Here is a 72,089-nt window from a genome sequence, read left to right on the forward strand (position 1 = left end):
ATAGTCCGAGTTTCATGCTCCTGACTTGGGGTGAAGTACTACTGCATCTAGAACATCCTGGCTAAATCCAACATGGGCCAACTATGGTAAGAATAGTGGGCCATGGACATACGCTCACATAAGCAAAGTACAATTTATTATTGATAAGCCACCGTGGTGGAGAGCCTTGCACTTCCATAAATAGGGATAAAATTTCCAGTTATGTATGTTGACACATTATAAAGTATTGGGAGATGCAGTTTCAGAGTCTCACTTCTTATAGTAGAGTTTTTTCTCTAATGTAGAAGCCTGGCTTTGTAAAAGATGGCCACTAGAGAATTGGAGTAAATATTTACAAAGACTTTTTTGAGAGCTGAGGATATCAGAAGCTCTTTGCTCAGAACTTTTATCCATCATTAAGGTAGATGCCCTGGAGCCTGGCGGTGGACGGAGTTCTCCTCTGCCCCTCAACACACCCCGCTGTTTGGAAAGAACCACAGCAGAGCTGATGTGTCGGCACATCCCAGAAAAATAAGACTCTGCAGGTCAGTTCCTCCAGGGCAGAGCATCCCACAGAATGACAGCTATATCAGTTGCCAGAAATAGACATCAGTGAGTCTAAAGCATTCAAGTTAAAGAGTCTAAATGGAGAAATCAAAATTTTATGTATAACTAGAGGCATGATAATTGATGATTTGGAACACCAGGAAACAATGTTTACATTTCAAACACAGAGAGCTTGATTTTCCTGGCATGAACACGAAAAAGACAAAAAGGATATGCACAGCTACACAGGCGGAAACATGTTTCCATGATGAACATTTCACTAAAAATGACAGAGAGCTTCTGGGAAAACCTGGAGTTCAAGAGAACTGAGCGAGCAGGAAAAGGATGGGCACATGGAGATGAGGCTAAAGGGGCAGAGCCGCCCTGTAACACCCAGGGAGAATCACATTTTACCCTTTTCCCCTTTGCCTGCCTGGTCCCTGCAGCAGCTAGCAGTAAGGAGGAGAATTGTCTGTCTGCTGTGTCCCCCCCCAAAAAAACAATGCCATGATAACACAGTTCTGTGGGGCTAAAAACCAGAAGAAATGCAGATAAGGTCCAAGAGGATATTATGAAAAGGATGTGATAAATATATTGGGTCATGAGAGAACATTCGAGAGGAAGACGTGAATTGTGAAGCTGGTCAATGGAAAAGGGGAAAAAAAAAACAGCAAAAAGCATTTGCCAAGGGTTTGTATAAACAAGGAGCGGAAGTGAAATGCTCTCGCAAACGCTCAGTGAGATGTGGGAATAAACAGAGTCACTGGCCATCTGAACAGAAAAAGAAGTGGCAGGGAAGGGAGGCTTTGGGAAGAAATATCAAGAGCAAACTGTTCCGTAGAGCACTCCCATGCTCCAGAGCATATTGACCTCATTTGGTGTGCAGGTGGCCTCATCTGAGAAGCCGAGAAGTGTCCGGAGGAAAACAGAACCCTGCCATAGGGCGAAGCTAGAGCGATCATTAACATGCGCAGCAGGTGGTGGCTGAGCCCCCTGAGTTAATAGGATCCCCAGGTAAAATAGCAGATGAAGGCCAAATGAGAAAGGGGAAAGATGGGACCGGCGCTGAAAGAAATGCTAAAGTCATAAAAATAAGAATCGGATTATCCAGTGGCTTAGAAAGAGGAAGTATTACATTTTAGTAGAAAGAGGAAGGAAAAAAAAAAAAACCTGAGAAATAAAATAGGAAACGGATGAGAAGGGATTCAACACAGAACACAATGCTCAACTCAGTTCACAAAACTTGTGCAAACTGGAGACAATTCGATTATCCCCATCCACAAACTACCAAAGATATTAGTAAATGTTACCAAGACCAATTTTGAAGTTTGCTCCCTTACCCCTACCACTTCGAACCACCAGCGTTTTTCTTGTGTTTTTCTACCCCTGAGCTGCTAGGACAGGATCAACCCAGTCACAAGAAGAGCCAGAACACACTTCAAGCTTCAGGTGGTTCTGAAAGCCAGTAAAACATCTTTCCATTCTGACCTTGGGGTCAGTGCTCTGTGATTATCAGCAAGTTCTCTTTGCTATTGTTTAAAGTATCTGAAGGCACAGAGATGAGTTTTTCACAAGAGAATAGCCATTGCAGTAGAGTTAGTTTCCTTGACTTTCAGTTTAAATTCTTTTTGTTTATATTCTTTTCTTCCTTTCATTCCCCATCTCATCTTCCTGGAGATGAGAGTATTCCTGGATACGTCCCTGCCTTCCACCTTCTTAATGTCTTGAAAAGGCACATTACCAGTTTGCCATAGTGTGTGTTTAACCATGTCTGAGCCAAAGGGCACATATCTGGGTTTTTAATTCTTATTAAGAAAACTGCTTTGGGAAATTATAAAAATACCTTTCTCCTTGTTTTGTGACTTTCCAGCATATTAATATATTTTCTGCCTTCCTAGTTTCTCAAAATGAATAGTTTGAAAAAGTGTCATCCGTAAGTCAGAAGCAGGTTGGAAGAAGCATTTTTTTTCCTCTACCCTGCCCACTCCAATATTTTAAACGTCTGTTATTCTCCATGTTTGTAGAGAAGCACCCAGCCACATTTCAATCCACCCTGAATGCAGTCGTGCATGGCTCAAGATTTTGCAATAGTTTATAGAATCGACAGCATGCTAGAATGTAGCTTTTGTGGTATGGTGTGTGTGTGTGTATATGTGTGTGTGTGTGTCCTTCTAAAAGGAAGGTGTTCTTTTCACCTCTTTGCTGCAGCAGAGAATGAAAGCCCCTACAGTTTACATTCGCTTTGTCAGCCCCATAAGCAACCATCTGTTTCAGCTGGGGAGTGCGATCTGTCAGTTTTGTTTTAGGTTGTGATGCAGTGGCTGGAGCTCCCTCATTGTTGTCTTGGTAGAGAACTGAAAAGTAATTAACCATTCCAGTACTGGCTACAAAAGAGATGGCCACTCTCAATGTTGGGCCAGATTTTTGCTTTCTCCAGTGTTGGAAGTACTACAAAAAACTGAATAGCTATTCATCGTGTTCCATTGTTCCCTAAAGAGGCAACATGCTCTTTGTTATGAAGGCAACCTGTATTTCCCAACATACCATTTCATTTCAATGTCTGTGCACCAAAGATGAGACAAAGTCTGGGTGCTGCAGACACACAATCAAAACATCATGGTGACGAACACTGTGAGATGCCTCATTCACCCACCCAGTAACGTGAAATGTCTTTCCAGGAGATGAGAGGTGTGAGCTGGGGGCTGGGAAGAAAATAGGGAAGAGTGGAGTTTGACATGATTGGGAAGGATGTTTTCCTGATTGAGCAAAAGTTCATAGGGCTCAGCCCTAATAAATAAAAGGTCTGTGGAAAGAGAGACTAGCCAACAGGTTTTATACCTCACTGTTTCTCAGATGATTTCTCTTTTTCTTTTCTTCTTTCCCTCTTTGGTCTTGGATATGATGCTTTGTCTCTTTTCCCATCCATACACATGTCTAACAATTAAATTCTGAATTAGCAGAAGTTGAAAAACACCTCTAAAATGGGTATACAGAATAGGTCTAAAACACATTTGGAAATGGTCACCCTATAAAGAGAAAATTCAGGAAAACCGAACAGTTGATTGTTTTGTCTCTTACATTAGGATGTCTGAAGACAGTAACATTTATGAAGTTAAGGGAGATGGTTAAGCATAAACTCTATCTCTATTTCCAATGGACTCTTCTCTCTCTACACCAAATTAAAAAGTTGGATGAAACAGGCTATCAGATGAGATGAGAAGATAACTTGCAGGGAGATGTACTAGGCATTCCACATCTGCACCTTTTCTAACCATAGACACAATAGCAGGGTTGGAGTAATTAGCTTCTCATATCCTCTAAAAGTCATATTCTGACAACTTACTAAATTTCTTGATTTTTCTAATTAATGTTTATTGTGCTTTAAGTAATAACTTGCAAAGATATTTCACTTTGCAATTAAAGCTACTTCTTATTTATTAGAGTACTTAATCTATGGCCTCTTCTGGATGCTCCTTTCATAGTCCCTCATTCTTCCACTCTTTTTGGCCCCCACATTGAACATTTGTTGGTTTTACTTTTCCTTATAGATGCTTACTTACCCATGTTTTAGAGCTTGTCTTTTGGTGGTCTCCTTTTTTAAAGCTGTACGCATAAACAGTTTTGAGGTCTAACCAATATCGTGTGGGACAAGGTATGTACACTTCCACTTTTCTTAGAAATAACTCTTTGAATTAGTAAAGTTATTATGTTTCAAGTTAATCTTTTTGCTCAACTCACTTATTTCACCTATGATTCTCTATTTGACTTCAAAACTTTTGGAGTATGTATTTGTGAATTTTATTTAGAATTATGTAAATATTTCTGGTGCCTTTTTAAAGTTCAGCTTTAAAGAATCCTTTTGCTTCTTTCATAAAGAGAGAATATCCTGGAATTTCCCTGGGGACACATCCAGGTCTGTGTACACAGGTCTGGTGAGCACAGAATCAGGGGCATAATGTCTCAACAGGTATCTGTCCTGCTGCCTGCTTCCAAAATGATAGAATAATAGAAATTAGTCTTATCAAGGTACACTCTTCTAGGAAACACCGAAAGCCCAGCAAAGATCAAGCTCTTGGTAAAATCGCAAAGTAAGTGTATTTTAACTCGTGTGTTTCTGACCTGTTCATTAAAATTCAGCATCCTGGAAGGCAGGTTCAATATTTTGTTCAACTTTGTAACTATTCCATTTTATCCCCTCCCTCAGCCCCAGTGCTTCTGGTCCCACAGAAGATATCAAACAGAGTAGAAACCCACAAAACATCTAAGATCCTTGACTCCCCATCTCCCAGTTCTTCTCCAGGATTCCCAAACAGAATCCCTCTGCAAATCTGCTCTCTTCAAGGGCTCAGCATGTTTTCTCCTACCACATAAATAAGTCAAAAAAAAAATCTTCTAAACTAATGTATCCTATACATTAAAATACATAATGGAACAAGGAAAAAAAACTCATATTCTTAAAATAGAGCAATTTTTTCATTGTTTCATTTACTGCTTCACAACATCACAACTTCATGAAAAGCCAATTTTTTTCATGCAACAAACTGATACATGGAAATTATCATGTTCTCATTCTTTATGTCAAAAACCTATGTTCCACAGGAAAGATAGCAAACAATGGTGGTACACATGTCCACAATGTGTGTAATGTTTAAAGGAGAAAAAAAAAATTACTAATGCCAAAGGTTTAAGTACACATATTCTACCAGACCCAGGAAATACTATGAGATAGATACACACAGTATTACCCTAAGTATTAAAATTAACAGTGAAACTTAGTAGGTTCTAGACTCTTGAAGGAAAACATCTTAGTTGATTTTCCTCCCTTGATCGTCAAATAAATTGAAGTATCGCTATTTGAATTACTAATTCCAATAAGTGTTAAATCAAAGTTTTAAAAAGAAGGAAGTGTTTTCAACATTGTTCTCCCTAAGAAAAAGCATCAATACTGATAATGTATTTTCTGAAAGCAAAAATGTTTTGTACAATGAATAAACAAGATAAAAATTATCCCAAGCCTCTTCCAGTTTACTTTCTATATTAATATATGAAGTGTTGATTTGTGATATGAAAACAGAGTCACAGAGACTTTGGAGACTTGTACGGGAATGGTCTAGTGAAGTGTTGACCAAACTATGGCCTTTAGGTCATCTGCCTGCTTTTTTAATTACAAAGTTTTATTGGAGCATAGTCATGCCCTCTGTTTACTTAATTTTTAAAAATTTGTTCTTTTCAGATATATGTGACAGTATAGGGTATTGGCACATAGTATACATACATGGAATATACTTCCCATTTTTGTGGTTGTACATGATGTGGAGTTACGCTGGTCAGTATTCAAATATGAACATAGGAAAGTTGCGACTGATTCATTCTACTCTCTTTCCTATTGTTTATAGCTGTTTTCCAGACACAAAGTGCTCCCTTGATCTTCTAATAAATCAGGTAGTTGTTCCTAGCAATTATTGGGTTTCTAGACAGGCAGTGGGGGGAAGGCAGTTAGGGGGTCTGAACTGAGAACTCTCTGCATGAATGTTTGGGGTGGGAAGTGTTGATGTCAGTACCCTTAAGAAAGGGACAAACTCATTAGATGGAACAATTTTCAATAATTTTATTTCTACTTGTATCTGCCATAATTTTGTATATTTAGATATCCATTTGAAAAAAAAAGGAGGTTTAAAAATAAAAATGAAAAGAAATTTACTGACCCAAATCATCTGAAACCAATGAATATCTACATTTATCTGGTGATTATCATTGCTGGGTAGATGAGGTCGTGTTTGAGATCACAAACATCTTGTATCCAGGAAAACAGCTGCTTAGTTTTTCATATTTGAAAAGGTTACAAAAATGCCTACCCCGGTTGCTTGTTTTTTGCTTATTGTTTAGATTTTGTTTTGTTTTGTTGAGTGAGGGTCACTTTTGATTCTCTTTTCAGTTGTGCTCAAACTTGTAGACCTGACTGTAATACAAACCCCAAATAACTGAAACCTGGCAAAAGAAGGAACTTCAAAAGGAAAGTGCAGACTGCAATATATGAAATAAAAACAAGCAACTACAGAGAATTCTACCACAACCAGTTTATATCAGGCAGGAATCAAAATGGTGGATTTTTACTTATTCAGGAAAAAAAACACTATTCAAAATTAAAATATTACAAAGAAAAAATCCTGCATTGTAGTAAATAATAGCATTTCTGTTGTCCCAATAAATATTTTAGATTTTTCCATGTACTATCTATTATTAGTCTATAGGGAAAAGTTTTCATTCAATTTTAAATCACTTTAGCAATTAGAAAGGTGTGGCATTATGAGGTCATTGGATATATTAAAGAAGATAGCAAACAATGGTGGTACTTACAGAAAGGTCTTTCCTCCTAATGCATCTAGCACATAATAGCAAGTATTTATGATGGAATCTTAGAAGAATTCATAACAACATAGTAAAAATGTAGGGATATGTGTGTGAGTTGTTCCAGCTCATAGGCTCACAAAAGATGAATGATCACCTGTAAATAGGTCAAATTGTTCAATCTACTGGACAAGAACAATAAGGTGAATTCATTGAATCTTAGGGATAGATATTTGGGGAAGGAACTCATCAGAATTTACAGATGAGTGGCATTGCCATTCTGAAGAATATTTCTGTAGAATCATGTTGTTTTCCAAATACTTCTGTCTCTCTTCAAATGTTTCATTGACCTTCTGATTGGCAGCTGATGAATCAGAGTTCCTGCAACCACATCCTCGTTGGTCTTAATCTGTCCACATAAACAAGCAGAGGAACAGGAGGCTGTTTAGAGTGAAATAGTCCAGCAGGGTTTGGAAACTGAGCAATGACTTTGAAGAGTAACAAGGCTGAGGAACTACTTAAGTGGCTTTTTCTATACAAATGTCAAACATTTAAGAAAATTATTCTAAGAATTATATTTTTCTAATTCAAAGTTTTAGCTAAAACTTAAATACTTTGTAAGGAGAACAACGTTCAAATGGAAATTTAATACCAAAAGAGGGTTTTGCTTAGTTATTAATACACCTACTGTGGGAACACTGCTCTGGGAACATCCTGTGGAAACATTTTCAAAATGATAGATCAATTCATAGAAGGTGTTGTTTACAGTATTTAAAATTAAAATCTGAAGTTAGTTGAATAAACAAGCCTATTCCTGTCTTATTATGGATTTTTCTGGGAAATATATAAAAACTAGAAGCTTCTCAGTGACTAAATCATTTTGAAATTCCACAGAGATGGTTGCTTCAAAAAATTCCACAACAATATACATTAGACTTAACCAGTAGAGATGGATCCTAACAGAAGGCAAAAACCAGCCAAACTGGGTACAAGTTTGAACCTAGCTTTGCAGACACAGTAATTATGGCTATAAAAATAAACTATGGTTGGGACCAACTTTTAAAAATCAGTGTAAATGTGTTAACAACTAAAAATTACAGGCAAAACTGTCAACATCTCTGGTATGTTCCATTGTACCTTATATAGAAGGAAGTAAAATAGTAGAAATGAAGGTTTCTCTGATTTAAAAAAAAAAAAAAAAAAGTCTTGCTTACTTGGACCAATCCATTTTAAGTCTCTTTTCTATTACAATAGACTTAAATAAAACTTTCTCAGCAGGTTTTCAGATTTATATTGGTTTGAAATGGTAAGAGTATAAACAGAATGTTAATATCAGAATGAATTAATAATAAGTAGGAAATCAGTATGAGAATATTTAACAAAATTACAAGTTCTTAAACTATTTTTCACTATTTGGTTCACAATTTTCCAATTCTCCATGATGATATATTAACTCAAATTTTTGTATGTATCTTCATAAGTACAATGCTACTTTATTACTGTCTACTTTATTATTACACATTTAATATATAAATATTAATAGTTTCTGTTTGTTGTCTCATAATTGATTCCATTGTAAACAATTGCAATAAATTTGATTTCAACTTTTGTTTTCCTTTTTCTTCAGTTACTCCATTTAATTCTGTTTCCTTGCTAAGAATGTGATAGATTGTCACACAAACACACACATAAAAAAAAAAAATTCAAAGTTTTTCCTAAGATACAGTTTCTCTTGTTTTAAAAGTATTCAGTCTATCAGAGTTGTGTATTTAGATCATTATTAATACAACACATGTTCTTATGGTACTTGAAGTAATTAGAAAAAAATAGCTATTACTAAGTGTATGTTATTTGATAATTGAATTACAAAATTAACCTCGTGGGATATAGAATAAAGACAGCAATTATCTATAGCAAGCTATAATTCCATTACAGTTTTAAAAAATGAAATTAAATCTAAGTTGTATTCTTCAAACAAACAAACAAAAAACTTAATGGTTAGATTACAATGTTAAAACATAAATGGAATTTTCACTTCATGATTTGATAAACATTGTTCTTGTGTCTATATTTTCATCTATAGGTTCCCATTCAAGCCCTTTGTTTTTTGCCTCTTTCAGAGCTCAAAGTCATGGAAAGCACATTTATTCTGTGATCATATAAATGGCACTACTGATTCTATAGTGGTGTGTGCAGGGAAGATTCACCACAAATACAGCTGTAATTCTGAGCAAATTTTTTACCTCTCTGTGCCTCAGTTTCCTAATCTTCCAAATCAATGAGATACTTTTTAGCTTCTTTTCCAGTTCTGATATTTGGCGATCCTATAAGGATTGTTTAGCTTGCCAAAGTATTGATATTAGTAGTATGCCAATAACAAGGTTGAGAATAACCTCACACAAAGAACCACTAACATGATAATTTTTGTGAAAACCAGACAGCAGTAGCAGGAATACAGAGGATGTTTGCATATAATAGAGCTTTTGTAAAATGGAAGGAAAAAAAATGAGATGTACTTTGCCAGTGCTGTCAAAGCTGTTTGGGACGCACAACTCGATCTGACTCAAAGTGAATATAATTAGCACTGTCATCATTATTGAAGGTCTTAATTTCTGAAAAAGCAAGACCATGACGATTTCTCTCTGTCACATCAGAATCTATAACAGCGGTCCTTATATAGTAGGTGCTATGTAAATGTGTGTTTAATCAATTGGCAGAGGGTGTCTGTGGAAATACACTGACAAATTTGCACACAAATATTAAGCCACTGATAAACATAAGCAGAAACCCACCAAACCCAACAAGCAACATCTGTTTTCTTAATATAAGGAATAAATGTGTTGTACTTGCAAGGTGGAAGAAATCATTGTGTCGAAATTAGCCTCTAGGTCAACAACCAAATGCTTATGACTTAGTCAGGAATAGAAGCTTAAGACAGAGAAGACAGCCAGAGTGTTGGATGTCTATATTATTGTTGCAGATGACTCTAAGTGCCATTTTATATGCCCATTAAAAACTGTCAGGTCTCCCATGACATATTATATTCTCATAAAATGACACAAATGCTAAATTAAGTTTGAATTTGAATTAGCAGAGAATAGGAAAATCAATTGCAGTGTTCCCAATGCAACTCCAACCCTTGCACTCTTGCCTTGCATCTGTGTATTTCATTAGTATATTTTGTTACATGATCATGTAATATTTATGCAGTAACATAATATGCTCTGTACATCTAAGATTAGAGAAAAAGTGCAGTTCCTTTCCATTATTTGGTGCCCTTTATCAGCTGAACACTATGTAACATTACCCGGGGTTTGGTGATTATGTAATGAGGGCTCCTATTGTAATACACCCCGCACAGTTGGAGGGTTGCTGTGGGAAACTTAACTCTGCAAATCCTGAGTTTTGGAACAATTAAAGCCTGGGTTTTAATGTTACGTTCACCTCATTTTTTTTTCCCCAAAAAATATTTTGCTGTTTTTGCCCTGAAAACTTAGACGTACTGCAGTAGAAGAAATGTAACAAGAATTATGGGGAGAAGTTCCCCAGAAGATGAAATAACAACTGCCATCTGGTGCACAACAGATGTGTGTTCCACCAACTTTTTTTTTTTTTTTCATTCTTTCTTTTGAGTTCTCCTTTCCAAGTCCTGGCCAGACCCAAACACTGTGCCCAAGCTTATGAGATCTGACAACTTTAGAGCCCTGGGCTGAATGTCTGCAGGGGAGTGTTTTTCCTAGAATTCACTGAAGCCCCAGGGAATAAAGTAACAGGTTCAAGAAAGATATTCAAAAGTTGTTCTCCCCCAATGAGGAACTGCCACAAATTTCCTCATAACAAATGAAGTCTGAGAGGATTTCAACAAAGGAGCATTAAAGATTCGGTGCCTCAGAACATGGATACTCAAGACTTGACGTCCTGAGCAGAAGCACTCCCAGCTTCTGAGAAACACCCTCCTAGAAGGCCACTTGGTCTCTTCCATTCAAGCAAAGTAGCCCCACACGGATCATCCTTTAAGGTTTGTGCAAGTACAGCCACCTGCCCCAGGCACACCTAGTCTTGAAATCTCAAGGGCTGGTGATTTCTATTAGATAGCACAGAGACAGGAGAAGTCAGTCATTTAAAGTGCCATCACTTTTGTGATTTTATAAATTGGGACAGAAATTTTAAGGCTGATACCAAAATTAAAATTAAATATTCATTTTTCTAAATGAGTCCATGGAAATGATATTTTTCTTTACAAATTTTGACTTATTCCCAGAGCTCAAGGTCTTCTTAAAATAGCTCCCAGATTTTGTCATGGTTCTTGTTCATGGATCACCTAAGTCTATTCTTAATGCATTGTGATCATAATGTACTTGACATGTTCTTAGAGTTAGAACAGAACAGCCCAATTCTTTTTTTTTTTTTTTCTCCTTTAGTGAATGTGACCCTTGTCTCTCTAGATCCTACCCACCTGGCACTAGAGAACTCAGTCAAGGAAATATGGGTGACAATAATAGTATCTAGTTCTGAGACAATGTAAGTGTCATTACTGGAACTCCTGGTTTGCTCATGTAACCCATGTTTTTTCACTTCTGCTAATATGGTCTCAGGGTACCTTAGATTTTAATTTGTGATCATTAATTTTTTTCCTCTTGTAGAGCCACTGTCATAGAAGTTTATTTTATTTCCTTAGGGTCTTTGCCAGGAAGTTCTGAATTGAGGAGCTTCTAGATATTCTCAGCATTGGCAGGGGTCTGTCTCCTTACTGCCTCACTGTGGCTCCTGATGCAGTGTGTGAAGCCACGATCATTGCCACCATCATCGCCACCTCAGTGCAGATTTTCTTCCCTGAATAGCCTGCTATAATGGATCCCAGCCAGCACACTTGTCAGTGGGAAGAAATCTACAGAATTAATTCAAGACAACTTACTATTTGGGCATGCGGATAATGTGTTTATAATATACAAATGTACATAAAAATCATTACTAAATGGAGAATAGCCCATCATACCATGTAGGTATGTCAACCAATAAACACATTCAAAAGGGCTAATTTAATTGGAAATCACTGGGATAAGGCCAGTTATTGGCCTCCCAAACATGGTAGCTTTGAGATCCACGTCCTTACAAAAGCAACGCTATTTTGGCCTGTCCTAGCAGTCCTTATTCTCTGGAAACCTGAAACAAGTTCCTTGGGGAGATAGGGAGGAAATGAGAGTGAAAACTGAAACCAACATAAGTTTCTGTCCTTATATGAAATAATACTGAGAACAAAGAAAATTTGACTTCACAACTTGCTTCAGAAGTATTTGTTCCTTGAGGGTAAAACTGAACCAACTAAACTGATTACTTACCAAAACCAATAAACTGTTCGTCAGGAATAGTTTAAAAACTTTGGATTCTCTCTATCCATTAATCCAAATCTTTTGTGCAATAAATTCTTTCCAATGCCAATCAGACCTCTATTTTGCTCGATTTGGTTTTATAATATCTTAGGTCCCCAAAGCCAATATGATATTATCCCCTGACTTCGACCTTCAGAAACACTATTCAGATATGACACAGTGGTTTTCTCTCTTAAACAATACACTTAGTGCTCCTTGATGAACAGATATTTTTGGTGAACTTTCAAGGAGTTAACAATTGACAAACCTATAGACCCGAACAAGATCCAATTAAGATCCCATCATTGCTCTGTACAAGACCTGGAGCTATACATACTCCAAATCTCCTTGGTCTCCTAAGGTGGGCCTGGGAAGGGATTCTCTCCCAAAAAGTAGGACTAACCTAAATTGGGTCTATGTTTCAATTTTATTTTATCCACTCATAAATGTTAAGTTTATTTTCTTGGTGAAGGATAAATAAACATGTTAAAGAATTCTTCGATCATTAAATTGAAATTTTAAATTGCCCTTTTCTAACACTTTTGTTCATCTCAGTCATGAGTCTGTAAGGGAGAATCTATAGGGAAAGGAGCTACATAGGCCAAGCAAATCCATCCCAAGGATTGACAAGATCAGAAGATCATGTCAGACTGGCATCTTTTGGATACAATGTATATAGGGTCAGTTTTCAAACTTTTATCTATATGCTCCAGTAGATGTCGTGCATGGTCATGAACTATACCTTACTGCAGCTGAATTAAAATAAACATTCAAGGGCTTTCCTGAGACTTGTCTTGGTGCCATCAGCCCTCGGACCTCTAGCTGTTGATGGTTCATCTTTGGCCGGGTTCTAGAAGCACATAGCAGAACCACTTCTTCTTGATTTGCACTTTTTACACAGGGTCTCCTTTCACATGGTAATTCATGTGCATCTCTCTCTAAAATAATTCCTCCCAAGACAACCTGAAGTTCCAGTGACCACTTTGAGAAACTATTGACATTAAGAAGAATGCTTATGTGAAAGAGGCATTTAAAAAAAAAGAAAAGTGAGACTGCCTCACTGGTCTGTCTCAAAGAGATCTCTTTTTTTCAATGTGGACAGCCCTCGCTCTCTCATACACATACTTCAAAGATGGATATTCAATTTAAAAGCTTGATGGGATTATAAACCTGAGTTACTATTTATTTATTTATTTATTTAACCATAAGATTTATTTTTATTTTTTTTAGTCATACATGACAGCAGAATACATTTTGCCATATAATACATACATGGAATGTACATACATCAATGGTAATGTCTATTCTATTCTGCTGCCCTTCCTATCCCCCCTACTCCTCCCCTCCTCTCCCATCCTTCATCTCTGTCCAATCTAATGTGAATTAGTATTTAAATCAGCTATCATGATTCTCTCTTTCTCTATTGTTTGTATATGAGTATTGTGTGTGTGTGTGTGTGTGTGTGTGTGTGTGTGTGAGAGAGAGAGAGAGAGAGAGAGAGAGAGAGAGAGAGAGAGAGAGAGAGAGTTTTCCTGAATATAAGGCTTTTCTTTCTGTACATAACAAGGTAACATTCCATCTGCAGTGATAATTCAATATCTGGCTGAAACCTGCTTCTTCTCATTTCCTCTCCTACTCTCTTTCTGTTGTTGTTTCTTGGATAATGTTAGAAATTAACTGAATTAAAAACAAGTGTTTTGTCACTGTGTACATACTCTAGGAATATCTAACCAGATAAATAATCAGAAATATTCCAAAATAAGTTACTCTTATTTTTTTCTTGTCAAAATTAAATTATATTCCATACTTATATAATTATGTCAGAATGAACTCTAACATTATGTATAGCTAAAATGAACTAATCAAAGAAAGAAAAAGAAGAGGGAAACATTTACTTCTGAGTTTGGATAATGGTCTTGACAGAAAATTTAGGCATGTAGAGCCTTTGACCTGAATGTACAAATCTGAGTTGATCTTTCTAATATATAAATACAAAAGTTATTAATGTTTAAAGTTTATGCACTATAATTAGATGATGACTTAGAAAAATTAATGATCAGTTTTAACATAAAAGAAATTTTAAACATCCTACTAATATCATTCCTAGAAAAAGTAGAAGACAAAATTTAATTTAAGACAAGATATGTTAATTTCTTAAGTTTTCAACTTTTAAATTTTCCTACAATTTTTATGGGTCCATTAGATTATCATATTTCCACAAATAAATTAGATTACAATTATACCTTACAATGTGTTTGGCTAAGTAGAATTGAATAGGCATCCTCATTATACTATATATTCTTGCAAGTGTTATAAATCACAAAGTTTTAATGCATTGGCTTTACTCATAGTTCCAGATTTGTACTCAACTTTCAGACCCTAGCTTAATATTAAATTAAAAGAATTAACAAATTGCTTTTGGATAGATAGACAAGTTATAAATAAGAAAATATACTGAAAATGTAGGTCACTAACATTGTTTTAAATTGCTCTTTTCCTGATTTCTTTAGATATGGGATAGGTAAATATTCAACAAGTTGTATAAATCCCTTTACCTTATATCATGCTTATGTTTATCCTATCATCTTAAAATGTGTTAAACCTGTACATAACATGTGTTCATGAAAAATAGGATCTAAGTAATTCTTGGTATAGAGTTTCCTGGTTTTTATATTGTCCATAAAAACAAGAGTTGGCTCCTTTAGTTATAAATTATAATTAATATGATAACAGAGAAACAGAAATCTATATACAAAATAATAAATATAATTGGCCTATTTTTAAGGAAAGTTTTCTACTTTTTTGAAATAGTAATGTCAAAATAATATGTACATATAAACTATGTAGAAGTGATTAATTAGATTTAATAGATAAGATTAAAAGAATCAACTTTATTTTCTCTTTGCACATATGTATATATATATATGTGTGTATATACAAAAATACACAAAAGTATACGAATATCTACTTACATTATATAAATATCTCCTAGGTATTTGTATATTGCATAAGAAGATCTATTCATTATATATATATAAATATAATAAATATAGTCTACATAAAAGATGTTAAGATTAATAGAAAGCTTCATAAATAATTGACAACCTTAATAGCATACTGTAAGTGGAAAATAGCCATGGTAGGAAAATTGTATTTATCTGTTTAGGACATATAATACCATCAGCTATCACATTAGTAAATGTCTAAGGTGTTGCTTTTGAGATCCATCTTTCTTAATTGAAAACTCAAATATCATCTTTGAATCATGTTCCAATCAGAAACATTCTTAAAAACTCTCCAAAAACAGATGACCTTTGGGAAGAGAAAGCTTCCACTCAAAACTTTTGGGTAAAGATGACTATGTATAAGACCTACAGACAAGAGCCATGGATTGTCACACTCTGGTCTTATTTTCTCAGTCATTATTTTTCCTCTTGGCTGTTTTAATGTTTGATACTTGTTATCTCTTAACTTTGATATTTGTAAGGTTCCTCTCTGTGATTTTGCCTCTGGCATCCTTAGTCACATTTAGTGGAAATTCAATGCCTGGCTGCTGTTTACTTATGATTTGGCAAAAACTGCCATCAAAATGACAAGTTGGGTTTGTGCTCACTTTCCCAGAAGCCACTGGGCTTCCTTTTATAGTAGTTTTTAATAAATCTATTGATTTCTTTAGTTGTTGGGCTAATACAATAAGCAACTATTTAGATTGAGAACAATACACCTGACCAGAAGACAGAAATCTAAACTCCTGTATCATGTCAAACCTAAAATGTGAAAGTGCCACAGAGGCAACCCTTACAGAACTTTCACGGGAGCAAGAGTCTCTGGAGAGCTGGCAACAGACCATGCATATTTGAAGCCATCTCACTTCCACAGACTTTGCAGAGAAGGCATGCCACTCAGGCTGGCTCCAGCCCCTTTGGGTTTGCCACTACCTAATATCTCTGCTACAATTTTCATTACCTGTTGCACAATCATACTTGACTGAGTGGCCCAAAAAATACGATAATGGTATTTGAAAACCACCTTTTGATAGACAACACCTCGTTGTATGGCTTTCTGGTACAAGAAGAAATTTATTTGGGCTTATAGTTTCAGAGGTTCAGTCCATGGCCAGCTGGACCCGACTGATCCCAGCCTGAGGTCAGGCAGAAGGGTGTACTGGGGGAATGCTGCCTCAATCCCAAGGCCAACAGGAAACCAATAGAGGGAGAGACTCGGGGACAAGATATAATCCTGAGAACTCGCCCTCCATGACCTACTTTCTCTAGCCACATTCAACCTGCCTAATGCTACCACCCACTAGTCCATTCAAAGTATTAGTCCATCAAATGAATTAATCCACTGATGAGGTTATAGCTCTCACAATCCACAGTCTTTCCTCTTTGAACATTGCTATGCTGGGGATTATGTTTCCAACATGTGAATTTTTGATGGGACATTTCATATCCAAAGCATCATACTCTTCTGGCTCTAACTCTCCTGTCTCCATATTTCACTTAGAAGGACATTTGTGACTACACTGGCTGGGGCGGGGGGAGGGGGGGAGGGTTCTGAATGACCAAGAAAACCTCATCTCAAAGTCAGAAGATTAGCAACCTTAATTCCATTTCTGACCTTAATTCCCCATTGCCATGTAACATAGCATATTCATAGGATCCAAAAATTAAGAAGTGAACATCATTGGGTACCATTATTCTTGCTACCACAAAATTCAATAGGCTCCTGAAAATTGTACAAGGCTCAGTCTAAAATAAAGTCACTTTAAACACTGGGCTATCAGGGAAAGAACATAGAAAGAATGCTGCATTCGGATCCCCGTTAATTTATGAGGTTTATTACTAACAAGCATTGGAAACAAATTTTGAAATAAGATAATTTGACTAACATCCTTTACCTGATTTTTGCAGTCTTTGGATCAGAAATGGAGTCTGTTCTTTTGATTTGGGAACTCCTGGTTCCTGGCTTAGAAATTTACTACAAACAATTATTATAATCCTTCTCCTAGTATTTATGTGTCAGTCATTCTGAGCATGCCAACATTCCACAGGAACTAAAAATTAGGTTCCCCAAGAGGCAAAAAGGCTATTGTGAAAGGATGTTAGTTTAAAATAATAGTGTCATACAATACACCATATGTACTATATTTCATTTGCATCTATTTAAATGTGCACATAGTATTTAAAACTTAGTTTCTATATTCATTAGGTGACAAAACTGAAAAAGTTGTGCTGAGCATGATGAATCGTCTCTATTAATTCTCAAAGATTCACAACTAAAACATGCAGATCAATTCAACTTCCCAAGAACAACCTGATTTTACTAAAATACTTCCCCATATTTTTAGTTCCTATGAAAAAGGTTATATATAACTGCTATAATTATGATATTATATCAGTTCTACTGCAATGTCAATATCAAATTCATCATTTTATCAATTTTACTGAGAATCCGTGGGCCTGTTATTATGAATCAGTCAGCTGTCATACTGTATATTTTCCCCCTCAGATCATGGGTGCTATCATGACTAATTCTAATAATGATGATTATCATTCAAATAATCCAGAACTTAATTCCTCCAAAATATAAAATTGGCTTAGTTTATTCATGTTAATAAAGCCCTAACTGAACACCATGACTTATCAAGTAATTTGCAGATTATTTAAAAAATAACATGATTTCAGCCCAGGGTGAACTGTTGAATGTCCACAACCACTTGAACCAATCTTTTTTATACAATTCATAATTCAGCACAGTAAATTAAGTCAAATTCAGAGAAAAGAAAAAATAGAGAAGCAGCCTTAACGATCTGATTTTTCCAATATGAAGATCACGATCTCAAGGTTCTATTATTTGAGTACAAAGGTTAAAAGAGCCCTCATCTCAAAAGAATATTTTAACAAATAAAATTCCAAGTACTTATCACCTTGAGATTCTCTAACCCATTGTCTTGTTTCAGCTGTTTCACCCACTCAAAAACATTCTAATCCAACATCTTGACTCAGATTCCAATTTGAGTTTATCACATTGGTTTTGTTATTGTTGTTGTTCTAATTTAATTAAACATGATAGTAGAATACATTGGTGCACTTTGATATATCATATATAAATGGAGTATGATTTCTCATTTTTCAGATTGTATATGTTGTAGAATCACATTGGTCATGCAGTCATATATATATACATAAGGTAATAATGGCTGTTTCACTCTACTATTCTTCCTACCCCCATAATTCCTCCCATACCCTCACTCTCCTCTCTCTAATCTAAAGTAACTTTTTTCTTCCCTAGTCCCTCCCCCACTTTATTGTGAATTAACATTTGCATATCAGAGAAAACATGTGAATTTTGCTTTTGGGGAATTGGCTTATCATTCCTCAGCATGATATTCTCCAGCTCCATCCATTTACCAGCAAATGCCATAATTTCATTCTTCTTTAAGGCTAAGTAATATTTCATCATATATGTGTGTGTATATACATATATATATATGTATGCATGTATATATGTGTGTATATGTATATATGTGTATATATGTGTATATATACATATATGTGTACATTTGTGTATGTATACATATGTGTACATGTATGTATATATGTGTATATGTGTGTTTATATATTTAAATATATTTTATATATTTAAAAACACATGTTTTTAAATCCATTCATCTGTTAAAGGGCACCTAGGTTGGTTCCATAGTTCAGCTATTGAGTTGAACTTCTATAAACATTGATGTGGCTGTAACACAATAGCCTCAAAAAATGTTTAAAGTAGTTGAGAATCGATCTAACAAAAGAGGTAAGAGACCTCTACAATGAAAACTACAAGACATTAAAGAAAGATATTGAAGAAGACCTTAGAAGATGGGAAGACCTCCCATGTTCTTGGATAGGCAGAATTAATATTGTCAAAATGGCCATACTACCACAATTGTTATACAGACTTAATGCAACCCCAATTAAAATCCCAATGACATTCTCCAGAGAAATAGAAAAAGCAATCATGAAATTCATTTGGAAAAATTAAAGACCCAGAATAGCCCAAGCAATTCTTAGCAAGAAAAGTGAAGCAGAAGGCATCTCAATACCAGACCTTAAACTAGCCATAGTGACAAAAATGGCATTGTATTGGCACCAAAACAGACACATAGCCCAATGGTACAGAATAGAAGGACAAGACAAACCCACATAAACATAGTTATCTCATGCTAGACAAAGGTGCCAAGAATATTCACTGGAGAAAAAAATAGCCAACCCAATAAATGGTGTTGGGAAAATTGGAAATCCACATGCAACAAAATGAAATTAAACCCCTATCTCTCATCCTGCACAAACTCAACTCAATGTAGATCAAAGACTTAGGCTCTAGACCAGAGACCCTGTGCCTAATAGAAGAAAAAGTAGGCACAAATCTTCACCATGTCAACTTAGGATCTGACTTCCTTAACATGGATCTGAAAGCACAAGAAGTAAAATTACATATCAATAAATGGGATGGATTCAAACTAAAAATCTTCTTGTCAGCAAAGGAAGCAATCAATAATGGGAGAAAATCTTTATCCCATTGGCTTTTTTTTTTTTAGTTGAACATGGCACAATATCTTTTATGTATTTATTTTTATGTGGTACTGAAGATGAAGAATTAGTTCTATCATGTGGGAGGCAATTGCTCTACCTCTGAGCTATGGTCCCAGCCATTGGCTTTAGATAAGTCCTTTTCCTTTGATAAACCTAATATAAATTATCTCACTTCACATTCAAATTAATTTGATGATATAGAAAAGCAAATTCACAGCATATTTTAAACACTAGAAGGAATGAATAAAGAAATTCAAGGGATGGAGTATTTTTGGTTTGCAACAAGGACAAGTGAATCTTTCTTAGAATTTCACTCAAAATTCAGTGATTAAATCTATCAACGAATGGCCAACCTTGCTTTACAATGTGAGTGATGAAGTGCTTCAAATTAGCTGGCATTGTGTATTCAAGTATTTAAACACTTGTATGCTGCACTCCCTTCCTGTGTAACTTTGTACAAATCCCTCAGCCTCTCTGGGTCCCGTCCATTTTTATGTATTAACTAACATAATCCAGAAAATAAAGTAATCATAAAAGTACCTGTTCTAGATTTTAAAATAAATAGCTAATATTAACCAAAGTGGGAAAAAAAATTGGAAATTTGATGTGATAGTTCAGTTTTCAACAGACTAACTGAATGATCCCTTTACAACATGTCTCTGCATCGGTTTGGCAAGTTTCAAATAAATGTGTAATAACATTAATAACTATTTTTAAAAAGATAAATGTTGGTCTGAGGATATAGTTCATGGTAGAGTACTTCTTTAGAATGTAAAAAGCTATGGGTTCAATTCCCGGCACCACAATATATAATAATAATAATTATAACAATAATAATAAATATTTATCATTTTAATAAAGAATAGTTGATAAATCTTAAACTTAAGAGTTATTTTCTCAGGGAAGCTTTCCTTGCCAGCCATGTTAGGGGAATACACTGCCCTAAGAGTCTAAAAGAGTTCACCAACCACACTGGTTGTGGTTAAGCAAAGATGTACTGTAGAAAGAATTACAGGATTACAGAATAGTTCTGAGAGTGGTCAAGAACTGGATTGAACTCTCAAAACTACCTAGAATCAAGTTTTAGTGACTAGCTCTGTAAGCTGGCACTCCTCAACAAAACTTTGCATGAACTCTTTTTTCCTTATGCATAAAATGGAGATGATCCCTGTCTCAGGAATTTTGGGGGAGCTAATAAGGTGAAGGGTTGAATTCTATGTACAAGCCTGGCAAAGAGGAGTCATTTATTGGGCTGGGGATTTGGCTCAAGCGGTAGCATGCTCGCCTGGCATGCGTGCGGCCCGGGTTCGATCCTCAGCACCACATACAACAAAGACGTTGTGTCCACCGAAAACTAAAAAAAGTAAATAAATATTAAAAAAAAAAAAAAGAGGAGTCATTTATACTTGGCAAATAGTATGGTCTTTCTAAAAAGTATGTCAGCCAGAAGGTTGTCTAAAAAATTTTAAAGGTCATTCTCCATGCTTTATGTTTCAACCCTAAAATCATTTTAATATAGTCACGTTAATCTAAAGTAGATTCTTTCTGGACTTTTCCTGATCTTATCAGAAAGTGTAAAAAAAAAAAAAAAGATTTTTGTACAACTGTGTAATGGCTGCCATCTGACTTAGAGCAGTTGTAACATGCCAGGGATTACAAAACACCATAGATTATTTAATACACTAGAGAGATGTTTCCATTTTTAAATGCCAATTAAATAAATATCCTTAACCATTCATGATCCCCTATGATCCCCTATGTCTGGGAATTGGGTCACAGACCCTCTTTGTAGGCTTTTCTCTTTTCCTGTAGCCCATTCACTTTCCTGCCTCCACACACACTTCCCACCCTTACTGCTCTCCTTCCTAATCAGTCCACCTTCTCTCAGCACATCTATAATCCTATCAAGCTGTAGCTAACACTTCCCACCTGCATGGTGTTTGTGTTTCCTTCTGTTTTATCTTCCTGTTGCAGCATATACTCTGAAAGCATAAACAGTCTTTATTTCTTTTCTAACCCCCCACCCAGAGTGCTTTGTAAAGGATACAAATTTAATGTTATCTGTTCTAATCAGTGAAACTATAGTAGAATTATTTACATTTCTATGAATGTTATTGCCAAGAATTTAAAATATGACCAATTACATATAGAAACTAATTAGCCTAAACAATCCTCATTTTACACAGTTGTTCATTCAATACAATAAAATGGAAACTAGCAATATTCTTCATCCTACATTTGACCCCTGAAAATGTTGCTTAGTGTAAATCCTCCACACACTTTTTTTGTTGTCTTTTATTAGATGCATACATCATCCTTATGGGGAAAAAATAAAATAAAAAAGACAAGGTGGAAAGCTGGAGATTCTACCCTGTTTGCAAGTGGGCCTATTGCCCTGCCTCAGCTTCATAGATGCTAATAAGAGACATGAAACTCACAAGTCAAAAACAAAGGAAAGTTTATTATTCACTGTACTAGCAATGCACAAGAATTATTATTTTGGCACCAATTCCCCAATCCTTACTACCCACCAGATAGCACAAAGATGGTCACCATGACATCTGAACACAGAATAGATTGCACTGAAGGAAAGAAAAACTGAGTTTAGGAAACCAAATCTTTTATACTGAGCAGTAAGCAAAGCTGTTCATTGCTCTGGAAGAGAAAGACATTCTCTATCTTACAAGGCTATAAGCAAACCTGCCCTTTGATCCAGAGGGGAAAACCATCTCTAATTTCCAAGGCTATTTTCTATATAAACATCCTTGAAAAAGCAGTTTGAAACAAACACACTTTGTGCTTTGTCTCAGAAGATGAGCAGAAATTTGAGATTTTTGGATCACTGTCTCCAAACAAATTCCACTCACTCACTGATTCCTATCAAAACAGAGCACACACTGCAAGGTTTCTTGGTCTGACAAATATTGAGTAAAACCAATTTTACAATAGTGCAACATCTATATTCCTCAAAAATATCATCCTATGTCAAGTTATGTAATAAAAATCTGAACTTATCGGAAAAATATTCAAAGAATCTGTCAATAATAACTTAAAATAATATAGAAAACTAATAAAGAGTAGCATCATTTTATACATATTGAATAATCAGCTATAGAGAGGTACTACATTAAGTATGGCACTTCTTCCTGGAGGGGGGAAAATAACCCTTGAAGTTGGCTTGTGGAAATGAATGTCAAGAGTTTCAGTTTTGAGCTTTTGTGAAGTGGTAAAAGGAGGGTTTTCTGAAATCAGAAAGTTATAACAACAGATGTAGAATGGTGTAACTCATGGTCCATGTGGTAGATATTTGTCGTGTGTGTGTGTGTGTGTGTGTGTGTGTGTGTGTGTGTGTCTGTGTGTGTGTGTGTGTTTATTTTGCATTTTCTTCATGACTCAAATGAGCTGGATGTAATTGTCTACATTTACCTCATTTTTCTCATTGATGAAATCACATATAGCACATTTGTATTATGCTTGACTTATTCCCTAATATATCAATCTAATTGGGGAAAACACACATTTTCAAGACAAACATTATAGCAGAACTAACTTTATGTGATGATCTATTAACAAATAACATAATGTTGCTATTTTTTCATTCTTTCAAGTTTTTTTTGTTTCCTCCAGGCCACTATAAGTTAACATTCCCTTTAGCTTAATTTGAATTAATCTATGCACTTGAAAGTACATTCTTATTTGTTTATATTACCAAAATAAAATATAACTGTAAAAACTCAGAATAATACCCAAACTCCTTCCTCATCTTTCCTTCTTGCAATCCTTTCTCTACCAAGAGTTAACTATGAGGCACTTTACCATCATCTTTCCAGATAGTTGTTGTAGTTTTCCACATAAGTAGAGACTTTTTTTTTCCTTCTCTTTCTATCTGAGATATCCAATGCTCATGTTTCCGAGACTCACCTTTTTCATTCTGAGATTCAGCATGTTGCATAGGTATTCTTTGTTAGTACGTTATTCTCACTATTATTCAGTATTCCATGGTATGAATGCAACATAGTTCCTTGAGTTAACTTTTTCTCTGTCAACATTCTTGAAAGAGGGGAGAAACAGTATTGTGCTCACATCTAAATTTGCTATAGAATGAATTCCTAAAGATAGTATTAGTAGATGAAAGAATAGACAATTTTAGATTTTGATGGCTATTTGTGAATTGACAAAAAATAAAGCATTATCAGATCACACTACTACATTTTTCTCTATATCTTTACCAAAACTAGACATCATTCATCTTTTATGGTTTTTGTCAATTTCATGAGGGTTTATTTTCAATCTGCATTTAATATAATTTACCCGTAAGAGCGAGCTCTGTTGATGTTTTGTTTGGCAATTACATTTCACTTCTGAGTTGTTTACTGATAGCTTTTGCCTGCTTTTGTCATTGAACTTTTTTTTTTTTTTGCATGTCTTTCTTTAAAAGATTTATTTGAGGGGATTGTTTATATAGTATGGTTGACAATCTGTTGTCTCTTAACTATGATGCAAATAATTCCCTCAAAACTTTTTCATGTTTTAACAATAGAATGATTCATGACAAGAAATAAAAGGAAAAGGAAAATTGTATTCCTATGAAATAGCCTAAAGTATTTTTGTATTGTTTTCCTAATTTAAGGGAGAGTTCCTTAAATTACCAGGTGTTGGTAAGTGAAAAAAGATAATAATAAATAAAGTCATTTAAGAAGGGAGTGGGCATATAGCAAACAAAAAGAAAGAACCAAGGCAAAACAGTGAACCTCAAGCCCCCAAAGGTACAAGATGTCAATGAGAACTGAGACACTTAAGCCCTACAGTACTTTCTGTGAGTGAATCCTGTTAAGAGCACTGTGACTAAAGTAAAGCTCTTTATCTAGGGAAGAGAAAAGGATTCTAATAAAGAACATAAGTCTATAAATAACACTAAGATGACTTTTACATATGTAAAGAAAATGTAAAGGGTGGTACTATTATTAGGTTTAATTATAATATCAATTAAATGGAAAGACTGCATTTGATGGGTACAGTATTATTTCATAAAAAAAAGTTTCTTTGAAAATTTCTTCTCTACTAGAAATAGTGCCAACCCAAGGTCAAATTCTATTTATTAGGTGCCTAAACCAAAGCTCCAAAACTCCAAAGGAGAGTGGACTCATAATAAGAAAGGAGGTCAAGATAAAACAAATAATACACAGGCTTTGACTGAAAAAATATTCACAGAAAGGGTAAAAGGCAACTCTTTTCCACTTTATTTCATAACTTTAAAATATTCAAATATATTTATAACTGTTAGTATCAGCTCTTTATGTAAGTAAATAATGCAATTTGAAAGGAATTTAAAATCCTCCCCCCCCACCATGTGATCGCCAGCATTTGTAAGGTCAGTGTAAAAAAGGAAGCCAAGTTGTGACAATTTCAGTGATATCTGCTTTCTCAGATTAAATGGAAAGCAATACACAACTCACAAGGGGCTGAAACATGTGGGGTGTGATTATAAGACTCCTGTCCCTAGAGAACCTGGTAGAAATAAGATATGTATCTCTTGAGGCCATTCCAGAAATGAGAGAAATTTGGTGATTAAAAACAGACTGGGTGCCCACATTTCTCAGCTCTAAACATTATGTTGAGCGTAGCTGGGTTCCATTATTGCACTTAGGCTGAAGGGCAGTGATCTGGACCTCTTTGTTCTCCCCCAGTAAGAACTGATGCATTTCAAGTCACTAATCAGCATTGTCTGTGCATTTGCTCAGCTAATCTTCTGGCAATGTGCGATGAACAATCTGCCTATTGACTGTCTCAGCAGTTGCTGGCCCCTCCACCCTCACCCCATGTTGATCCTCATCTCCTTTCTGCTGGCTGCTCTTTTTTCCAATAAAAGAAGGGTATAAAGAGCTGTCCATTCTCTTCCCCTCCCCCAAGACACAATTCTCATCCCCTTGCTGGTTCTCTAGTCTCCTGTGCTCCGTGATTCCTTCTGGAATTTGAAAAATGCTGCCTAATTCTGAGCTGGCACTGAGATCCTTGCTGAATTTCAGCCACCTTGAGTTCTTAAACAAGAAGTGCATTTCTGTTGTCTTTCGTGTGTGTGTGTGTGTGTGTGTGTGTGTGTGTGTGTGTGTGTGTTGAGAAGAACTAATTTATAACAAATAGGGACATTTTGGTAACATCTGTCATCACTTCATCCAGAAAATACTTGTGATTAACACTTTCTAAGAGGAGTGAGAGCAGGAGGCTGAGAGATATTGACCTTTGTATTACTCCAATAAATACATGGATTTGCTGGTGGATCCCTTAAGAAGGGAAGAGGGAAAATCCTCTGGATTCTCTCTTGTACAACTTTATATCATTTCTCCTCTTACAGGAATAAAAAAAGATACCAAGTTTGCTGAGACTCCGCATGAATTTACTTTTAAAGAAAGATGTAGGAGAAGCTGTACTATGAGATGTACTGAATTATAATTTTTAATGTTACTAGAACAATACAAAATATAATTGCCTGAGACTACAAAATTTGACTCCTATTTGTGTTAACTTGTTCACAATCATCTTCAAGCAAACATATTCATTTGCCAGGGACAGAGTTAGGAAAGGAAATCAGATAATTACCTATGTTTCTACTTCAACTTACCTTCTAGTCTCAACCACATATAACTATATATAATGAATCCAGAATAGGAAAATAAAGCCCTGTGCAGACAGAGCACAAACTACAAAGGAGTATTTGTGCTCCTCACACCCCTATCTCCCACACCCCTTTTCTTTGTTTCTGTAAAAAAAAGCAAACACATAAACATCACCATTGGAACTGAAAAGTTTCAAAATAAATACACTCCCCTGCCAATAGCAGGGTCTTAGAAAAACTACTGCTTAAATACCCAGGAATTCTGGGCATCGTCAACAGTTACATATAAGCTCAAAGTCTTCAGAGACTGATTTTGGATCATCTGTGCTTTTGTCTGGCACAGACAAGAAACTGCCCCTGAATTGAGAAAATGTATCAGGACTCCTCTCTAGACTATGTGCAGTATTTACTACAAATTTCTGCTTAGTCCAAGAGCCTAAGACTCTCTTGGTTCATGTATTAGAATCATATAAATTTTAAGAAATCAATGAAAGAAGTAACTCTAAATTAATAGATGTTGCTGTAGTTCCTACACCCACTGTGCGCCCCTCCCCCACACACTTTGTAACAGTACTTGCTCATATTGTGTTGTCACCTCGCTGTAGCTGAGTCCATCCCCTGGTGGTCTTTGATCCATTAGAAGGCAGCTTAAAGGTAGTTTTCATTCCTCTTATTTCCAGTCATTTGTGCAATGAAGCAAATTGCACATGTGTGTGCGCGTGCAGACACACACACATACACACACACACAAATGTCAAATATCTTCAGCAAATGATTCTAGATCATTTGTGCTTTTGTTCTGTGAGAATTTGGACAGACTAGAAATTTAAACCTGAATTTTTAAAAATATCACTTCTATGATATATACATATAGTGTGTGTATGTGTAGAAAATATAGAGGAATGCAAAATATAAGACACATTTGTTATATATGTGTATATGCATGTATGATACATGTGTGTTATATGTATGCATGTGTGTGTATTATATTTTGTATCCCAAGGGTCAAGCATAGTGCTTGACAAGTAGAAGACAGTCAACCACATTTGATCACAGAAACTAATTTTTGTATTAACATAGAGGAAGGAAGAAAATCGGGATCTGCTGGTTTAAACTTAGTTTTAATTCAGAACTTCCCTTGACCATAGTGTTATTTTCAGCCACTACCCCTTTTCCTTCTTCTCCTACCAAACATCTTCCAAGAAAAATCTGCACTTACTGTCTGTAAGCAGAAGTGCCCAAGACAATCGAAACTTATCAACCGAGAGATTAAAAACCAGGCACTAAAAAAGTATTTTTAAACAATTTTATCATGAAGCATTGATATTTTACATAAAGAGGTAAGGTCATTAGAAAACTTAAAAACTATCTATAGAAGAGTCGAGTTGCCAGAAGTTCTAACTGAGATATTTATGGTATTTTCTTATTTTATTCTGGCTTACTAGCAAGTTCCAATAATAGCATCTCTTGCTTATGGTGGGTTTTTAAATGTCCTGCACTCTATGGAGAAAAAAACCCTTTTGAGTACTCCCTGTTCAGCCATTTTGGTTCATGGTATGACTTCTTTTTACATCTTTTACTTTCTGAATCTTTATCAGAACTTCAAATATAATTCAGTTTTCAGTTACTTTGTGCCATTACTGCTAAAAGATTTCACTCCCAGAAAGGGAAGTAATCAATAGCACAGTTGTTCAGGATGCGCGTGCGCATACACACACACACACACACACACACACACACAGACCCTTAATCACATTGGGAAAGTTCTCTACCCAGTGGGTTAACTTGCTGGGTTTTAAATGCAGGGACCTTGGCAACTCAACTGTATTATCATATTCCATAAAGCTTTTGATTTTTTTCTTGTTTGGTTTTTCAAATAGACCTTCATTATGAAAGTATTGAGACTACTAAAGTCAACACAATTTTGCAAGGGCAAACCAAATGCTTTGTTTAGATTGTTCTAGCAGAATTTAAGAGAAAATTCCACATTAACAGCATGACAACCAGAAAGACTATAAGCTAGGGCTATGGACTGAATTGTGCATGCTCCACAGTCATATGTTGAGGCCCTAACCCCTACGTGATATTTGGGGGCGAGATCTATGGCAGTTCATTAGCTTTAGAAACGAGTACAAGACTGGGCCACTCGATAGGATTAGCACTAGAGAGCTTCCTTCCTATTTCTCTCTACCATCTGAGGATACAGCAATATGACAACCATCTGCTCTCCTTGGAGAGCCAAATCTACCTGACACATTGGTCTTGGACTTTCAGCCTCCAGAACCGTGAGAAATAAATTCCTGTTGCTTAACCCCATGTCTATGGTATTTTATTGTAACAGCCCAAGCTGACTAATAGAGTGAGATAATAGGAAAATGTTGGCAATGAAACAGAAATTTCAGACCTCATTGCCCTTTAGTTTTTTCCACCTGTTCCACGAAGTTACCATTGTGCCAGATATTTTTTTTTTCAACACTTAATATTAAGAATATTTTGAGAGTAGAGTCAAATTCCTTAATCTGTTCTAAGAACAGGGGAAGAGCATGACACTCCCATTAAAATCCTGTTAGGTCCAAAAGCAAGTATCTTCATAAACTTCATCTTCAAACACTGACTCTTTAAAATATAAGAGTTCGAATTCTAATGTTTTACAAATGTTAGGAGGTTAAGTTATTTAATATCAGAGACAATCCTGGAAGCTATGAATGGAGAAGTAAAAAATAAATAAACATAGTCTCCCCAAATGGAAGCAAGTAGTGAAGAAGAGACATCCACACTTAAAGAGCACAAGAGTACCATACTCCCCCCCCCCCCCCGAAAATCAGGAGAAATGCTAGACAGGGGAGGAAAACACAGAGTATCATTAAAGTTGTATTTTGAAAACAGGATTTAAGACATTTTTTTTTCTAATTCATGATGCAAACAAGTTAACACTAAATGGAAGACAGATTTATACATGCTTAAAGTAATTCTACAGACTCCTACAGCAACAACAAGGCAAGAAAGAAAGAAAAAATTATGAACTAAGTTAAATTCTACTTTAAGTTCAAAGATATTATAACAAAATAATCGAACCAAATGGAGAAGTGAGAAACAGAAAGTTAAAGAATGCCAGAAAGTGGAGTATAGAAATGAGGCTACAATTTAGAAATTATGTTTACACTAAATATTTTCAAAGTATTAAAGCCTTATTTATTTATTTATGGTTTTAATAAGAGAGGAAGTATCAGTATTAGCCAAGAAATGAACTCTGAAACTCAGAATATGTAGGTTAAAATCCCTGCTCTGCTCTTCCCTAGCTGTGTGATTTTTGGCTCATGACTTAACCTCTCTGTACCACTTTCTCATGTCTATAATGAAGACAGTGATGAATGGCCAACGTGAAGATAAACTGAGTTCATATGCCTGATCTGCTAGGAAGGCTTCCTGCACTTCATCTATGCTCCCCTCATGTCCAGAACAATGGAACTTAAGTGTTATAGTTCTCAGCTCAGGCTGATGCTCACCTTGTGGGACTTAGGAGAGGTCTATGGAGCAGGAAATACAGAAGCCATGCTCTCATTTATGTGTGTCTCTCAATATACAATGTCACACCTGAGAGTGTGGCCTGGGTGTCCTTCAAATCAGATGGGTGTCAGGAATAAGACCAAAGTAAATTCCATTTTCTTTTCTTTTTTTCATTTCAAATAATGAATGAACACAAGTAGGCTTCAACAGTTTTACATGCAATTCTGTGAATGTGAAGGTTTCTTTTCTCTTTTTAAAGAGACACCTCCCCCCCTCCCCAGTTGTTTGCTCCCTGATCCCCATTTCTGAAGCTGCTCCACCAAGACAACATCATCAATCAGTGAGAGAATGTGTCAGCAGGGGGCTTCCCTTCTTTTTCTAAGGGTCTCTGATGTTTATTTCTCAACAGAAACTGAGCTCTAAGTAAACAAAAATTTTTATTTTGGAGTAAATGATTTTGAGTTCTACAGCACCTTTGTTTTCAGAGAATGTCAATTTTATTTTGGTTCCCAAGTTGACAGAAAAAGAAAGAAATCATTTAGAGAACTACATTTATTTCTTGCAACAAAATGGTCCAAAGAAATAGCCAAAATGTTCAGCAAAGCAAGGCATTTGCTAAATAAATGAAAACTCCACTAGCTGAATAATGAATACATGCATGCCTGCCCACAGAAGAAAGAGGGAAAGAAACAATAAACAAGTTATGCCAGGCTTAAATTTAAAAAGTGCTATGCCATAATACATCTCTGTTAAGACTGTAAAATAAAAACAGAAACAGATTCGGTCTCCGTTTCCCCAAAACCTTGGTTCGGGCTTGTGTTCCGCCTTCTGAAAAAAAGGGAACTTGAAATTCAACATGAAACATGGTTGTACTCAAATCCTGCAAAACCTACTTGCTAGCAAAGTTCCAAGTTGTTGACGGTAGTAGCATATTCACAAACACATGGGGAACAACTTAAGCACTTCTGATGACAGTGAGTAATCCTGCTTGTTATTTTACTTGCTAATCTAACAAGGGCTTCTAAGAATCAGAGACAGGAGACACTGCTGTCTTCTAATGGGCTGAATCCTTTACATCACAAACTGTCATTCACACATCCACCCCCCACACACACACACCCACCGCCCCAAGTGTCTACAAAGTTGTCTGCAAGTTGAAGTTTTAATGAACACAGTTTAAAGAGCCACAAAAATCAAGTGGAAGGTTGGCAACCATCTGTTGAATCTGTTCTCCATAGATAGACAATCCCTACCATTTAGAAACTCGAGTGGATTGTTTTGCCCTGAATGGTGTGAATTTCCTCTCCAAGCCATCCAAAGGCACAGAGAATGACCACGTTGTACTGAAGAGGCCTGGTGGAAGAGCTTTGAGACCAGAAATCAAATCATACATTGTATTCCTTCTGGAGGAGGTCAGCTTGCTTTGCGCACACTATCTAATCAATTCTCAAAGCATTCCATTGAAATGAGGGAGAGGCAACTACAATATTCGCTTTACAGATGGATAACCTGAGGCTCCGAAAGGTTAAGCAGTTTTTCAAGGTCACATTAGGCCAATTCCACACAACTGCAATTACCTGGGCAATGGAGGCAAACAGCAACAGACAGACCGCAGACTGGTTTTGCTTAAATGGAGGTACAGTGCCTGAATCGCTAAAGAAAAACAAGGTGTGGGCCAGAGCTATCCAAATAAGCTGGCCTATATGCCCAGATTCGTCAGATGATTGACAATTTTCTATTCAACTTGAAACTGGAAACAGCTAGGCAGGGAGAGAACAGGAATGAGGTCACAGATCTGCTATTTATAGGATATCAGCCACCACACTCAGCTGCTTTTCAGTTAAGGTGAATATTGAATGTAATTTTCTTTCTCCAACTCCACACAGAGAAACTACTTTCAGAAAAGGAAATTATAGAATTTAATAATATTTCTTGTGACATGGTGATTTGCTTTGCGACAATCTCAGCAACGTTTACCACATATTCATCTGGGCTTATTGACCATAAATAAAAATGCAGTCACATTCTTTCTTCCTTTACAGATTGTTTTTAATAAAGCAATAAAGATTCCATGGGCTCCCAGCCCCCCAACCCCCAGCCTTCCTTGCAAAATATTCATTGAATTTGCAGACTTAGAATAAAACAGAACACCAGTGTAGACTGAAAGAGAAACAAAGAGAGAAAGAAAATTTAAAAAAGCATAAAATGACCATTTCTGAGGCAACCTGATGTGCTTGTTTGGCTACAAGAGTTAATTCCTGTGAAAAATACACTTCCGCACATTGCCTTTGGCTGGGCTTGGTCTGAGGCTTGTGAAGGCTTCAGACAGTGAGTGGGGGGAGGGCCGGAAGCCTCTGGGCTTTGATGTAGATTGATGCATGACAGTAGCCCCTGCCCTAAATATCAAGTTTTCTTTCTCTTCAGTATTTCCCCCACTTCATGAAAAGGTATTCCTTTAGCCCAAGTGCACAGATAATAGTCCTAGAGAACACAGAAGTCGCAGATAAAAAATGCCTCGTGTTTTCTGTGACTCACCAACCGCAACCAAAACCGAAACAGCAAACTGAAACAGCAAACTGAAACAGAAAGGTTTGAGTGACATTGAAGATTAAAAATCAAAGGCCAAGAAACTGCTCTGCTGGGGAGCACCTCCAAGCTGCTCATTGGGAAAGGCGTGTGGGGGAAATGAGGGGCTGACGACCTTTCCTTGTTCTCTTTCCCTTTCCCTCAAGGGAAAGGTCCTCAGCCAACTGCCCAGGAGCCCTGAGTCTCCCAGCCAGCCTGGAGCTCCTGCAGGACCCTGTAAAATTGGTGATCATCTTGACCAGATCAGGTCTTCTCACCGTGGTGGTCTGTGGGTGGCGATCGTTTAGAAATTGTTCAGCACAGATTCCCAGGCTCAACTCCAACTGACATGATTCTAGTCCATCGAAAGTGAGCTCCAGGAATCTGCATTTTTACCAGAGCCTCAAATATTCCTAGAACCCTCTTAGAGGGGCTTAAAGATTTTATTGACAATGCCCCCGGGAGGGCGTTTCGAAAACTGCTTGCAGACCCAGCATGCCAGAGCTGCACCTTAACCTTGCTGTTGAGGCACCTGGGCCCACCTGTTTAACAGATCGTTCACATCAAGGCCTAGGAACAAGTGGAGAAGACAGCATTTAAAGGCTTCTTTTCACCCCCAGAATGAGACTGAGGTGATATTTCTTTAAACAGTCATGAAGGTGACTGTTCCATTTGAAGTGGATAATTGGTTTTATATGGAAAGATTTGGCAAGAAAAGATCAGAGATATCTCACCCCGACTGTTTGTTCACCTTTTTACATGCAAGAGCTGCTTCTGAAGCAGCAGTGTGTGTGCCTTCCTTCCACCGACCAATGTCTTCCGTGCCTTGCCCATCCCCCTCACGCCATATGCCAGTCTTTCTTCCTGTGCCCTCACTGTTCCTTTGTCTCATTTGACAGCCCCTCTTTGTCCTCCTTCTCCCATCGTTCAGCTACTGCCGATACAATAAAGCTTACAGGGAGGAATGGTCACTGTGAGACTGTTGACCATTTTATGGGGATCAGAATAAGAATCTCCAAAGTTATAACTCAATTTATTAACATTTAAAATTTTGCCCAGAGCCTACACATTTTGTCATTTGACTTTCGCTAAACAAACAAAACACCAGGAGGGCACTGACACTGAGAGAGAAGTGACTTATTCAAGCCCGCTTTGTAGGAGAAGGCAAAGCCTGAGCTTGGACCAAAACTTAGGATTCCAGTTACCAGGCTCTTTATCCATACAACTGGAGAGAAGCAGGACTCTTAGAACTACTCAGATTTTTTTTTTTTTTTTTTTTTTTTACATTATTGAAGTGCTCCAGTTTGAAACTCAGGCTTAAAATTTTTGATTACATAAAGCCACTGGACTGTCAGCAGGACTCAATTTATCCTGAGGTACTTTATCCAATGGTGTGAAGAAAAGCACCTTTTGCATTTTACCAGAAAGGAGAAAGGAAATAGCGTGGTGGCAAAGAACAGTTATCTAGCAAACTTGGTTAAGGAATGAATGCTCTGTGTCCCCAACACTTAGCCAGCCACTTCTGGGATGACCGGAGATCTTCCAAATCAGATCAATAGATCTCTGTTCATTTTAAGGTTGACCATTTCAATCAGCCAAAGAACAAGATTCGACATCCCGTTTTAGTTGGAAAAAACTCAGAATTAGCTAAAACATACAAAGACAATATGATGTTGACAATTCTTCCCTGAAATCTGTCAATGTAGCCCAGGCGACCTCTGAGGACTGATAATGCGTGGACAAGCTCACCAGAGCAGCCACATCAAGAAATGCTTGGGAAGGCCCATTTTCTAAGTTAGCGACTAAGCCCAGTCCAATCCAGGAGACAAGAAGAAACTGAACTGCACTTTATAAGCAGCAGACACAATATCTGAGGGCCAGGAGGATTTCCAATCTGCACTATTAAAATTTTGCCAAGAGCCTTCACACAGAGAATATAATGAACACTCAAGTGCTGCATTGCCCTTTAGGTACTGGAAAGCGCCCTAAAACTATAAGATTATTTTAAAAACACCACCCTCCAAAACAATGGAAAGCTATTTTGAAGAAATTTAGTGCAATTTTAATTTGCATCCTTGACCACCAGCGTGTAAAACTTTGAATTTGCTAGGGACGTAATTCCAAGTATACCAAAGGACAGGGTCTCCTCAAAAGTACAGGCATTTTGCCAGAAGATAGCGCTTTTAAAGTCAGAATTCTTTCTTACATTTGTCTCATGAGAAATCGATCCCTCACATGGCTGGATTTTTGCTCCCCCACCCCACTCCATTTCAAAGTCTGCTCTTTTTGAGACCAATGCTTAAGGGTGAGGCAATCACCTCATTCGGCTGCTGTGGGCAGCAAAGATTCTGAAAACTCAGCAGCCCACAGATATTTCCTGCTTATGGAGGTCAAGAGAAGCAGTGACTGTAAATCTAAGAGAAAAATGTGACCCAAAGGAGAGACTTAATGACAGAGTGGCAAATGCAAAGGCTAAATGAACTTTACTTGGACTTTATATGCAGAGGATGCTAAATAAGTACTCCAGTGAACTTCGAGAGAAATTGTACTGTGTGACTTGCCTGCCCCAGCATTCTCCTGGCAAGCCCCACTAGCATAGTCTGGAAGGTAAAATAACCACAGGTATGTTATCTTTTTTTCTAGAATACAATTTTTTTCTAAAATACAATTGCAGACATGTTCAAATTATAAATGCAGAAATAAACCCACATATTCCTTGACAAAGGCAGGAAGAATATACATTGGAAAAATGTATATTCAATAAATGATGCTGGGAAAACCAGATATTCAGATGTAGAAGAAAGAAACTAGACCTCTATTTTTCACCGTATACAATTTTATATATATATATATATATATATATATATATATATATATATATATAGCAATAAGACAAGAATATATATATTTGTATCCTTGACCAAGAATATATATATTCTTGTCTTATTGCATTCGCTTATAAAACTGGCTATTCTATTATGCCCTGGGGCTTCACCTCCACAATCTCCATCAAGGGTTACTTCTTCTTTGAAGAATCACTAACACTGACTTACAGGAATTAGGTAAAATGTCACCAGATGTTGAAATCATTACACAGTTCAAAATTATCTTTGTTTTTCATTCCTGCTCCCCTTTTTTTAATTATAATCTCCCACCCAGAGTGCCTTCACTACCCAAAGACCCAAGACTTAATTTCTGATCTAACATTTCTGCTTCAGAGAAAATAATCTAGTTTGATAAAATGAATTCCCATTAGGTAATTTATAACTTAAAGTATCCTTCTGTGCAAGAATTTACAGAAGGTTTAAACTCACTAATAATGAGATCTAGGGCATTACCAAAGGCTGTTGAACGTGTAGAATGGTTTTCTTGGAAACTCTCAAACACTTTTATGCAGATAAACAAAAATATCATCCTTTAATAATCCTTGACCAGGAATGTAAATAGAGAACTGCTTATGTAGCCCCACAATGTGAAATTCACCTAGGAAAGTAGGCAGAATATTATCTCCTGCTCTTCTGACTACCAAGGCAAATAATTTACCAAGAAATTGTTTTGATGAAAATTAAAATTATGGTCCAAAACCTAGTGAGATACGCAAATAACTTTAGAAGGTAAGGAAATGATGATTTAGAAAATTTAGCTCTTACACCTACAATGGTTTCTACAATTTAAACAAAAGAAGACAAAGTACTTGAAAGTTAAAACCAAGTATTTTTAAATTGATCCTATAAGTGTTAACACTTCATTTAATCTCATGGACACAACAAGGGAACACTTAGTGGACTGTGATTTGAGACAGTTGGTAAAAATTCCCTCCAGGGTGGTCATGCTGTATCAACACCACAAGTACTTTTAGAGAAGTTTAATGTACTGTGTCTAGGTTTTAATTGTTCTGCCCTGACAATTCCCTAGGGACCACTTATAACAAAAGAGAACAAAAATATAAAAACAAAGAAAATGTTTGAAGTTCATTGAGGAGAACCAAGTGCATTTACATGAATGAGCATAAATATTTGCCTGTGACACACACACACACATACACACACACACACAAATGTGAGAGTGACGTGGCTATGACATCTGAAATCACTGGGCTTCCTGTGGAACCCAAAATTGGTCAGTTTAAGGTGGCCATCTCAATGAGTGCTCCCTCTCATTAGAAATTCTGTATTTTGCGAAAGAGGAGTTCTTAGGCCATAGGATATACTAACTTATACACACACACAGCAAAGGATAGGATCGCTGGAAGACAAACAGAAGTACTGCTTTGTTTTGTGTGTTTACAAACTCTAGCATTTTATTTTCAAACTTCAAAGATATTAAGGTACCCAAGATAAAAAAAAAAGGATCTGAAATGGAAATGGCATGTATACCCACTTCTTTAAGTTGGCTTTGTGAATAAATTCTTTTTCTTGTTATTACGTCATTACATTACTTTTTTTTAATAAATAGAAGAGGGAAAAAAAGGGATCAATTAACCATTATATCATTGCATTTGAAAATATTCTCACACTGCATTTATGATAGATTCTAAAACCATGATTATATAGCCAAGTAATCAATATTTATAAACTCACAATAGATCAACAAGAAGAATAAATAATAGTAGGTCATGCTTGAGGGATGGAGATGTAACTTAGTAGTAGAGCCCTTGTCTATCATGTGTGAGGCTCTGGGTTCGATTAGTAACACACACACACACACACACACACACACACACACACACACAAAAGCATGCTTGAGGGAACATATTGCTCTACCAAAAATTCTTGAAAAATGTAAAAAGAGGAGTAATAACAAAGCTGAAATTACCAGTCTTATTCAATTACTAAATATTTTACTTAAACTGATATGTATTATTAAAGGTTTTTTTGTACCTGGACAAAAAAGATGAAAGAAGAAAGAAAAGAAAAGAAGAGGGAGGAAGAAAGGAAGGGGAGAACCAAAGACAGGATGCAGAAATAAACCCACATATTCAGAGAAAACTTATTTTTGACAAAGGCAGGAAGAATATACTTTGGAAAAAATGTATATTCAATAAATGATGCTGGGAAAACCAGATATTCAGATATAGAAGAAAGAAACTAGACCTCTATTTCTCTACAATAATACAAAGATTTAAATATAAAAAGTGAAACTATGATATTACTTGAAGAAAACACAGGGGGAATGTTTCAGGACGCTAATCTAGTCAAAGTTTTTTTGGATGTCACCAAAAGCACAGAGAATAAAAACAAATTTTTACAGATAATATTACATCAGCCTAAAAACCTATACAGCATAGGAAGCAACCAATGGAGTAAAGACACATCCCACAGAAAGGGGGAAAAGGTTTTACAACTGTTCATTTATAAAGGACTAATTTTAAGAATCTCAAAAGTAAAACTCAAATCATTGTTGCCCAAAGACTCATAGAAAAAAATTGGCAAATGAACCAAATAGACATTTCTGAAAAATGAGTATACAAATGACCAACAATAATATGAAAAAAAAAATGTTCAACATTACTAATCACCAAGGAAAAGCAAATCAAAATTACACTTGAATCAAATGTATTAAATATGATATGTCAAGAGCTTTGTAATGTTTTGAACAACCAATAATTTAAAAAAATTTAAAAAAAATTTAAAGAACTACAATGAGATATCATCGCACCCCAGTTGGAATGGCTATTATCATAAAGACAGAAAATAACAAATGCTCGTGAGAACGTGAAGAATGGGAAAGTCTCATACAGTGTTAATGGGAGTGTAAATTAGTACAGCTGTTATGGAAAACAGTACAGAGGTTCCTCAAAAACACAGAAATAGAACAGCCATATGATCCAGCAATCCCACATCTGGGTATGTATCCACAGAAATTTAAATCAGTAAGTTGAAGAAAGATCTGCATTTACATATAGTATATGTATGTTATATAGCACTATTCACAGTACCCAAGATATATACCTAGTAGGTGTCCATCATGTGATGAATAAATAAAGAAGATGTCACACACACACACACACACACACACGTATGTATGCATACACACAGAGGAATATTATTCATCCATAAAAAATGAAATTCTGTTCATTGGCTGCAAAATGGATAGAACCAGAGGAGGACATTGTTTTAAGTTAAATAAGTCAGGCACAGAAACAAGAATGCCATGTGTTTTCACTTGAATATAGAAGAAAATGATGATCTTAAGGAAGCAGAGAATAGAGTGGTTACTCACTGTAGTTTGGGTGTTGAATGTCCCCTAAAGGTTAGGTTTCCAAGATGATTGTTATAGAAGGTGGTAGAAACTTTAACAAGTGGGGTCTTGCAGGAAGTTGTTAGGTCATTGAAGCCATGTCCCTGAAAGGGATTATGGGACCTGACCAGTCCTTTTTCTCTCTGCTGTCCTTCAAGATGTGAGTAATTGCTCCAACTCACATTCCTTGTCACTACTGTCTGCCACCCTCACCAGAAATGAGCCAATGCAGGCTCTATATTTTTTGAACTTCCAGAAACATGAGTCAAAATAAACCTCTCTTTACTTCATATAGCCTATCTCTAGTCCTTCATTGTAACAATGCAGAGTTAATGCATTACCAAAGCCTGCAAAGGTTATGAGGAAGAATGCAGTGGAGAGAGAATGGGTGCAGAAGATAGGAGTTACAGTTAGATAGGAGGAATAACTCCTAATGTTTATAGTACAGTAGGACAACTACGGTTGACAACAGTTCATAGAATATCTCAAAATAGCTAGTAGAGAGGATTTTGAATGTTCACAACACAAAGAAATTAAATAGGTAGGAGGTGATGGTTATGCCAATTATGCTGATTTGATCATTACACGTTGTATTTAAATGTCACACTGTACACCCTAAGTATGTACAATTGTTATGTGTCAGTTAAAAATAAAATATATGTTATGGTTTGGATCTGGAGTGTCACCTACAGGCTCATGTGTTGACAGCTTGGTCCCCAAAGCGTCAGTGTTCAGACATGGGGCTTTTGTGAAGTAATATACTCATCAGGGCTCTGAATGCATCAGTGGACTAATCAGTGACCGAATGGTCTACTGGGAGATGGTGGAGGCTGTGGAAGGTGGGAACTGATGGAAGCGACTGGTTCTTAGAGACATGCTCTGAGGACCCCTCTATGCTTCCTGCCTGCCATGAAGTAAGCAGCCTTCCTCTCCCACGTTGTTCTGCCAGAATGTTCTGTCTCACCTCAGGCCCAGAGCAATGGAGTTGGCTGACCATGGGATGAAACCTCTGAAACTGAGAGTCAAAATAAATCTTTCCTCCTTTAAGTTGTTTTTTCTCAGGCATTATGTTTCAGTGACAAAAAGATAACATATTAAAATTTTTCCATAATAATGACCAAATGTCTACATAATACAAATTGTTGAGTATACTGAATTTATTACAAGATTCTTAGCATATTAATTATCAAACTCATCTTCAATAGCAAAACTAGTGGAAAATTACTGAATGACTATACTGGAAACTATGAAATTTACTCATATATAAAATGAATGTGCACCAGAAATAGAAGATGAATGATATGCAACCAGGAAAGTTTAGTTTGGAAAGTTGAAAAAAGAAAGGCTAAATTTAATTGAAGTTTCCTAAAAATGCTAACACATAAAGAATGAGAATAGATTGCTTGAAAAAAAAAAGTAGTTTAATGTTAATAGGTGACTATCAAAAAGAACTCACACATAGCTTTCAAGTGTGATAGAAGTTTCATGCTGGGAGGAATAAAAGGTAAGATAAAAACTACACAGGATGCATCCAATGGGGAAAAAATACGATCCTTCCTAAAAGACTGATCCCACCAACATGAACCAGGTGTTGAAACACCAAGTCCAAAGAGGTCAATGTTTTCATGGAAGGCAGATGTGAGCTATTTGATTCAAGGGGCAGGTCTTGCTTATCTGTATAGCCGCAGTAGCTGATAATATCCCACATTAAATAAACGTTGAAAAAGGGAAAGAAGGATGAAAGGGAGAGAGGAAATGTAAGAGGGAGGGAAGAAGGAAGGGAAGGAAAGAGGTAGGACAAGGAGAGACTAATAGACATAACTGTCTATTTTATTATTGTAAGTGAATAATTTACAATAATGTGAATCAAGCACATTATGGTCAAACTTAAAGAAAATTGCCCTGATTCTCAGAAAAGTTAATAAGATACATTTGAAATTTATAAAACAAATAACCCTGAACTAATAATAAAGTTGATTAATAATAATAATAATAAATAATAAAGTTGATTCCTAGTCATTCTCTACAAAAAATTGCTAAATTTAGAAAATAATATAGTGAACACTAGGTACCTGTAGGATCAACTCAGGAAAAATTACAATAAATTAACTTTCAGTTTATTTTTTATTGAATTACTAAATTGTCATTTCATAGGGATGCTCCCAGTATAGTCAGCTTAAACTTCAAAAGATATTTGATATGGCCTCATGACATTCTTGATTGTTTGTATAATTATATACACTCATAGCTGCTTCGATACATATCACCAAAGTGATTATCAATAAGTTTTTATTAACCACAAGTTTTTTAATATCTTATCCCACAGCCAAGTCCTATTGTATTTAAATTGGATAAGTTGACTAAAGATAGAAGGAATGTCCCAAAGTCAAGAGAATTAACAGTGCATAAAGGTATAAAATTATCTTAATAGATCAGAAAGCTAATCCTAATTTTAAAAACTCAAAATTTAAAAGGATAAATGTTAAATTTTGCTTATAGGCTAATTAATCAATTGCACAAGGATATCACTTTTATAAAGTCCTAGTAAATTTAGTTACCTGAAGTCTAAATCTGAGCTAGTTGATTCACAATGGTCCAAGTGGTCTGTAGACAGAATTTAGGACATGCAAAAACTTGAAGTGGGGGGATGTGAAATACATTACTACTTTTACTAAACTTTGACAGAAGTTTAGAGTTTCTTTCCATTATGAATGAAGTACCATATTGGTACTAGCAGTACCCATACCTTTGTCAAAAATAATAATCACATATATTTCCTTATTACATTATGACATTTGTATATATCTCAAAATGATATATTGACTCACTACTTCAGAATAAAGATAATTATTGAACACATTACTCGAGCTTATTAATAAAATTTCAGCAAAGAAATATAAGCATTTACGTATACAGCCCTCACACATTTCTTTTCAGTATTTTAATAATTTGACTCTAATATAATTTGAGGGGGGTGTGAGAGGCACCAGTCATCTCACATATGCACAGATTATGCTTGAATCTACCTTTCACATTTTATTTGAGATACTGACAATTGGGATAAGTTTGGGATGAGTGTGGGGAGAAGCGATGACCAACAAGATGAAACTCTAGAAATTGTATCATGAGGAACATAATTCTTCTAGAAGCAAATATTAGTTATAGTGCAAGACCTTGGAGAGGAACCAAGATGTAGTAAAAAAAAAAAAAAAAAAAAAAAGTCTGTGCTCCAATTTAGACAGAACTTCAGCATCTTCCACCTTCATTGCTTATTGCCCTATTATCTCAGGAGGCTAGTAAGCCCTCGGATTCTCAGTTTTAGTGTCTAGATCTTGAAGGAAATGCATACAGTGCAGAGTTGGAATGAGAGACAGAAAATAAAGTATTAGAGAATCTAACAGTGCACAGGATATAAGAAATCCCGCCCAAGTTGTGTTATGGTTATTATGGTCTTACCAAAGGAACTGAAGTTGGGAAAACCAAGTGTCTTCTACCTCAGCAGGGCTGGGAGGATTATACAAGCTTTTATGCCCTCAGGAAGAGATTCTCATACTATTTAGGACCATTTATATATCAGAGTTAAACAGCTCTATTTTATTTTGTTCCAGAAAACAGGGATAGGACAAATAGTGCTAGACAGATTGGAGTTCACTGTAATGAAGAAGTGCCTAGCAATCAAACTAAACTTAGATAAGCATTAGGGTTGCTTTAAAAATAATAAGAATCCTGCCACTGACTGCGTTCAAGCAGAGACGTGATTACCATGCACTCTGGATGTGGCAAGGGAAGAGCTTGCCAGGATCAGGAGGCTGCCCACAGAACCTCACAGGTTACCTCCAAGGCTCAAAGAGTCTTGAGCTTCATGCACAAGGGCTAAACATAAATAATAGATCAAGCTATCAGACTCAACAAATGTTGTTTTTCTGAGGACCATAGTCATCATTTAAATAAACAAGCAGGTCATTAATATGAAGATAGAATTCCCAGCCTCGGGTAAAAGGGACACATCATTGGACAGGGAACGTTTGTTTTTCAAACCGATACAATGACAGTCATAAGCTACAAGATTCCACAATGGACTTTTCAAGTTCAACTTTGAAATAATGACAAATAAAATGACTGCAATGATAATAATAATGTAAGTGAGTATGCCCGAATCAGAATACTCAATCAGACTACTGCTTTCTTTGGAGAATTACGGTACTTAAGTCAGCTCCCACAAACAAGGCCCTTTAAGGAAAATGTCCATCTCCAAAAGCACCTAGTACCAGGCTGAGAATTTCTACACTTTCTTCCCAGATGTGATTCCCCGATGTAAGGACACTTGACGTTCAGCAAACAAGGAAAAGGCAGAGAAACAGGACAGCTGCAGGGTTAAGCATTTGCCTTAATAAATATCTAAATGTCTAAGATATTTACCATGCATTATATAGTTAACAGAAAGAACACTCTTTTGTCTTCTTCCTTCTCTTCTTTCCTTAGCTTTCTCTCCTGCTCATTTCCTCTCCCCAAAGATTTGCTTACAAATTCTAAAATTTCCTGGTTTCCACACTTTAGAATGCCCTCCCTCTGCCCCACTGCAGATCCATTATGCAAAATCTCTTCTTCAAAAATAGAAATAACCTTTTCCAGAGAAAGTACGTCCTGATAGAATCACAGTCTATGAAGACACATTTTTAAATGTGCCAACCACAATAAAAAAAGAAGCAGGAACAGAATCTCACACTATTTAAACTATTTAGATGCACATAAAATTGACAATTATTTTGTATTTATGCAGATTTAGGGAAAAAAACTATGAGGAAGAGATTTTAGTAAATATGTCAGCATTCAACGATTTTCCACATGAAGTGTTTTTACATTAAATTGCATTTGAAATCACAGATTTATGTTTTATTTTACTTATCGCAGAGAATAATTATTTAAGTGTTTCCCATAAAGTATCACGATGTATATTATGCTGTAACTCAGAAATCTGAGTACTGTATATCATTGAATGTTGTGATGTTATAGAAACTGTTCCAAAAGGAAAAAAAAAAATCATTGTCAATACAACACTAGCTTGAGACATCCAATTCACCATCTGAAATGATCACCAGGGGTGAATTTCCTGCTCTGCTGCACAGTCCCAAGAACTTGACCCCTTCGCTCTCCTAGAGTGAAGTTTATCTTGTTTAGAGTGAATTCATAGCATTCAGGCTCCCACAGAATGGTTATATAAACCTGATCCCAATTTATAAAGGTGCAGTGATAAATATAACTGCTAAAGGAACCCGCACATTCTTTCTGTAGAAGTGAATCAAAGAGTGAAAGTGAGGGTTTAAGAGATAAAGGGGATGTGTAATGTGACAGCTAGAGGTATCCCTGTCAAGGTTGGGTCTATCATTGGGTCTCAATGGGCCAGTGTCCCAAACCAGGTAGTCATTTCTCTTCCAGAATGGACATGTTTTCATTTTTTCATAACTGACCAATATTCTTATCATTTTTCTTTAGATATGTAAGTATTTTCAAAACAAACAACCAAATACGGATTCTCAAAGGCACAACTGAATATTTTTAAGGTGATTTTCATTTCTTTGCTCTACTAATCTATTGATGATATTGTTTTTCTCTAAGATGGTGGAGTGGGGAGGGCTTTTTCTTTGAAACACAAATATTAAGGAATGAATACTTGTTGGTGTCACGAAATGTAGCCAAGAAAATTTTTATATAAACACCCCCAAAGTGATGAATTTGGAAGTTACTGCCCACAAAGAGCAAGATTGTCTCCTGGTGCCACCATTTGCTGTTTGCATGGCCACTGGTCAAATGATTGGATCTCTCAGATCCTCAGACTGATCATCTAAGCAGTAAGAAAAACCTCTGTCTTCCAGGTTGTGTCATGAGGACTTAATTGGCTGAGTGACACGAAGAGACTGATAGATGAAGGGGCTGTGTGGCACATTCCTCCCTTGATTTCTTTTTCCTCATTACTTACTCCATTGTGTCTCCAACAAGTCAAGTGATTTTTTATGGGACTCACACGTCCTCCCGCATCTGCATGCCCACATCCTTCCCATCTGATCACTTATGGAGGTAGCTGTCTGACGGCATCAGCAAAGTCACCTTCAAGATTAACATCTCCCCATACAAGCATTATCCCTCCGCAGCCTTGCTTTCTCAGTCTGTCCTATGTCAATTTGCACTTGATGACACATGGCTTAGTTTCATTATTTCCTCTGTGACTTGTGGTTCCACTATTTTAACTTCTTGAGAGTAAAGACTGTGCTTTCTAGTGCTTTAAAACTGGCTCCCTCATTCACCTAACCCATACCCCCAGCCTTAGCTAATGCTGCAGTGGCATTCATTTTGTGTTGACTGTCTAGCTAATGAGAAATTATTTTAGCACTACAGCAGGAACAAGTCTATAGAGGAGCTATTAGATATATCAAAGCAGCAGAATAAAGAGAGGAATCAAAGGTGAGGAAACTACCTACTGTTCCCCTCTTCTCAAAGGTGAATGATTCATTTGCCTCAATCTCACAAGGAATGCAAGTAGCTTCCCTGTGGCTGTGTCTACTTTCTACAGAAAAAGAGGTAGCAGAAAAAGTCAGAAATGTAAGTCTCGAAGCAGAGATAAATCACCGAAGGGAAAAAAAAAAGCCATATTAAATCAACAGGCAATGAGAATTACAAAGAATGTGAGTGCAAACATTTTTCTCAAGTGTTTTATGTCACTATTTCTTCTTTTAATCTTATATTTATTTTTTTCTTTATTTTGTTTGTTTGTTTTCTTTCCATGCTGGGGATGAACCCCGGTCTTGTCCACACTAGGTAAGTGCCCCATCACTGAGCTATGCTCCCAGCCCCTATAACCATTTTAAAACATTTACTCTAAAAAGCTATGTTTATTTAAAAAAAAATGACATTTACAATGGCACATAGAATTGAATATTGTGACTGGCAATAGAAATAAAGCCCTCCATAACTTTTGAGCAAATTCTCTGTTAACAGAAGTAAAAATAAGTAATTTCATCATCAATATAAGGTAAAGTTCCATACTGATGAAACTGGATTAAATGGGAACAACCAGGGAATTCAATACCCAGTCATTATCTCTGGTTTCTGTGCCATAAAAACCCTTGAAGAACATATTTGCTTCTACCATTTCCCAAAGGAAAGACATTTATTCCAGGAATGTGCTTCCACCAAGAAGAAGTGCATTTTTGTTACAAGTGAATTACAACTAGGAACGAATGTTTAAATTGTGGAGAGATTTGGAGGTGAATTAGTAAATAGGATGCAAATCAGAGCAAAATCAAATCATAACAGACAAATGGGAAAACAAATCCCATCTGGATGTGTGGCAGAGTCAGATTTTTACTAACCATGAAAATAGGGAAACAGCTTCAAGATTTAAATCTCATTTAAATGCAGCCCCATTAAAACTTTATAATTCTAAGTGAAGGCAATAACTTTAATATTGTATAACCTATATAGGATTTTGATTAACATGACTTGACAGATGGGAAAGAATTTTCCCTTTAAAAATACTTAAGAATGTTTATAAAAAGGAGCTACTTTAAAATTAGACATTGAACTTATTTTAAAATGTTATATTATGATAAGAAAGAGCTTTGGGGGAATCACTTATTTAATTTTATAATACTTCTAGAAAGCATCCTGGCAAACATTCCTTATTAATGTTAGAGTGAATTTATGTTGATGTTTTGAAATTGTACGACACTCTGATATAATTCTGGACATTTGGGAATCACAGAACTTACATAGTATATCTTTTATCTGAGAGAAGACGACAATAGCTTTCGATTATGAGAAACTTAATGAATGGAATGAATAAAGATAATTCTGAAGCATGAAAAACTCTAAACGTGTAACATATCTGAAGTAGAGGAAGTCCTTCCTTGGACTGGAAAAATGTTTACAAAAGTGTTCATAACTCTTCAAAAGCAAGGTTCTGTCAGAGCTTTAAGAAAGGACACACAGAAAGGAAAGACACTAGAGAGGCTTGGAATAAGATCTGTGGGAATAAAGTAGGTCAGAGAGATTCTCAGTTTGGAGTTAGTCTAAGATTACGGTATGATAGATTTGTCATAAGTGAGGAAATTTTGATTAGAAGTTATTGGGAAAAAAAAAATCTATGCCAAAGTGACTGAGAGAGTGGGTGTGTGTATGTTCTGTCTGTTTGAATGACAAGAGACATACATCTTGATGCACGCTGTTGAAATATAATGCTGTTCTTTAGGAACAAGATACAAGATCTAAAATATGGATGAATAGTTGGGAGTCAGTCGAGATCCAATAGAAGACCATAGATCTACGTTCCATCTGGCAAAAGAAAAAGAAAATAAAAATTAACAGAAGCCAAAGAACTAAATGGAATAAAAGAAGAAGAAAGAAACTATGGAATAAAGAATAAAGTAGTTTGTCGTCCCTAGGATTGTTACATTATGTTTACTAGCTGATTTCCAGAATTCTTAATTATGAGTGTGGGGGTGAAGAGGAAGAGGAGAAAAGGGAATAGGAGACTGAGACAGAAGCAAGAGCAGAGGAGACAGACAACAGATTTTGCATTTTTTTCCAAAAAATCTCTCATTTAGAGCTTGTTTATGCCAGATCCATTGATTTGTCATAGTTTAAATTTATTGAAAACTTCTAGAGAGATTTCCAAGTTAAAGATGACTAACATCAAGAACCATTTAAATACCAATTTCCTGCTAAATTCTTTACATATATTACCACATCGAAGGTGATAAAAGCCTTAGGATGAAGGTCCTATTGTTTTCAATTTTTTTTAAAAAAGAAATGACTATTGTAGTTTAGTAACATGTCCCAGGTCACACAGGTGACAAAGATGCCAAATATGAATGTGAGTCTGTCTGATCTTCAGGTCCACTTACTAAAAATTATGATGGCAGCAGCATCATTACATTATCACTATGCCACAACATCAGTAATTCTGTGCTTTTAAAAAATAAACAAATATTTTTAATTAAAGTTACTTACAATTTTAAGTAACTCTCATACCTTCTTCCCCACTTTACCAATGTCATATGTTTAGGTTCTGTTGACTGTTATTTAATAGAAATTCCACAGATAAAAATGACATAAGCAATTCATGTCTCTTGCATATTAAAAAAAAAAAAAGTACAAAAGAAGAATATCCAAGGCAGACATAGCTGCTTTATGATTCAATGAAGAAGAATCTGATCTCGGGTCTTCAGCTGTCATTCTGCCATTTCAGCATGTGGGTTACATCCAAGACCATTCTATGCTGGCCCAAGATGGTGGCTAGCGCTACAGACAAAGCTCACATTCTAAATACCAGGAAAAGAAAGGGAAGAAGAGGGACATCCCCTTTTAAGGATATACTTTTAAGGAGTTGTTTCAACATATTATTCAAAACTCTTTAATTTTCAATGAGCATCATCTAAACGTATGGCCACATTCACCTACAAAGAAGACTAGGAAATGGCCTCTTTTAGATGGGTGGTAGGTATTGTGCAAATCTAATACTACAATTTTTACTAAAAAGAAATGGAAATATCAACATTATGAGACATTTCTCATAGAACTTTCTGATAGAAAAATTAAGATAATTTGTGCCTACATTTGACATTAAGCATATTTAGCAATCAGAATATTATCAAGGGATTTCCTCCTATTTGTTTTGCATTTTCAGTTATATACAATAGAGAAACACCTAAAAATTGGGACTATTCTTGAAGATTAAACTGAAACATATGTATGTTGTATAAACATACATATATTTACATTCATTCTCACATATAATTGACATGGAGCATAATAAAATCCTATTTATGATGAAAAATGTATCGTCATAAGAAATTTAGTACCATAATTTGTTGCTTGAAATAATATTTATTGTTTAGGTGGTATTTACCATACTTATAACTAATAATAAGGAAATTATCCCACAACACTATATTCCTGATATGGCTCTTTAACCAAAACTTAAACCGAAGCAAATTTGAAAGTTTGCAAAGAAATTAAAGTTACTTTTCCCATACCTATAAACTTCTTGAATTCAGTTAGCACTAGACATAACATATTACAGGAGAGGCTGTTTGTTTTGCTGTTTACAGCCCCAAAAGTACTGGATATCTCCCAGGAAATTCCAATCTTAGGAGGATTCCAAAAAACTTGAAGAACTGAGTGGTTCAGATTTAAACACAGATTGGAATCAGAATGTGAACTTTATTCCAAGTCCAATGTGTCTGATTTTTGAGATTTAGTCTCTGTTCTTGCAAGCTCTGACAGCAAGATATTTATAAATAAATCCTGCAGATAAATAAAGTTGATATATCAATATATAATCTTCTTCACTAGCATAATAAAAATCAAAATGCACCGCTTTATATAAACAAAACATAGTACATTGAATTTTCATTGTTTTATTCTGAGATAGACAGTAGTTTTTTAAAATGCTGACCCAAATTATGCAAAGATGCTGTAAAGAAATGCTTAGTCTTGAAGGATACAAATGTTACAAGACCACATATATCCACCAAGATCTACTTGCATTCATGAAATTAGTTGTTCTTATATATGTTTAAAATGGACTTTTGGTTATTATTCATGTATTATTTAGTAAAGTTTCATTGTAATTTACAATAAATGCATTTATTTAATAAAGGGACTCATGGCTTTCAAATCAAGTAATACGCATTGAGCCATGTATTAGTGGATTATTTCTATAATACAGTTAATTGCTCATATAAAATAGATCCTTGCCTCTTTTTACTCTATGCCCTTAGGCCTCCTAATTTCCTTATCTAGAAAAATATCCTGCACATGGAAGGTATTCAATAAATGAGGTTAAGTGATAGGTAGGTCAATGGTAATATTAGAATTACCTTTATACAAAGAGATGCATTAAGAAGCAATGTAGGTCAGTCCTGCAGAGCCTGACTAACTGGTTCTGACACTGGCAAACAGTTCACTTTGACTAATCCTAAAGATTGCTTATTACCCACACATACAATTTTAATTTACTGGAGTCAATATCAGACAAAAAGATGAGAAAATGATTTGATCAATATTGCTAGCCTTAAATCACTGAGTAGAGACAAAACATTTTGATTTCCAGAAGTCACAGAAACTCCATGCCCAATAATTAGAACAATCTGTTAACAAGTAAAAGCCATCAGAAACTCAGTGTTACTTTGTAGTTAGTCATTGACGCAAGTGGGGAAGACTGCCTGGATTTACTGATTACATTTGACAATTTATATACCTGATCCTAAAGAATCCATGATCTTCTAAGAAAAATGAACTTGAAGCCATTGATAGCTAGTTCATTCTCTTTCCAGTACACAATATGTTTACCCTTCTCAATATTTTCTTTCAATCCAGCATAATATATTTTCCTTGTCTCCAGTATTTTATAGATATATTTTCAATTTCACTCTTCCATGATCAGAAAGAAAATAGAAAAAAATGAACAGAAAGAAAAAAGTGTGAGTGTGTGTATGTGTATTAGATACATATATGCATATGTATAGAAACATATATTAGATACATATTACATTAGATACATATATACATCTTAATTTTTTACTTAATTAAAAATTTAAATAATTAACCTGAAATCAAGGAACAGAGATGAGAATGAGATGCTCTTTGTAGCTTCTGTCCTTATTTTCTGTTTGACCTGCAATAAATTAATTACTTTCTTAAGCAATAATTTTCTCTCATGGCATCATTGTAACAATCACACAATATAATTTACATAAAAACTTTTTTAAGCATAAAAATTATACAGTAAAATATCAGGTTTATTAAAAACTAATTCAAAATATGAATGCTGTGTTTCTCAAAGAGATAAATTATCCCTTCAGATGTTATTGAAATTTCCAAATGATTATTTGCTTTATAAATAAATTTGCCATAGGACTAGCATTTTTCATATAAAATGAAAAGATGAAAGAGGAAAAAGGGAAATCCAGAAACTTCTGGACATCTCTGAGGATAATTTATTAATCAATTTCTTGGATCCTAGCATAAAATGTTTAATAGGAGACTTTCTTTGAATTACTCAGATTATATTAAAAAACAGGTCTCATTTTAGTACCAACATGAATTTCACACCACTGAATCCCACAAAAACACACCTCCCATTGTGACATGTTTCCCCAAGCACTGGAAAATCCCGTAGGTCACCTTTGCACTACTATCCTCTACATGAATGGAAATTGCAGAAGTCACCTCTTATCCAGCCTTGAGGAAGGAAAACTGTCTTTTACCAACACATTGGGACAAAGTCAATGATCCCAAGACTAACAATCAAGCCACTCATAACATTTGCAAAATCATAAATGCTGAACCCTAAATCTGAGAAGAAAGAGCATTTCTATATTGAAACCTGCCAACATGTTGGTCAAGACGTCACTTGTTTAATTATAGCAGAACTTATCAGAACCCAGTTTTTGCAGAAAGGAAGGGTGTTTGTATTTCCTTCATGTCTATACTCCAGAGAACTAATGCCTGGGTATTTTCTAAATCAGAATCCCAGTTTTTAGATGCATTTCACATTTCCATTTTTCTCAGCTTCCTATATCCTCAGCTTCCATCCATCTACTTTCAATATTAAAAAAAAAAAAAAATTGGTGGCTCCTAATAGGTGGAACTACGTCTGAGTATTTGTATAAATGTATCATGCATGCATGTCTTAAGATCACAGACAACTCAGTGGCCTCTTTTAACTCCTTTCTAAAGTATTTCTCTCCTTTGGGATAATTTGTTGCTGGGTAGATTGAAAAGGCAATAAAACCTTCACTTCAAACAGAATGGCATCATTAGCTAATGACCTTGCAAAGTCAAATGAAATGGAAGCCAAATTCAGAAGTAGGATTTTCCTAAAATCTTCTAAATGATTCATTTTTGTTTGTGTGTGGTAACATCAGGTTCCATCCTTTATCCCCCTTCAGCATAACAGGGTTTGCAACAGAAAAGTTTCTGGACCCTCCCTTTCTGTCTCCCTTCCCAGATTTCAGCCTCCCACCCAATGCCATCCTGGGATTAGTCAAGGAGGTCAGTTAACTGGTGGAGTACACTCACCTCTCGCTTCTCACACAGGGACACTCGTGCATGCATACCTACTTCTTAGGCCTGTGCACACACACACTGACACACACATCCACACACATTGTCGTATTCAAGCATACGCACTCCTAAGGAGGTCACTGAATATTGCAATCATTCTTCTGGAAATAATCCTTAGCAATAAATAAGCAAAAGAAGTAGACATTTTTCAACCCTATTTTTTCTTTTCTTTATATCTTTCTTCTTTCCTTTCTTTTCTTCTTCCCTTTCTTCTTTTCTTTCCTTTTCTATTTTATTTTTTGCCTTAGAGAGGTTTCTAAAGTTCAACAGTGATTTCTTTAATTAAGGAAAAAAAAAAACACAAGAGAACAAGAAGGAATAGTAAACAGTTCCCTCCACTGCCTAAGGGGTTAGTTACAAAATAAACATTTCATAGACTGGGCCACATCTCCTATAATGAGACAGCTCTGACTCTGGCTAGTGAGACTGCAACTGAAGTCCCCCATTAAAGGCATTCACTTGGAAAAATTAAGTGACCCACTTGTGTTGACTAAAGAGATGCTCACGGAGATTTTTTTTTTCAACCACCTACAGCAGTTTTTGACAACCCACCCTGCACTCACCACTGCCTTTGCTGAAGGCTCTCACTGCCATATTTTGTTCTAATGGTTCAGACTTCTTGCTGATGATTCAAAGAACAAGCTTTTCTTCTTAAGCTTCTCTATAAACTAAAATCCCTTTACTCAGAGAAAAGGAGAGGTAATTAGGGTGTTTGGTTTGATATTTGGTGGGATATACAGAGACAAGAAATTAGTGTTACATTTTTTCCTTCTCCAAACCAAAACATAGAGACAAAGGAAGATTGTTCACATTTGCAAAACTTGCCTTGAACTCCTCAGAGGAAAAATGCTATATAAAATCTAAAAATAAGTAATGATTAAAATGCCTTAGAACAAAAACAGAGCATTCTAGTAAGAATTTCAGAGATGTTATCATCAGTTCAAGAAAGGAAGGGAAAAGTCAAAATAGAAAATTATTTGCAATCCAGGGACATATAAAAAAAATCACAAGCTATCAAAATTAGGACAAAAACTCTAAAGTAATGAACACAGACAAACCATTGATGAACATGAATTGTTATTTCCATTAAATTAATGAGACAATAAGAGTAAGGAACTTAACGGGCCAAAGTCATTGGAATAATAACTAAATTTTAGCTCAGAGTTTCCAAGCAAAAGAAACTCAGCAGGGTCATATTTCATAACATTAAAGATGAAATGAGACAAAAATCTAAACCCTCCATTTATTTGCTTTACAAGCTACAATTAAGGGCTGTTAATTTATGAAGGTGTTTGTTCACTTGTCAGCCAGCTCAGCAGTACAAACTGAAACCTGTAATTCACTTCCAGGTCTCTCCTATCCTCTTGATCTATTTTTTTTTTTTTTAGCTACTCACAAAATGCATTTTTCTACTATATTAAATAATTGATTTCTGCTTTCTGTTTTGACCATTGTATTCAGAACCAAAGAAAAAACAACTGGATAATTTTGCCTCTGTGAAATGTGAAAACATACACACTGTGAAGAGTTACTTTAAAAATAATTTCTTAGCTACACATCTCGGGGATGAATGAGGAAGTTCAAGACATCAAATGTCTCAGTTTACTCCAAGAATGGCCACATCTTCATTGCTATCCATTTACATCTACTTGTTGGAAGATCCTTTCTTTCTTCAGCTTTGCCACCCCTCTTCTCTATTCACAAACCTGCTATGTGGTGGCACCTTTATTTTCCTTCAGGAATCTTTGAGACAACTTTGAATTGTCCCCCTTCTCTGAATACTCCATGCCACTATATTTCATATTGTCTTCTTAAGAACTTGGATTTTTAAAAAATGTATGTTAGCCTTGTCATTCATTCATTCATTGCACAAATATTTATTGAATACCTACTATGTGCCTGGTAGAGCTCCCAAGGCTGGGTTTACAGTAGTAAACCTACCAGACCAAAAAAAAAAAATATGCAGCTGTAATTGGAGCTTATATTTTTCTGGGTGTTGCAGTCAATAAACAACGTAAATAATTAATAAACTTAGGTAGTGACCATCTAGGAAGAAAAGCTAAAGCAGAGAAGGGAAATTAGAAATCGCATAATGAAGATACATGGGTGGAGTGCATATGAGTGAATAGAGTTTTTATTTATTTCATTTTGCTGAGGACTGCTGACAATTTCCCTATGAATTAGCATAAGAAAAAGCTCTGGCAACCCACTGCTATACAGTTCTTGACACAGTGATGGACATAATACAAGTATCAATAAATACTCAGTAATTAATTCTTTCAGTTCTCTGCTACTGCTTTGCTTTACAATTAGAGCTAAGCTGTTTTTACCTTTGATTCTTATTCTCTGATGAGGAGGAAACTAAGAGATCTTAACTCTATACTTTCCAAACAACTGCAGAGTTTTGAAGTCTGAAGTCCTAAAGTTTGAATTCACCTCTAAAACTCATTAACTGAGCAATGTTGACCAAACCAATGTTTCTCAGCATCTTTTTCATTACTTGTAAAATAGCAATAAGTGCACATGCTTCCCAGAATGAGGATGAATGAATTCAAGCATGTGGCAGTATTTATAATCTATTCTACATTATACCACTGGTCCTTATTACTATTATCAATGAAAAGTTTGGAGGAAAAAGAATTACCAGAACATCCAGTGAGGAAGGCGTATGTAAAAGGAGTCTCAGGCTGCAGAAAGTTGTGAATAGAAAGCTTCAGGAACATATTCATAAACTATCACAAGCCAATATTTTAAAATTTGCCCAAGGGCTTTAACTAATATAAGCTGAAGTTGCCACTGGCTAGATGAAACAAATATCAGGAAACTTCACAGTGTCTGTTCCTTGGAATTTATCCTCAACTGGATTAATTCAGAAAACCAAAAACACACAGAGAGAAATACAAGGTCAATCATCCCTGAAGTCTCTACCAGGAACTTAAGGAAAGCCACATACTTTGGTCTCAATAACTAACCAAACACGTGCTTTACTTAGGTCTCCTCCTTGATACCTTTATGGCTTATAATTAATTCTGCTGGTTAAAGGTCCCACTACTTCCCTGACTGTGGCCTCTGACACCATTATGAAATTGCACCACCCAGCCTCAACCCCATCCTTATGTTAACCATAACCACACTTTGCCTTCTGCTTCAAAACTTAAGAAACAGGTATCCCCAGAAGAGGACACCTTTGGAAAATGAGCCTGAGTACTTGTGGCCACTGATGAGTTGTTGGTTTATTCTAGTGGCACTTTGCTTTATGTCTAACTAAAGAACATAAAAATATGAAGAAGGGGAAGGCACAGGCAGTCAAACAAGTATACTTAAATCACTCAACCATTTCTGAAGAGAAAATAAGTTAAATTGTTTAGATTTCATTCAGAGACATACAGAGTAATAAAAATTTGAAACTAAGTGTATGGATTAAAGAGTCTTTAAAAATGGGGGTGGGGTGGGGAGACAAACACCAATGTTGTGTCTGCAACAAGGTCCAAAGGGAGGATCTCTCTAGGTGTTTTCTCATGGCATTAGGGGAGCAGGCTCTCATCTCAGCACAGGTTGTGCAGCCCAGCTGTGGAGTCAGAGGGGCACTGTGTGCACAAGTCCATTTGGTATTCTCGGTGATAACTACTCTCAGTTGGATTTTTTTTCCAAAGCGGTCTCTTTTCAAGCCAAAAGCATTCTTCAGTGGACCCTTAGAATAGTGAATGTTCAGTGAACCGCAAAATTGCTATAGGGATAAATATTCCAGATGTTGGGAATAGAGGTTAAACTAGGTTTTGTTTGCATTACTAACAGACACCTTTCTGCTTAAATCAGAAAGACTCATGGGCCCGCAGGAAGTGACACACAACCTCAGAGGTGTTTACCGTCCACAGTCTGTAACAGCATCTCACTCCATGCCCAGTTGTAACTGCAGAGACGTTCTTGGACATGTGTTTCCAGCCTTAAGTAATCTCCATAAACTTAGCCATAAATCTCACTACAGCTAAACGTGAGAGTTTCTGTTTTGTTATTATAGATCCTAATCCTCCGTGTGGAACATCATTCATTCCTCTAGAAAAAGGAGAAGAAAGGCTCTGAACAATAAAGTTTGCAATGTGTCTCCCAAATCATGAAATAGTTAAAAATGGAAAGTAAGCACAACCCGAAAGTGAAACAAAGCCCCTCTCAAGCCAATCATAAAACTGGTCTGTTCAGGCTGCCTCTGTTTAGTAGTCAGGTCTTTGCTGGTGAAAAGGTTGTAAATGCATAGGAATGTATAGCCTGGGGTGGGACTATTAGTGGCCTTCAGGCAAGCAAGGAGAAGATATTAAAAAGTTCAGATGGACTCTTTTTAATACTGCTATCTAAAAGTGTGCTGGGGGGCTCTTTAAAACTGTATAGATAGGTGGTAGGCTTATAACTGATGTTTTTTAACCCAGTGAAAAATCATTCTAGTAATAAAAATTATAATACTCAATCATCTTCACTTTTATAACGACTCCTTAAGTTAGGAAAACAGGCAAAAAAATTATTCACCAAATTTGATAGAAATGATTGATTTTTATTTTTAAGCCTAGTCTTGGGAGTATGTGCATATGAACTGAATCAAAATGAGACAGAATGGGAGTTCCAGATAAACACAGAGGAGTGAACACACGTTGTTTACCAGGCTTTCCTTCCAAAATTGGCAGTAATAGGATTTCAAAAGCAGAAAAAGAGCACAATATTCAAGAGATCGATGAAAAAGAGAGACAAGACAATAGGATTTTGAAACGGAAAATCATTGAAATGGCAAAATCTCCATTCTATTTTAAGGAAACCCTAAAAGTGAGTCAAATCATACTAGAATCCTGGAGAGCTTTGAACTATAGAAGTGTCTAGTCATTATGAAAGGAGAGCGTGCAGTTAAAAGTCCACAGGTACTAACTGAAATTCTGTTTGAGGAACAAATAGAGACCTGCATGCTAGCTGCCTGGAGACAGTCCTTCCCTACTTCCGGCAGGACCATAAAATTTTACTCTCTAGGGGCACTGTGTAACAGAAACCTTGGATAGGAAAAAACTAAGGCCAGATGAAGGCTGTGATCTATCTACCTTTGTTTCTTTCTTTCTTTCTTTCTTTCTTTCTTTCTTTCTTTCTTTCTTTCTTTCTTTCTTTCTTTCTTTCTTCTCCTTTTGCAATGTGATGGATCAAACATTGATCTCCTTTGCTAGGCAAGCTAAACCCCCAGAGGATGTTAAATGAAAGCCTATGTTTTGAACATTCCATCAAACTTGCTTGGCAAATTTCTAGAAAGAATAGCTCTGAGGCTTACACCTGCCAAACAGAAGATGGGAGAATTTCTCTGAACAAAAACATCCTATAAAGCATGTCCCTGAGAGATCCCCAGGGAAGATTTCCAACACTATACAGGGAGTCTAGCATTTAGCAAGTTCTAGCCACGAATGCAGAACTTCCAGGCAACTTCTTAGTACTTCTTAGCAAGTTCTTAGTCAATGATATCTGATGACATAGACAAACTTAAATAATCCAAAAAAGAAACTTGGAAGACATTATGCCATAAGAGAAATAGATCTATGAAATCTGCAATCAGTATATTTATAATTAGAAACATTACATTAATGTAATAAAAAGATAGGACTTTTACTGAGAGAGAACAGAAACATCTATTTTAAATTTTTTAAAAATGTGCTACAAGACATGAAAATTCACTGTTAGTGCTAAAAGATAAACTTGATGAGGTTCTTTATAGTTGAACAAAATAAAAAAGGAGGGGGGAAAGGAAAAGAGAGAAATGAAGAACAGGAAATAAAAGATAATAAAAATAGAGAATTATAGAGGTCCAACATCTGAATAATAGGAGATCTTGAAGAGAAAATGGGAAAGAAATTACTCAAATAAACTTTCCAGAGCTAAAAGGCATGAGTTTTCAGATCAAAATGTCCCACCAATTATCCAACATAATCAATGAGGTAAAGACCTATGGCAAGGCAAAATTTTGTGAAATTCAGAATCACCAAAGACATAGTGAAAAATCCTAAAAATTTTCATGTTTGAAAAAAAAAATGTTTAATTTTAAGCAAACAACAAAACCAGATTATAGATGGCAGACAAAGAATCAGTTGACTCAGTGGCATAGATTTAATCAAATACTTCACTGGAAGACAGAATGTCTTCAAAATTCTGAATGAAAATGACTTCCAACCTAGAACTCTATGCTCAGAAAACTATCAGGTAAGTGAGAGAGTAAAATAAAAGTATTTTAATGTGTGCAAATTTTCAGAAAAAAAAATGACATCATATGTATCCTTTCTTAGTGTGTAGGTAAACCAAGATAAGAAATATTTGGAAGTTAGAAAACAGAGGACCAACCACAAGAGATATCAGGTGCCATCCCTTCAGAAGGATAGAGGGATATATGAGGAAAATAGGTAATGTGTAGAACTGCAGGAAAACTAGTTCAGGTTGGAGCAACAGGATGGAGAATTCTAGAAAGGCTATTTCCCAGAGTAAAGGGAAAAAAATCTAATGGATTTGAATGATGCTTCTGGTGAAGAATTTTGAAAGAATTCAGTGGTAGATACATAGGAAATTTAGCTTATTAATTTCAAGTTAACAAAAGACTATCTGAACAAGAAATACAGTACACCGTACACCGTGTAATTAACTTATAAATAGTAGTTAATACAGCTGAATGTATGAATACTGAATGTTGATGTAACCTAAACATTGATTTTGTTGGGAGGATGTAGAAAACACTGAAGACTGGACAGTATTAAGGGGAGGAAATTGTAATAGAAATCACATATGCATCATCCAGAATAGGATGTTTTTAAAAAATTAAAAATAAAAAATAGTTGTTTAAGCATATAATTTAGAAATATAGAACTAATTAAATGAAACTGCAAAAAAAAGTTCAAAGTAGCAACTTCAGAGAAGGTGAAACTAAAGATAGGAAAAAAAGAAAGAATAATTCATTTTTGCCTAGCCTCATAGGACCAGTTGACATTGACAATTTTGTGCATGTATAGCTGATAAAAATAATTTTTGAATTGCATTGACAAGAAAAAAGAACTGGAAAGCTAAGTGCTATGATATAGTTTATGACTATGCTGCATCCAGCCACTAATCAACTGGGGAGATATATACAGAAGACTGCTGCTATGGAGAAGCTCACCAGAAAGATATAATGAAGAAAGGCATTCCTGGTAGGGAGCACACCTGCACAAAACACAGAAGCAGGAAAGGGAAGGACACATTCTGGAATCACGTGAAATGGTCATAGTGCAGGGGCACAGATGGCAGTGGCCTGAGATGATGTTGGTAGGGACTGTGTCCAAATGGACTTTGGAATCTTGAAATCTACACCAGGGAGTCTGAACATTTTCCTATAGACTGCAGAGAGCTCTTTGCAGATTCAAGATTGGGCAATAACAGAAGGAATTTCCATTTTTGGAAAAAGTTTCTCTGTCAGTTTTATGGTGAGTGAATGCAGAGGCCTGAGACAGGAGGCAGAGACCATGTAGGGGACTACTGCAAAAGTCCAAGCAGAAACAAACAAGTGACTAAACCAAGGTCAAGGTAAAAATGAACTTAGAAGCATGAGAATGTCAGGCACTATCAACATAGAAAACTGGCCCTCAGGAGAGGAAGAAAAATCTCCCCAGTTACCTCTGGAAGACAAGTCATCCCAAAGTTACTTGCTTCTTGCCAACAAACTTGAGAAAAGAACACAACTAGTAAATAGATTAAACTTAGGTTCTGTTGAGTTGAGATCTCAGGTTCCCTAGACTGGATTTGGCTGAGTCAAAACTTGAGTATAAAATGAAAAAGATAATACGACCTAACTCATATGATTGTTGGGAGCAGAAAATGAAAATACATATAAATTTGGTGTTTAATTTTAAAAAAGCCACATTGTTTTCATAGCTTAAAAAAAAAAATCTTTGCTTAAAGACTCTTGCTCCCAGATCTATTCATTCTTTATTCCCACTCACTTAGTGCTCTTATATTAAGACTTCACAGATACTTAATTTTTACATAAACTATCATTTTATGCAATTGTACATTTGTAATGTAATCCTAGCTTTCTAGGGAATTAAAATTTTAAAAATAAATGAATAAATATCCATTTTTTTTTCTAACCCAAATTTCCTCTGAAACCAGGAGGGACTATCAGACTCTTCACATAAAGTGTACCCAATATTTTTTAATCTATTCAAATACATCCTGACCCTTTGAATTAAGGTCCTTGACTGCTCTCTCTGAATTCCTATGCAAAATTAAAATACACCTTTCTTTCCCTACTGATGGGGAGGGCACAGTGAAACACGAAGCCGGCGATGATATTTTTAGTCATAATCATGCGCACTTGCAGGTTAGGTTAATAAAGCTCAAGTGCACAAAATCTGTCAGAAACAAAAACACAAAGGTCTTATCTCTGATACGCTCAGAGGTCTCGGAGTTTTTTATTATTTCTGTTTCAGTGTGACACACATTGTCTGAAAGAAGGAGAAGGAGGGGCGCTGCTGGCAGCTCCATTATCTATGCCTCATTGTTAGCCTGGGGAGAAGATATCATTTGCTCTGCCACCTTTGTGTCTCCTGGAGAATCAGATAACCTACTTATGCTTTCTAACCAGTTGAGCAATCTGGACCCTCCAAAGATGCTGTAACTCCTTGGCACTGATTTCTCATGCTAAGCTGTTCAGTCTTTGAACCGGTATACTAACTATTTCACAGAAATCCTGAAGGCAAAAGTCAGAAGAAAAAAAAAAAAAGGCTTTGCTATTATGTATGGGGGGCTGCTATGTTTGTGTTTCTAGGACTTTGTCAATCACTCTCTATTCAAGATGCTTTGTCCTAATTTTCCTCTGTGATTGAATTGGGTTTATTGTTCCAGTAAATATCTGCAGGGAGGCACCAAACACCCAAGGGATCCTCAGCCAGGATGATATCACCTGACTGCTTGGACTCTATCACAACAAGAACATTCCTGAGGATTCAGATGTATTGTTGGTGCTAATCCCAGGCTAGTGATATCAGAGAAAACTAAAAAGGAGTGTGCATTTTATATAATTGGAAGGGGAAGGAGTGAAGACAGAACTCTAAGGAGGTGGGAAGAGAACAGAGTCACAGCTCTCTCAGATGCTTTCTTAAGGGAAATAAATGAAAAACCACACTGTGCTTACACCTCTGCCGGAAACAGTCAAAACCAAGGACACATCATCAAGATGAATAGTCATATTATTACAAATAAAATTGCATTATTCATTGGTTTTTATTGTATCATGACTGTATTATAATGCTTAATTATTCATTACTATTTTTCTCCATTATTGCTATTATTAATGATACTGCTTTAAAAAAAAAAACTGTAATAAAGCCACTTCCCTTAATCAGTCACTGTTTATTTTCTGTACTTCTGTCTCCATGGTGCAAGGGGCATAATTGGTTTTCATTTTCAGCAGGCAGCAAGGATGAGAGAGACGCAAGGTACTAGGAAAGGAAGGCCTCCAAGCGCCTTGCACACCACACACGACGAAGCTGCATCCACAGGCATCACACTTTCATCCAGCTTTCTCACAGGCTTAGAATGTGCCATGTGTCCCAGGGTAGAGGAACTTAACCTGCAGGAAAAAATTAGCCCAACAGGACCATTAAGCTGTTACAAGTCTTTAAAATGCTCCTGTCCAGTAGTGAGCCATAAAACCCAAAAGATAAAGTAGTTAAGAGTATATATTACTTCCCTGGAAATATTTCTACCTCTCTATTCCTGTTTAAACTTGGTCAGCTTGCTATCACTTGAAAAAGTTTTTCTTATAATAACAACCCCCCGTGAAATCTATTGAAAATCTAAAAAGTAAAACAATCATATGGTTCAATACATCCATCTTACAGATGGCAATATTAAGGCTTAAGGAGGTCAAATGACCTCCAAAGGTCACACAGTCAGAGAGGGGCAGGCCCAGAAAGAGAAACCAAGGCTGCAGGATTCTAGTCAGATTCTCCGTCCCTGAACCATGTCTCCTTGAGTATGATTTTCCAAAACTGACATGGATGAAAAATGATTGTAAAATGACTTACAATTAGTAAAGTCAACACAGGCCAACAACTACAGTAACAAGAGTCTTATTTCAATTGGCATTTCTACCCCCAAAAATCTGAACTCCAAGTAGAATTTATGTATACTAGATACTTCTTTGTTATAATTTACTATCAATATGTTACATTAATTCTTATGCTAACTGAGCAAGTCAGACATCTATATTATCCTGATTCACATTCTACCATATACTGAGAGCCAACTCTGTGTGAAATAGTGTGTTAGAAGTCCTGTGGATGAAGAAAACCTTCCCTTAGAACTCATAATGGAGGTAGGACTGGCCTCCATCTCCTTCAGGCACCTCTTCCAAACTTCTAGGCAAAGTCTGCCTCCTTCTCAAGAATCCTTGCCTCTGCTTGTGGGAGGAACCCAATGGAGGGACCATTTCTCAGTGCATGTCCTCCACTATCTGAGTCCATCATGCTACCTGAAATCTTATCCCAAGTCCGTAGCAGGTTAATCGTGATTAGGTATATGAAACGAGAGAATTACCACTTTGAGATTGTCACAGAGAGCAGTTAAATTGCAGGAATGTATGCTGAAGGCAAGCCTGTATCTTGTGTAGGGAAAGGTGAGGCAAGAATAGAAACTGCACAGTGAAACCCACACTGGGGATAGAACACTTCTGCTAAATTAGCAGTGAATTCAGTATTGTATTATTGTGGAGCCAGTGCCCCACCTTTTTGTGTGTGTCCTTACCTTTTGACAAGTAACCCTGAAGTTCCTCCCACAAGGAAGTAAGCACTTGCCATGCCTCTGACTTTGTGCTTCTCTGTGTGGTGTGTTCTATTTGGCTGCAGGACATGAGCAGCAGTAACAATAAGCCAATTCCAAGCTTTGGTCATAAAATATTTTATATCTTTCTGCTAGCTTCCTTGTGCTGATGCCACAACCATGAGGACAATTGTCCCTGAGTAGCTGCTGCCTACTCTCCCTGGGCCCCAGGATGAACATATGTGGAGCCATCCAAAGGCCAACACATAGCAAGAGCAAAGTTCAGCTAGCTCCTGAAGCCTGAAGAACAGCCCCCAGCAGAGCTCAGCCATCCCCAGCCAGCCTACAGGTGCATAAGAAATAAATGCAGTTGCTTTATGCTAGTTGCTTCATGCTTTGTTAATGCAAAAACAGCTACATGAAAGAGATGCTGTTTGGGTGGTAGTGGTAATGGTGGAATAGGCCACAGGAAGGATGGAATTTCCTGATCACTTAATAGCTGTTTTCTTATTGACATAAAAACCTGTCAAACGTCCGTTCTGAAATGCTGTTTTAAATTCTCACCAAGAACTGTTGGCTCTGAAGCTTCATTTAAGGAAAGAGAGGATACTCTGTTCTCATAGTTACATTTTTTTTTTTCTGAAAACAATGAGTAGAATGTTGTTTTGGAATATAGCATTCCCGGGAGGGAAAAAAACTCGTTAGAAACTAAATGAGGTAGATTTTTGAAAGGGTACAATTGAATCTGTTTTGTGAGAAGTTATATCGTTTATCCATTCCATGAATTTGCAACAATGACACATTGACAAAGGACAAGAACACCAGAAAAGGAGCCAGATTGAGTTGACATTTTTTAGCTTGCATTACCAGAAGGATGGGGAAGAAAATAACAGAAATATTAAAGTGAACAGAAGAGTTTTGATGAGGAAAGAAGGCAGCCTAGGAGAAAACTTGGGGTGCTCTAATATTTAATGGTTAATAGAGAAGGAACCTGAAAGGGAATGCTAGAGAGGTGGCATGAACAGAAATGTTGTGGAAAAGAGTATGGAGAGCAGGCTATGCCCGACTCTGAGTTATTCTGTGTCCTGGAGAATCACAGTATTTAGCCCTAAGTGACTCCATTTTGTAAAGTTTGCCACAACTCTGTTTTGAGTGCAAGTGTTAATGCAGAATGACTTAGTAACTTCTCCAGGCAAGTAGATAACCACCAGATGTTGGGCATACAGAATTTATCAGAAAGAATAATCCGCAGCTGTACAACACAATCATAAGGCACAAATATAAATAAGTTAATCATGCTAATAAAAAAATGATTTTTTAGTCAGCTTTACCACTGCTGCGACTTAAAGATCTGTCCAGAAAAATTTTAGGGGAGGAAAAGTCTATTTGGGAGCTCATAGTTTTAGAGGTCTAAGTCCATAGAAAGTCGGCTGCATCCCTCGGAGCTCAAGGTGAGGCAAGACATCAAGTTGAAAGAGTGTAGGGGAGGGAAGTAGCTCACATGATGATCTGGAAGCAGATCAATCCGCTCTCCAATACAAAATATTCACACCCAATATTCACTCCAATGAACCACTTCCTCCAGCCATACCCCACCTGCCTCCAGTTACCATTCAGTTAATCCCGTCAGGGATGAATTCACTGATTAGGTTAAGGCTATAACCCAATCATTTCTCCTTTAAACTTTCTTTCGTTGTCTCACACATGAGCTTTTGGGGGATACCACATGTAAGCCATAATAAATGACTACCTGGGAACTTACTGGATTAAACCAGAAGCACGTGGATTCATGACACAGCAAACTCATATCCGAGAAACCAGCCCCGTGAGTCTGTCAGACACACCAGGTCACTGAATGATATGTCCCCCCCACACACCTGAAACACAAAAAGAGAGTCTCCCAAGAGAGTGGAACAGTAACACACACACCCCCATCATCTCATCAGACCAGTCACTGAATGCACCAGGAGAAGGAAAAGAGGCTGCCTCCCTACTCTGCTCCCGGGGCTTTAATTCAGCTGGATCTCCCTGCTGAAAGTGGCCCATTTTGAAACTGCCAAAACTCTGCCCTCTGGACCTTAAACACAGTTTGCTACCCTGAACGGCTCTGAGCCATGAACAAGTTCTTGGATGGGTTCCTAATCTTATCTGACCACCTACAGTGACCCTACAGTATCTGCTTTCTGCCTTTGCAGCCTCTTGAATCCTGTGGCCACTATTAACTGACCCCCTTGCTTAACTCTTCTGTAACCTATATATCATTGTATTAATTGTGATGTGCAACTTGAGTGATATAAATATTAGTGATTGAAATAGAAATAGAATAAAAGGAACTGTGATTTCTCTGCTTATGGCTACCATGTGAACCATGAGTATTTGGTGAATTAACGCAGATGAAATTATGTAGCTGGTAACTGTTATGTAATTCAATAAAATCTGCCACTGTGGGAAAATACAGTGGTCTATGATAATGGCATAGCTCACTCATGACACCAAGCAAAAGGATATTTCAAAAAGTAGGAAGATGTCAACAGTGTCCACTCTTACTGAGAAAGCTAGTAAGAGGACAGGCAGAATAAACTTCACTGAGTTTGCATGTATCAAGATGCATGTGAGAGGATAAATAATCATCAGTATTCCATCTTTAAAAGGGAGACCAGTAAAGTGGACATAATAAAGGAACAATAAAAGGTTCATGGGATGGAGGGAAGTATTCATTGATCAATTTTACAAAAAGTAGATATGAGCTGGTACTTTTTCTACTACCTAGCCTTTAGTGAAAACACGAGTCAGCAATGTAAAATGATGGAAGGGACCAGGATGGAGAATAACAGGTTTTAAACTGAATAAAACTGTATACCTGGAGAATCCATATAGGAAAGAGGACCTTGCTTTCTATGTAGTTAAGGTCTTACTTTTTGTTTACCAGATGCTTTTTTGGAATTTTATGTATGATTCTCATTTAACACATATATACTCAGAGTTAGAACATTACTATGGACTAGGCATGTTTCTATGTGAATTATACATATGAATTCATGGATAACTTTTGTACAATGTTGGTAATACTATTTCCTTTTTTAAAAATAAGAATAATGAAAGCATTCAGAAGGGTTAAATAATTTGCTAAAGTAACAAACTAATAAGCTGCACATCTGGGATTCAAATCCCTGACTTGAAAGCCCATGTTACTTTCACCATCTAATGTTACTTGGCTTAAATTAAAAAAAAGAGAACAAGGAAATGAAATCAGAGATAACTGCCAAAATGTTTAAATTTAATTAATGAAACTTTGGCTTAGATGTGACCATATAGCTTTGTTGCAAATAGCTTTGTTGAAATATTGGTTAAGAGGTAGTGGGTTCTACTGAAGGAAAATGAAAGAGAAAGTCTGTGACCTTGTGCCCATGACCACTAGTGGGAAAAGTCTCTCTCCTTCAATTTGCTTAAGTGGTGGAGATTATTTAAAGCAATGGGAGCCATGGATCTTAGCTCCATTTTCTCATCTTTTTTCCCCAGTGCTTTGAAATATATCTGCATAACGTTCATCCTCAGAAACACTCACTGAATATTAGCTTCTTATATAAGGAAGAACAATTGATACCTACCAGTATGTAACTCTAAATCCCTTAAGTGTGTGTTTTTCTGATTTGCAACTAGTTTCCTCTATGAGTATCAGATGGATACATGGTGAAATTCAATAACACAATGTAGGTATTAATACTTTTTAGAATATGATGGATATATAAATGGCACATAGCATTCTTTTTCTGAACATTTAGATTTCTGCAAGCTCCTTGACTCTCAGCTTTTCTGCTCAGCCTTCTCTAACTGATGTCTGGTTCTCACCATTTCCCAGAAGAACAAACTCGATGCTCAACAGTGGGATTGCCAAAGGCTAGATGGAAAAGCATCCTAGAGATACATTATTGATGTAAAAACTCAGAAAAATCCAAAAGACCTAGTATTCTATAATACTGAACTAACTGCACATTTCAAATTGGCATGTATATATTTCTATGTTCTAACATTTCTGAAACCCTGGATACATCTTGTAATTAATGTGGTAAGAAATCATGTCCTACAGATCAAATCTAGCTCACCACCTACTTTTGGATGTCGCCAGACCTAAATTTGGTTTTCACATTTTGAAAAGGTTAAAAAATTTTAACAAATATAATGTTTCATAACATAAGAAAGTTATATGAAATTCAAATTTCAGTGCCCATAAGAAAAGTTAATTAAAACACATTTGTGCCCATTTTTTAACCTATTGCCTGTGACTGATTTGCTGCAGAATTTAGTCACTGTGGTGGAGACATTATTGAACTTAAGACCTAAAATATCTGGCCATTTACAGAAAAAGTTTGCTGATGTTTATCATACTTTGACAACATTCTGTCTTTCGTGATGGTTTTATTACACTTCTCTAGAGAAACAGAAATAATTACAACACATACACAATTAGGAGGAACTGTTTTATGCAATTATGGAACATAAGTCTTATGATCTGCCATCTGCCAACTGGAGACCCAGGAAAGTGAATGGTGTAGTGCATCCCAGGTCCAAATGCCTGTGAACCAGGGGAACCGCTAATGTACATCTCATTCTGAGGACAAAAGATCAGAGTTTCGGTTCTAACAGTCAACAGAGTGAATTAAACCTTCCTCTACCTCTTTGCTCTATTCAGTTCCTTAAGTGGGTGAAGCCCACCCACAATTCAGAAAGCCATCTACTCTACTGAATCACCAATTCAATTCAAATGACCAACTCATCCAGAATCACCCTCATAGACATATTCAGAAATGATGTATCTGAGCACCCTACTATCTAGTCAACTTTTATGATTACATAAAGGTAGTCATCACTATAGTCAATATGACAATGGTGTACTTCATGGATGATGGACACTAATAGTGAAATGTGGTTGATTCTCAGGATCAGTATATTTTGCTTAAAATTAACTTGTACTCTAGGGGTAGTACTAAATGCTTTGCTTGCATGGAGAAAAAAGAAAATAACTGAGCCTGATTAAATCCAATCCACAACCCTTTTTAACCTAAGTTAGTTCAGTAGTAATATTATAAAATTTATCCTTCTAGGCATCATCAAAGAATAATAGATGAATTCATTTGTTTTAGTTCTTGATAGTTTCTATTCAAATATATTTGTGTGTGTTTGTAAATATATGTATATACATACATACATATTTGCATACATATACACAATGTACATACACACACATGTAGTCTGTTTATGTTTGTGTCTGTATTCCACATATTAAGAAAAGAAAAAATGGTCTTTGAGATAAAGGCTTGAATCCCAGCCTTATCCTGATGAGCTAAGTGACTAACAAATTAACCTTCTGAGTCTCATTTCCTTCCTCTGTAAATGGAATTATTCAGAGAGTTGCTGAGAGACAAAATGAGGCATATAGATAGTGCATATCAAATTGCTTAGCATAGTACCTTTTTCATATTTGGGGATCAATTTATATTTGTTCTCGTCCCACCTTGATCCCTCCAAAGTTAATCTCTAATCCATTTGGGTCCATTTTAATGAATTCATAATATGTCAAAAAGATATATCTAATCTATTCTTATATTATTAGAATGGTATAAGATGAACAATACTTGCTAGAAAAAAAAATAGAGGAGTTTAAAACTAGGAAAGAAATACATAGCCCACAAGAGTCTGAATTTGTAGTCAAACTATAAACTGGACTCCTGTGGGGCGAAGGTAGTCAATTACCTGTCTTCACTGGTACCTCTTTAAGTGGAGTATTCCATATAGGTGGTTGAATAATACGTCTTCATAAACTCCCGGAAATAGACTCATTTCTTAACTGCTCACATTTCCCCTCAGGGGAAATGTAAGAAAGAAACCTGGCATAAGACACTCATTTCTGCAATGGGCCCTGGAGTTTAGGGAAAAGTGCAAATACAGGATTAGCATATCAGCTTAACCCATATCATCCTAGGCTACTTCACCTAGCTTTTGCATGAGAATAAAAAAGTAAACTAGATATTTTCTCATTAAATGAGGACTCCAGCCTCCGGGCTACTGAGAACCATTCTGAGAGTGTAACAGCCTCATTGATTGTTAAAGACAGGAGAACAGACAGGGCTTCAGGATAGACCCTTCAGAGGCTAGACTGGACTCCTCAAAGTCTGACTCTTTCAGTTTAGATTTACTTCTCTCAACTTTTTCTCCTCAAGCTTTACTGTGACTTCTGGATTTCCAGGTACTTCTACCCTCTGGATAAGATTAGGAGAATCTCAGAGGAAGCCTCTGATTGGCTGGTTTAAATTGCATTCTCACTTCCTAGACTAATCTGCAGGTGCGGAGGTAAGGTTCTATGGTTGACTCCACATAGGTCACATGTTGACTCTTATACTAGTCACTGTTGCTTACCAGACAGGCTGGGGGGTGGAATTCCCATCTAGACCTCATATTTGCCAAAGTGGGGAGCAGCTAAGGGAAGGAAGCACAGACATAGTCATGGGGGAGCTCTGAATCAGACAGCCTCCCTAGTTCCTGTGCTGCCCCAAGTCTAACATCAATGTCCATGTTCATAACAATGGGATATTTTAAAAATTTACAATGATGGGACTTCACAGCTGACAACATGGTAAAAATGGCAAGTGTGAATACCTACTCGGTATAGTGAAAGTCTCTGCTACCTTAATCTTGTTTCAGGTATGGAAATAAGACTAAGAATTCAACCATTAAATACATTTGTTTTTCAATGCATGTATACTTTTATTAAGATAAATTTATAAATTAAAGAAAGGAGACTTAATAGAAAAATAACATGCTATCAGTTTGGTTGCTGTTCATGACTCTGATTCCCTGATGTTCACCAACTTACAGATGTAGTCTCTAAGTTCTGTTCATGAGAATTAAGTACCCACCCTTATATAAAAAGCAGGTGGTTTTAATGGGCAACAAAAAGCTCCAAATGAAATGTCTTAAGATTAGACAGGGGAGGCTCAGGAGTGCCTCAGTTCTCCATTTAGGTGAAGAAGAGTTGCTTAGGGGCATGTGAGAATGTAATAGTTAATTTGAAATTGTCACTGATTGGATTAAGAGATGCCAATAATTAAGGGGCTTCTGGGTGTGTGAATAAAGATGTGTCTAGGACCGATTGACATGTGGGATAGCCAACTGAAAAGAAGACCCTCCCTCAGCCTGGGTAGCACCATCCAATAGGATGATGGCTTGGGTGGAATAAAAGTTGGAAGAACAAGGAAGCAGCAGCAAATGCAAGCTAGATTCTTCTGGAACAGGTTCTTGACTGCTGCTATGATCATCTGAGGATGTTAGGACTCTTGCTTTTTCAGTCTTCCAAAACAGACTCTGCCAGTGATTCTCCAGGGAGTTTCCAGAAGCCTTCAGTCTTGGACTAGGGTAGCACTGTGGATCCAGCTACTGGTTCTTCCAGATCTCCAACCTGCTGCCAGGCTGCACAATGGCTATTGTGGACCACCCAGCTTCTGGTTGCAAAAGCCAACCTAATAAGTCCCCTTTTTATAATTATATTTCCTGTTGATTCTGTTCCTCTAGAGAAAACTGACTAATACAGAGACACAGTTAGAGAGGTCTTTCTAGAGTTTGAGGTCCTGGCCAAGGTGGAACCCATCCCTATAATCTCTCTCCCTCAGCTCTTTGCTTAGAAAGGATGTTGTCCTCATGCATGAGTGTTTTAAATAAGACTCATCTCTTAACTGCTCAGAGGCATTTTTTTTTTCCTTTCTCATTTTCTTCTGGAGCTCCAATTTCTTCTGAACATATTTCCCTCTAATCCTCTTTATTTTTAGTTTCAATGCCTTAATTTTTTCCTACTTAGTGATTAATTCCTACTAATCCTTAGTTTTATCTATTTTTACATTTAAACTTTTTATCTTATGGGCTTAAGCATTTTATCTTATTCTTTAATCATCTATAGTTTTACAATTTTAATGATCCACACTTTTATCTTTTATTTTAAAACTCATTTGTTTAATCTTATTTTCAAACTCAACATTTTATTCTACTGGAACTTTAGTTCTCTTACATCCAGCTTTACTTTTCTCTCTTTTCTTTTATTCTCAACTTCTGTTTTTAATTTCTTTTCTCTAAACCAGTACTGCCTTGACTTTCTTCTTCTTTCTTTCTTTAATTCTTTCTAAAAATACACTTTTATAGTGGCCGATGACATGAGTGTCAAAGCGATGGTGTGGTGAGGATGACGAAGAAATTGATAATACGGGTCGAGTATCTCTTTCCAAAATTCTTGGCATCAAAAGTATTTTGGATTTGTTTGGATTTTAGAATATTTGCACATATGTAATGAGATATCTTAGAAATGGAATCCAATTTTAAACACAAAATTTATTTATGTCTCATATACAGCTTATACACACAACCTGAACACAATTTGATACAATATTTTCAGTTCACCTGCATTTTGACTGCAACCCACTCCATTCTATCAGGTGTGGAATTTTCCACTTATTGTTGTCACTCTGGTGCTCAAACAGTTTCAAATTTCAAAACATTTTTGGACCTCAGATTTTTGGATTAGAGATGCTCAGTTTATAATAATAAGAGCAGAAAAGAAAGATTGAAGGATTTCTTTCTCTACGTGGCTCTTTGTGCTGCTTCTTTTTCCCCCAGATGAAGGCCTAAGATAGTTTTCTCCTTTTAAACCCTAATATTGGTTTTTAATAATTATCCCCAGGATTACTTTTTTTTCTACATAAAAAGATCAACTCATTTATTGAGATGTTTTCACTTCCTGAGAACTTGCATCATATTGGCTTTGGCAGTTTGTAGGTATCAGGAGACAAAAGGAAATAGCTGGTAAGAGAACTTTTCTGAAGGTTTGCCACCAGGCAATAGATTGAGCACTTTACAAACAGTTGGTAAGCATTTGAACTTTCCTATCACTACATGGGTAAAGAGACCCAGTGGATAATTGACAGTTGGGTTTCTATCTCTGAACGCTGGATTCCCTTGGAAATAGGTGGGACTACCTCATAGATTTTTAGGAGAATTACAAGAGTTGATGTTTGTGAAACCCTTAGAACTATGCTTGAGATGTAGTGACTGCTAAAGGCTAATTAAATGAAAATGTGTGCAGAGCTAAGTGGATTCTTTACATTTATTGATGTCCTAGAAGAATCCTCTTGAGTTTCAATAGACATAGCCGTATTTCCTTACAGTGAGTATTAAAAATAAATAAATTAAATAAATAATCAAGATAAGTTATTCAAAAGAGATAGGTTGTTGTTGTTGTTATTTGTTTTATTTTTTCAGTAGGGTCATCTGGCCTCTCTGTGAAAACTTCATAGTTTTCCAGAGTTCATTTTATTTGAACCAGAAACTTGTGGTTTTCCCATATTCTTTCTCTTGGTCATAGGTAAGTGCCTG

At 36.2% G+C, this 72,089-nt stretch overlaps 1 long non-coding RNA gene across 1 annotated transcript; it reads right to left on the reverse strand.

Moving 5' to 3' along the window:
* Positions 1–6,334: 6,334 nt before the first annotated feature.
* Positions 6,335–54,724, reverse strand: LOC144365846 (uncharacterized). The gene is made up of 3 exons (XR_013424577.1): positions 54,520–54,724; positions 50,357–50,424; positions 6,335–7,282 (listed from the first exon to the last, which is right to left on the reverse strand). It is a non-coding gene; the product is annotated as an uncharacterized LOC144365846 (long non-coding RNA).
* Positions 54,725–72,089: the final 17,365 nt, after the last annotated feature.

The sequence above is a fragment of the Ictidomys tridecemlineatus genome, chromosome 8 (genome assembly GCF_052094955.1).
Source record: "Ictidomys tridecemlineatus isolate mIctTri1 chromosome 8, mIctTri1.hap1, whole genome shotgun sequence".
In the NCBI taxonomy this organism is placed as follows: domain Eukaryota; kingdom Metazoa; phylum Chordata; class Mammalia; order Rodentia; family Sciuridae; genus Ictidomys; species Ictidomys tridecemlineatus.